The sequence below is a fragment of the Vigna radiata genome, unplaced genomic scaffold (genome assembly GCF_000741045.1).
Source record: "Vigna radiata var. radiata cultivar VC1973A unplaced genomic scaffold, Vradiata_ver6 scaffold_153, whole genome shotgun sequence".
Classification (NCBI taxonomy): Eukaryota; Viridiplantae; Streptophyta; class Magnoliopsida; order Fabales; family Fabaceae; genus Vigna; species Vigna radiata.
The window spans coordinates 755,190-827,278 of NW_014542917.1; the positions used below are offsets into that span (position 1 = coordinate 755,190).

The 72,089-nt window shown below is 31.0% G+C and overlaps 4 protein-coding genes and 1 pseudogene across 4 annotated transcripts; 1 reads left to right on the forward strand and 4 right to left on the reverse strand.

The window, feature by feature from the left end:
- Nucleotides 1-2,140: 2,140 nt before the first annotated feature.
- Nucleotides 2,141-4,469, reverse strand: LOC106752627 (cinnamoyl-CoA reductase 1). The gene is made up of 6 exons (XM_014634339.2): nucleotides 4,308-4,469; nucleotides 4,054-4,226; nucleotides 3,792-3,977; nucleotides 3,548-3,710; nucleotides 2,716-2,902; nucleotides 2,141-2,419 (listed from the first exon to the last, which is right to left on the reverse strand). The coding sequence occupies exons 1-6, from the start codon at nucleotides 4,414-4,416 to the stop codon at nucleotides 2,275-2,277; spliced, it is 963 nt and encodes a 320-aa protein (XP_014489825.1). The 5' UTR covers nucleotides 4,417-4,469; the 3' UTR covers nucleotides 2,141-2,274.
- A 13,707-nt stretch (nucleotides 4,470-18,176) lies between these two features.
- LOC111240982 lies at nucleotides 18,177-19,979 on the reverse strand (annotated as a pseudogene).
- A 12,677-nt stretch (nucleotides 19,980-32,656) lies between these two features.
- LOC106752621 (ferritin-3, chloroplastic-like) lies at nucleotides 32,657-38,490 on the reverse strand. The gene is made up of 9 exons (XM_014634332.1): nucleotides 38,474-38,490; nucleotides 37,826-38,125; nucleotides 37,647-37,727; nucleotides 37,499-37,562; nucleotides 37,317-37,404; nucleotides 33,311-33,372; nucleotides 33,083-33,148; nucleotides 32,796-32,859; nucleotides 32,657-32,706 (listed from the first exon to the last, which is right to left on the reverse strand). The coding sequence occupies exons 1-9, from the start codon at nucleotides 38,488-38,490 to the stop codon at nucleotides 32,657-32,659; spliced, it is 792 nt and encodes a 263-aa protein (XP_014489818.1).
- A 2,739-nt stretch (nucleotides 38,491-41,229) lies between these two features.
- Nucleotides 41,230-44,131, forward strand: LOC106752593 (APO protein 3, mitochondrial-like). The gene is made up of 2 exons (XM_014634306.2): nucleotides 41,230-41,765; nucleotides 42,324-44,131. Exons 1-2 carry the CDS (start codon nucleotides 41,377-41,379, stop codon nucleotides 43,216-43,218), a joined length of 1,284 nt encoding a protein of 427 aa, XP_014489792.1. The 5' UTR covers nucleotides 41,230-41,376; the 3' UTR covers nucleotides 43,219-44,131.
- Nucleotides 44,132-61,132: 17,001 nt separating this feature from the next.
- Nucleotides 61,133-62,439, reverse strand: LOC106752632 (protein LIGHT-DEPENDENT SHORT HYPOCOTYLS 5-like). Its single transcript, XM_014634343.2, has one exon. It carries the CDS (start codon nucleotides 62,304-62,306, stop codon nucleotides 61,653-61,655), a length of 654 nt encoding a protein of 217 aa, XP_014489829.1. The 5' UTR covers nucleotides 62,307-62,439; the 3' UTR covers nucleotides 61,133-61,652.
- Between the last annotated feature and the right edge of the window lie 9,650 nt (nucleotides 62,440-72,089).

The following is a 72,089-nucleotide window of genomic DNA, read 5'->3' on the forward strand; positions in this document are numbered from 1 at the left end:
GACTTTTACCTTATTTTGTCTCTAAGTTTAGTGATTTTTATGTTTTCTCATGTTTTAGTTAGTATATGTTTGTTTTATCTCTAATCTCTCGTTTGAGTTTAGACAAATACTCACTTCAATGACTCTAGAATTGCACCCAAGACTGCAAACATGAAGAAAAGACTCACTTGTAGGGTTATATTGTCATGGACCGCAATTAGACAATCAAATAATCACTATTGGGCATCACGCTGACTCGTTGGGTGAAAATGGTGGCCCAAACTTATAGTATTGGAGTCCTTGGACAAAAATTTAGCTTGCCCAACAAGTTACAAGTCAGAGAACATCAACTTTTAAGACTTGCTGGGCGAAAGTTTTCAAGATTCATCATTCTTACACAAATATAGAATCACCTAAGTGCTTGGGAGTGGCTATTTAGAGTGTTGGGAAACTCTCTCTCTCCTTCTTGGGTCTCCTCCTTCATTCATGGTCGTTTTTCCCCTTTTGGGATTGAAGAGGAAGACAGGTTGTAAGATTGGAGGTGGAAATGCAAAGGGAAGGAACAATTAGAGTATGGAGTAATTGCCAAGAACCTTGGGAGAGAGCTTGGATATTCTCTTTGGTTTTCATTTCTTCCCTATCTTTTTAATTTGTAGAACCCTAAGTTTTCCACCATGGAAGATTATTCTTATTTGTTGATATTAGTTGTAAAACATGAAACTCTTGTATAATTTTATGTTAATAATGATGTGTTTTTCTAATTCTTGTTAGTATTCAATTTTCATGGTTAATGCTTGATGTGAATTGTTCCAATGTTTGATTTGTGATTCTTAAGGTATTTAGAAATATCTTTAGAATCTAGACGAAATTGAATACTAATGGAGGTTTGTATTTAGGAATAGAACTTAATTCATTAGTAATCTTAGACTCTTGAACTTAATGCATGGTTATTTTTTGAGGATTAAAGAGATTATACATAATCTTAAAGTCACTAGAGATAAAATTTGAATATTTTGGTAAGTTGATTTTGACTTGAATATAGAATTGAGATGTTATTGTATGCATAAGAATGAAGTAGATGAAATCTAATCTTGACAATTGTAAATAATATAGGTTAGATATCTTTGCACACCAACTCTTTAATGAAAATACTTTCTTGTATTTTTGTGAATTTTATAGTTTAATTGAATTATTGAGTACAAGAGAATTATAAAACATTACACAGGTCCCTCGAGAGGTAACGATATTTATCATTTGTTAACATGTGCACTTACAATCAGTTTTACAAATAACAATTCTTTGACCCAACCCAATTTTAACGGATAAAAATGAGATTGATTAATCTGTTTATCAAATTACAATGATTTAGTTAGTAATCTAAATCTACTTACTCTAAGTAACAAAATTAAAAATTGTATAAAGGTTACGTTTAATAATATTTTTTAATTATATTCTATTTTTTATTAACCGAAACTTTCTGCAATTTTGTTGCCAATATTTGATTAATAACACTTTTAATACAAATAATATTTTTAGGACACTTTTAAATAATATTTTCAAAGACTTTTTTTTTATAATTTTTGAATGATTAGAATGTTTACCATATTTTTTTATTTCTTACATATTTAATGAATTTATTAGGTTTTCTACGGCTGCAATTGTTACCCAATCATAGATTATGTTATATTTTTATTACAGAATTTTATTTTAATATTAGAGTGAATTAGTTGAGTTATGTATACTTATGATTCTCTTTTTTCACGTATATACACAACTTTTTTTCTAATTTTACCATTAAATAACTTATTTTAAATTAAAATAATTATGTTTTTATCTTTTAAATAATAGTTCATTTAAATTTAATAATTTTTTAAATTAAAATAAATATTTAACTTTTTTTATCGTTTAAAATGATCATTTATTTTAATTTAATTGATTTTTATTAAATTAAATTAACTATCTACAATAAAAAGAACACATTATAATAGATATGTTTCCACTAGTGTGTCTATGTACTTAAAGACATAATTTTCTTCTAAATCCTCTTACCGGCAGAAAGTTTAACGTAATTGTTTTTTTGTTTTCCATGTTTTCTATCCATTTCTTTGTACACAATACAATACGTTTACGCATTTCCATCTTCATTTTCTAAATCACGTCATGCCACTAATATGCAAATTATTAATGGAAAAGAGTCAGATTGAACATACTTATTGAACCAGACAATTTGCAGAGGCCTTGAGGTAACATATTATGCAGAAACATGGACCATAAGGACTCATATTACAAAAGCACTTATGAAATGAACCCTTTTATCTTCAAGTCCTCTACAGCATCCTTTATAATCTTCTCCATAGGAATGAATTGCAAACCCAAATCCATAAGTTTCTTTGATCCATCCTTCACTCTCAATACTCCTGGTTGGGTATCTCGTGCCATCCTTTAAAGGAAAATGACAAAGTACATCATGTTCAAGTAAGTTATGTATTAAATTATCACTATAAGAACTATATTCACCTTCTATTTTGATTATGAAGACAATATACAAACACGTTTATAAGAACGAATAGCAAAGTGCACACTAACTACAACATGAACCAAATTGTGTTCAAACAAGAGTAAGTTTCTTCAATAACTCATTCAAGAATCAAGCAATATATCTAATTCCTGAATTACCGAGCAAAAGATGATTGCATTATATTCACCATACATCTATCAAGTGTGTGGCTTACTTACTTAGGCACATTGTACTCCGGATAAAGTTCAGCAACTTTGGCCACAAAATCACCATAGTGAGAGATAGCTTCAACACACACATGCCTACCAACTGCAGATTTATTCTCATACACCAAAATATGTGCCAATGCTACATCCTTAAAGTGGACCGATCCCATAAAAAAGTGTTCATATGTATCATCACAACCTGCAACACAACACAAAATATCACAAATTCTCAGCAAACTCGTAAAAATTATAAATGGGGTAGTTTGATATTGGCATTCGGGTCAACAATGACTAACACTTTGTAGACTGCAAAATCTAATGAAAGGAGCACTACTGCATAATCAAACAAGTCTAATACTTTTAATGAAGGTATCAACTTCTAAATGTCCTACACAGCTATGCTATCAACTACGAAGTAGCAGGTCTTGTAAAATGAGTCTAATAACTTGGTAACACCAACAGTAGCTCTATTCACATGATACCAGTTAAAAAGTTATACGTTATCTATCACAGTATCCCAAACAAGGTGTTAAATAGTGCTAGCACATAATCAAGATTTTTGGGTATCCACGGCTCTGCAACTGTGGCCGCATTTATTTGCCATTTTAAAACCTTGTCCCCTTTTAAAAAATTCCTTTATCCTTCTAAGTATTCTCAAACCCCTTTTCACACAGTTCAATACCATGCAATCTACTTTTCTCTTGTGGCTCAAAGATACTTTGGTAACATTGCCACTGAATTTTAGCACTTCTCCGGTTCACATTCTCAATATCCAAGGACACTCCTACAGCAAAATTAGAAAGAAATATCTGCAAAACCCAACTGATTAACCAGCAGTCTCTACCTTGAAGTAGGCGCACAAACATGATCATGCTTGCATTAAGCCTCGGTGCAATAACAGGACCCACCACATTGCCAGGATTCACTACAACAACATCTAACCCAGTCTCCTTTGCAAAATCCCAAGCTGCCTTCTCGGCCAAAGTCTTTGACAATGGATACCACAACTGTTACACACACAAACACTTCACACACAGACACATAACATAAAGAAACAGAAAATGACAAAAATGAAAACCCTTTCTAACCCCCTTTTGCTTGCAAAATTCGACATCAGTCCAGCAGTTCTCCCTCTTCGGAACGTCACCGGGCCAATTAGGGCTCGGAACAATCGCGGAGGTGGAGGACGTGACCACCACGCGACGTACCCCTGCTTCCTTCGCTGCCGTTAGCACGTTCAAGGTGCCCTTTATCGCCGGGTCCAGAAGCTCCTTCTGCATTAAGACACAAAAGGGGTCATGCAAAAACCGAAAAGATTGAAAATTTTCGAGGAGTTCGAAGGAACAAGACCTGAGGGTCCTGGACTTGTTCAACAGTGCAAGGAGATGCGACGTGGAACACGCCGGCGCAGCCGCACACTGCGGCGAGGACGGAATCGTAGTGGAGGAGCTCCATCTGGAAGAGGCGGAGGCGCGCCGGCGCTCCATCCAAGGCTTCTAGATGCTTCGTCTCGGCCTCATCGTCTGTTAGAAAAGTTGTCTCAACACTGTGTAAGTATTGTGATGAAATGAATGGATAAATGAGAGAGTAAGGAATGTATTAACTGAGATTTTGGACGGTGGCGTGGACAGTGTAGCCGCGGTTCAGAAGAAGGTGGACGAGCCATGAACCGATGGCGCCGCTGCCGCCGGTGACACACACCACCTTCTCCATTCTGCAACTGTATTTTATGATAATTATCCACCTCCCTCCAGTTTTATACTGTAATAATTATCATTTTAAGCCATGTATATCATAGTGAATCTTTACACTTACAAAAAAAATCTCATTAAATTTTATTATTATTATAATATTATATATATTGTCTGAAATTTATTTTCTCTGTCATATCATATGAGCATTATCCACAAATGTTAATCTAATAGGTTAAAATTAGACTATATTTCTAGCTGCCAATATGAAAATTTTATGTTAGAGATCTACAAGTATATCTACAATATCTTCATCTTTTAAATAGTTTTAAGGATAATTACAAAATTAAATAGATTTTTTTCAGTGAAAGAGTACAATTTACTTTTAAATCGATTTCTAAAACATCAACCCCCTGTTTAGTTGAAGTATCATTGAGGAGAGAAACTTTAACTTCTTTTTTTTTTTTTGAAAAAAAAAAACATACTTTAAGACATAATTTCTATTATTATTTTTCGATACAAAATAAATTGTTGTTTTAAAACATGACTTTTTGCTGTTAGAAATCGAGTTTTTAAAACACAATTATATTTTTAAATACTTCATATTTTTGGTTATTTATTAAATTTATCAATATTTATAAAAAAAAAATCCTCTTTATACAGTTTTTATCAGACAATTTTGGTGGTTTTATTTTTGTATCATTTAATTTATGTGTTAAACAGTGTTAGTTAAGATATTTTTTACCCAAAAAAGAAACTAAAACATATGAAATAAAATATGTAGAAAAAGTTCATGTTTAGTATCTATAAATCAATACCTAAAAGATATATTTCAGTTGTAAAAAATCAATTATTATATTCCATTATATATCTGATGTGTCTTAAAAGAGTATTAAGGATCTTTAAGAAAGACTAACAGGAGAGGAGAATAAGAAAGACTAATATAATTTTTAGAACTATTAAGGATCTTTAAAAGAGTATAAAAACAAACCCAGAATATTTTTAGAAGAAGAAAAGAGGATGAAACTAACAGGAGAGGGAAATAAGAAAGACTAATATAATTTTTTTTGTGTTTTGGAAAGGAAAAATAGAGCTAGAAAAGAATAAAAAAAAATAAAAGAAAATAAAAGCAAACAAAATAACGTTGGAGCTCTTAAAAATTTTGACCGTTGCTTATTAAAATCTTTTTAAACGTTGCAATTAAAATATTTTTTATTGTTGTCAACATCAACGTTCTAAACATTTGCAATATCACTATATACTATAACAATCCCCTACATATTGCAAAAGAAAGTTGAAAGAAAAAGTCTTTAACTCAAATAGTTCAAACATTAAAAGACAAGAATTTTTTTTTTATTATGAATCTCATAGGATGTAATGCATCATAGCTGATATAGCAAACTATATGAACCGGTCTTAGATTGAGATACTTAACACACAGTGTAGTTGGTATAGCAAACTATATGAACCAAAAACACTTGACGTGTGTTAGAGGTTTATCAATCACAATACACCCCCACAATCCTTGTTGTTATCGTTGTGTTACGCTTACTAGGTCATGCGCGTGCCCAATATTCATGAGTGCTTTAGAGATCATGCTAAGATCTCATGCAAGCGGCCCCACTCGACACTCATATAAGTGATTTCATCAAGTGTATGCTGCAAATCATACACCACCCACAAGGGATATGAAAATCATTGAAAACTTTGTTAAAACTAAAATTCTTTCACCACATAGAATTTTAATGACAAAGTTTAGCCTCTCAATAATGCAGTCTCTAGCACTTTAACACACACCATAGGAAGGGACATAATTGATTAAAATCAATTTAATGCTATTAGAACTAACAAGTGACTTGTTTTTACCCATATGAACCTTATTCATGTGATCTCCAATCACAAAGGTTGGGTTACCATCACTTGTTTGTTTGCAAGTGCCTTAAGTCTCATTCCCCTCGATGTTTCTAGTATCATTTGTATTCTTAGGGGTTTAGTCAGAGGATCTGCTAGATTCCGTTCTAACTTAACATAATCAATGGAAATAGTTCCACTCTTTAGCAGATGCTTCACCAAATTGTGTCTCAATTGTATATGTCTATTCTTTCCATTGTAATTCTTGTTTTTAGCTATAGCTATTGCCGATTGGCAATCACAATGTATTGATATAGATGGGGTTGGTTTCATTCCTAGTAGAATGTTCGCTAAGAAGTTTTTCAACCACTCAGGATCTTTACCAGTCATCTCAAGAGTAACAAACTCAAATTCCATTGTTGATCTTGCAATAATTGTTTGCCTGACTGATCTTCATGTAATCGCACCACCCCCGAGTGTGAATACATAACCACTAGTAGATTTTGTCTCATCTAAATCAGAGATCCAGTTAGCATCACTGTACCCTTCTAGTACAACGGGAAATCCACTATATTCAATGGTATAATCCATTGAACCTCTTAAGTACCTCATAAGCCTAGCAAGTGTATCCTAATGCTTTTGATTTGGACATTGAGTGTACCTACTCAGTCTACCTACTGCATAAGCAATATTAGGTCTAGAAAAGCTCATGAAGTGCAGTAAGCTCCCAATTATCTTGGCATATTGAGGCTGAGATAATGATTCTCCTCTATTTTTCATTAATTTAGAATTAACATCATAAGGGGTACTCACTAGTTTTAAGTCATAAAACCCAAACTTCTTAAGAAGTTTCTCAATGTATTGTTCTTGAGATAGTAATATACTATCTGCCTTCCTTATGATTATAATACCTAAAATCACATTGGCTTCACCCATGTCTTTCATTTCAAATTTTGATCCTAGAAACAATTTAGTTCTAGCGACAATCTCGTTGCATGTACCAAATATTAACATGTCATCCACATACAAACATATAATGACACAATTATCATTTTCAGATTTAGAGTACACATATTTATCAGCATCATCACAAAGCAACACATCACAAGTTTTTCATGCCATTATTTTGGTGCTTGTTTTAGCCCATACAAGGATTTTAAGAGTTTGCATACTTTCTCTTCTTGACCAGGTACAACATACCCTTCAGGTTGAGCCATGTAAATTTCCTCCTCTAAATCACCATTCAAAAAGGTTGTTTTAACATTCATCTGATGTATCACTAGTTTATGGATAGCTGCTAGAGCTAATAACACTCGAATAGAGGAAATCCTAGTCACAAGAGCAAAAGTATCAAAGTAATCTATGTTCGGTTTTTGAGTAAAGCCTTTTGCTACTAATCTTGCCTTATATTTTTCTATGGATCCATCAGGGTGATATTTCTTCTTAAAGATCCACTTACAACCAACGAGTTTTTCTTCTTTAGGAAAATCTACTAAAGTCCAAGTATTGTTTTTCTGAATTGATTCAATTTTAATCCTAATGGCCTTATCCCACTGTTTTGCATCAGGAGCACTGGTAGCTTCTACAAAGCTTGTTGGATCATTATCAACAAGATAAGTATAAAAGTCATCTCCAAAGAAAGTTTCCTTTCTTTGTCTTTTACTTCTTCTCAAATCCTCATTCATGGTATCACTGTTATTATTATCATCAACAGGTTGAGACATTTCACAAACCTTTAAGGGAAACACATGTTAAAAAAACTCATCATTTTTCATCTCTATTATAGAATTTCTCTCAAGTATGTTACTTTTAACTACTAGAAACCTGTAGGCAGCACTATGTTCAACATAACCTAAGAACATGTAATCAGAGGTTTTAGAGCTTATTTTCCTTAAAGGGTTCTATTTTTTTCTCTCAACTACCCCATTAGACTCGGGTGAATATGGTGGGGTCACTTCATGGATAATCCTTTCTTTAACACAAAGTCATTAAACAAAACATACTCACTACTTTTATTCGATCTAATCCTTTTAATTTTCTTATTCAACGAATTTTCTACTTCTGTTTTATAGGTTAAAAACACATTAAAGGCTTCACCTTTATGTTTGATTAAATACACTTTAGTGTATCTAGAATAATCATCTATAAAAGTTACAAAATAATTTTTACCTCCTCTAGACATGGTTTGTTTCATATCAGCTAGATCAGTATGAATTAACCCTAACAGTTCAGTTTGGCGTTCTACAAAAAACATGTTTTCTTTGTTAATTTAGATTCTACACATATATCACACTTACTACTTTGTTTATCATGCATATTAATTAATCCCAGTCATTGTAATTTCAAAACATACGACGAATTCACATGTCCTAATCTAGCATGTCATATATCATACGAGTCAACAATATAAGCAGAAGAACTTGATTCATTAAAATTTTTAGAAACATTTAGAATGAAGAGTCCTTGATGACAATATCCCTTCCCCATGAAAACATTATTTTTTGTCATAATGATCTTGTCAGACTCAAATGACACTTTAACCCCCACCTTTCCCAATAGTGCTACAGAGATTAAATTAATTTTGATTGATGGCACATGTAGCACATCACTCAAGGCCAAAGTTTTTCCAGATGTGAGTTTGAGAAGAACTTTTCCTCTTCCCAGAACAGGAGTGGTGCTGGAATCACCAAGGTAGACGTGTTCTTCTCCATCCCCTACACTAGTGTAAGAGGTAAAGGTACTTCTGTTTGCACAGATATGCCTGGTAGCACCAGAGTCTACCACCCATTTGCTCACATTGGTCATCAAATTTACTTGAGAAACGACCGCAACAATAATCTCGTCTCCTTCGGCTATATTTGCCCTAGGAGGATTATCGTTTCTCACTCTATGCCAGGTGGGTTTAGATTCATAGGGATGAGATATAAGAAAATTATTTTTCCTTTTGTAATCAGGTTTGTGTACGTACCTTTTGGGAGCAGCAACAACTCCATACATGTCTAAAAGGGTGGACACGCGTTCTTGCCAGCACCATAAATTTTGTCCAGAGAAAGCCTCGATTTTTGACATGTCCGGAAGTGATTTTGCGAAGACCGTCTGGGATCCGGAACAAAATTTCCTGAGGCGTGTAGTTTCATTGTCCATAAGGACTTATCCACGATATATTGTGCAAGTCCCCCAAGATAGAACAGGAACTTCTCAGAATATCTCTGAAGACCTCAGAACTAACAAGGATCTCTAAAAGAGTATAAAAACAAACCTAGAATATTTTTAGTAGAAGAAAAGAGGATGAAACTAAGAGGAGAGAAGAATAAGAAAGACTATTTTTTTTTTCTTTTGGAATGAAGAAAAAACTCTATTTATAGAGTTAGAAAAGAATAAAAGAAATAAAAGACAATAAAAGAAAAAAATAACGTTCGAGCTCTTAAAAATTTTAATTGTTGCTTTTTAAAATCTTTTTGAACGTTGCAATTAAAATATTTTTTACCGTTGTCAACGTTCTAAACTTTTGCAATATCACTATATATTATAAAAAAAATGCATCTTAATTTAAAAAAAATGTTTTAATTAGGTTCTTTTAAAAAGAATTACACGTTAGTAACATGTCTTGTATCAATATGTAATTTTTTATTTTTATTTATTGACAAAATATAAATTAATAATATACAAATGTAATAGGTTAAACAATTATTTTTAATAAAAATATTAGGATATACGCTTAATAAATTTTATTTCAAATTGAAAAGGAATAATGTTATTTCTTTTATGAGAGTGTGTCAATATGTGATTTTTTTTAAATTTTCCATAATATTATATAATTTAGCTTCTAAATTATTGTAGTTCCTGTTGATTATATTATTTAATGAACATTTTAACTTACTTTTTTAAGTTTAATACCGCTTTTGGTCTCTAGTTTGGGAGGGTTTGTTTAATATGGTCCTACCTTTTTTTTTCATAACAATTGTCCCATCTTTTGAAAAAACTGTTCAATTGAGTCCTTTTTGTTCATAGTGGTCCCATATTCAAGTTTAAATGTTTATTATAGTCCTTATTGTATACGATGATGACATGATTTTTAACATAACATTATGTCAGGACTGTTAAAATAACATTTGGATAGGTGAATGCATGAAAGAACTTATTGACGTCGTAACCAGCACCGTTAGAAAATTGATGTCGTAACCAAAAAGGAGTCAATTGAACAGTTTTTTCAAAAAGTGGGATCAATTGTTACTAACAAAAAACGGTAGGACCATATTGAACAAAACCTCCCAAACTAGGGACCAAAAGCGGTATTAAGCCTTTTTTCTAATGTTTCACGTTATTTTATCTAAAATACTTTAGGTTATCAATTCCTAACAACACAAAGTTATTGTAATAGCACTAGATGACATATATATAAAGAAAATTGAACACATAGTAGTGGAATTTTGTTGAGAAATAAAGTTGTCTTAATACAAGTATCAATACAAATAACACGAGACGAACAATGAAATTGACAACTGCAGAAAAAAACTGTATGAGTCATAGTTGAACCATGTCGTGTTCCATTCCTGAAAAGGAAGAAAAGGAAAGGAATTAAGAGAATTTTCCACACTGAAATCAGAGAAGAAGAATCTGGAGAAAAAGTGATTGCAGAGAGAGATGGTCCATACCACCGACTAACTATCCTTGAATGAAATCCCTCCATTTAGTATTTCCTCTCCTCTCACGTGTCCCTCTACGCACTCCCCTGCCTTCATCTCTGTTTGACACGTGGCCACTAGGTGTAACCGTTTCTCCCTCCTTAATACTGTTATGCTTTGTGTGCATTACAATACTCCAATCTTGAATAACAACCTTGTCCTCAAGGTTGAAGTGAGGGTATTCTTTCTTTAGTTCTGCCATGGTTTCCCACGAATTGTCTGCTTCATAAAACGAATCCCATTGTATCAACACCTCGGTTAGTTCTCATCCATTTCTGTTAACCACTCTTTTGTCCGGAATCTGATAAGGTTGCATTATTGGTCCCACTTCAGTAGCAGTAAGAAGTAATGGAAAATATGGTTGTTTAGGATCTCCTTGAAATTTCTTAAGCACCGAAATGTGGAATACTGGATGTATTTTGCTGAATCTGGGAGTAGGAGTTTGTAAGCTACCTTACTAATCTTCTCAATAACTTTAAAAGGTTCAAAGTACCTTAAGCTCAACTTTTGATTCCTTCTCAAGGTCACCCGAATGTTGCCTGTAGGGTTGTAATTTCACTATAACAAGATCCCCTACTTCCAAGAAAACATATCTTCTTTTCTTATCCGCCTGCCTTTTCATATAATTCTGAGAATCATGAAGCTTAGCTTTTAATTTCTTCAATAAGACATCACGGTTCTTTAAGCTCTCTTGTAGGTCTACAGCGTCAGTATCACTATGATCATATTTAATTATAGTTGGTGGTAACTTTCCATAAACAACTTGGTAGGGAGACATACCAATATTATGGTGAAAAGATGAATCATACCAAAATTGAGCCCATGGGAGCATCTTAAGCCATTTTTTAGGATGCTAAAAGACAAAACATCTAAGATACATCTCCAAAGTTTTGTTTAAATTTTTAGTTTGGCAATCGGATTGGGGATGGTATGAGGAGCTCATTGCTAAGGTGGTGCCTTGATACTTGAATAATAACTTCCAAAAGTTGTTGATGAAGACTCTATCCCGGTCAAACACAATGGATTTTGGGAATCCATATAATTTGACAATATTTTGAATGAAAGTTTAAGCTACAGTTTTGCTATTGAATCCTTGCTTTAATGGAATGAAGTGCGCAAACTTTAAGAGTCTATCAATGACCAACATGATATTGGAATAACCCTGCGAAATTGGTAAGCTAACAATGAAATCCATAGCAATGCCTTCCCAAATCAGGTTTGGAATTGGTAGGGTTTGCAACAGACAACTGGTAAAGACTGATTGACCTTAGCTTGTTGGCAAATAAAGCATTCCTTCACAAACATCCTTATATCTTCCTGCATTTTAGGCCAGAAAAATTGAGCACTCAATCTTGCCATAGTTCTTGTAGTTCCCGCGTGACCACCGATTTTTTATCAATGGAATTCTCCTATGATCAGATTTATTAGTTCTGCATTATTTGGCAGCATAATGCTCCCTTTCCACGTAAAAATGTCTTGATGTATTTCATAGTCACCCTTCTTCCCTTAGTTGTTCATACATTCCAGAAAAATTATCATCAATTCTTCATCTTTTTTGGTTGCTTCTGCTACTGTTTGTAGCCATGTATTTCGTGGTTTTGACCAAGCCATTGCAAAGCTCCTAGATAAAGCATCAACAAGGATATTCTCCTTCCTTGGTGAGTATTGTATTGTGAAATCAAACCCTATAAATTTGGGTAGTCATTGTTGTTGCTCAAGGGTTTGGAGTGTCTACTCTAATAATTCTTTCAAACTCTTCTCATCCGTTTTAATAATGAACCTGTGGCCAAGTAAATAATGTCTGAATTTTGACAAAGATTCAATTATAGCATAGAATTCTCTAGTATATGTCGATTGTTTCTGCATCCTTACCGATAATTTCTTTGAAAAATAAGCAATAAGGTGCTTATTTTGACTTAATACCGCTCCAATTCCCAAACCTGACGCATTTGTTTCCAATACAAAAGGTTCCTTAAAATTTGGAATTGCTAGAACAGGAGCAGTGGTAAGGGCTAGCTTCAATTCTTGAAAAGCCTTGTATGTTGCTTCACTCTACTTAAATGAATCTTTCGTTAATAAACCAGTCAATGGTGCAGCTATTTGGGCATAATTTTTGACAAATCTTCCGTAATACCCCGTTAATCCTAAAAAGCCTCTCAACTGCTTAAGGATTGTAGGTTTTCGACCAATGTTTTACTGTCTCCAACTTTTTAGTCTCCATAGTTATTCCATTTCCTGCCAAAGTGTGACCGAGATACCTGATCTGCTGTACTCCAAAACTTCATTTAGAGAACTTAGCAAATAATTGGTTATGTTTGAGAATCCTTAACACAACTTCCAAATGGTATAGGTGGTCTTTCCAGCTTGAGTTGTAGACCAATATATCATCAAAGAAAACCAGTACAAATATTCTCAATACACCCTTAAAGATTTGATTCATTAGACTTTGAAATGTTGTTGGCGCATTGGACAACCCGAATGGCATAACCAGTCATTCGTAGAGTCCTTGATGAGTCCTGAATGCAATTTTATGTCTGTCCTCTGGTTTCAATAAAATTTGGTGGTATCTGGACCGTAAATCCAGCTTGGAGAAGTAACGGGCTCCATACAATTCATCAATAAGTTCATCCACTATTGGAATTGGGAAATTGTCCTTAATTGTTTTAGCATTCAAGGCTCTATAGTCCATGCAAACCCTCCATGTGTCATCTTTCTTCTTGACTAAAATAATTGGAGATGAAAAAGGATTGTTGCTTGGTTGTACAATGCCCTCTTTTAACATGTCTTCCACCAATTTTTCAATTTCTTCCTTTTGACTATATGGATATCTATAGGGCTTCACCGTGACTGGATTTGATCCTTCTAACAAAGGAATAGAGTGATCATGACTCCTTGGTGGAGGTAGTCCACACGGTTGGCTAAAGACAATGTTGTACTTGCATAGTAAAATCATTAATTCTGGCTCCATGTCCTCTGGAAGTTCTAGTAAAGGAAAATTCTGAATGTCTTGGTGGACCATCTACATACTATATATCTCAGCTAGTGCATTAGTGTCATCATTCTCCTTATGTGATGCAGTTGTGTTGTTTCTGGTAACATGTCTCGATCACCTTGTAATGTGGTGAAGCGACCATCCTGCAAAAACTTGATTTGCAGCAAGTCATAATCTGCTAAGTGGGGGCCAATTGTCTTCAACCAACTTGCGCCAAGGATGAGGTCAGCACCAGAGATTGATAAGAGAAACACATGTAATGTGAAAACATTGCCATGTGCTATTAAATTCAAATTTTGTATTAAGCCCTTTAATTCCATGTAATTCCCATTACCAACCATTACTTTGAACGAATGAGTCTTCACCACTGGAAGTTTCAAAAACTTTGCAATCCTTGGTTGTAAGAAATATTAGAACTGCCTTCATCAATCAATACTTTGACTGGTGTGATGCCAATATGTGCTACGAATCTAATTGTCCCTACTCTGAAACCACCTTTCAAGGCATTCAAAGATAAGTGATGATCTTCGTTTACAGTTGCTTCCTTGTCTTAAGGTAACTCGGTCTCCGATTCCATATTATCTTATTCGTCCTCCCTCAATTGTAGGACAAAACATAGCTTGTTTGGGCACTTGTGATTAGAAGAGAATTTCTCATCAGAGAAATAACATAAACCCTTCTCTCTTCTTAATTGCATTTTGTTGGACTTATTCTTTTGACATTTGGGTTTCTTAATGGTGGTCCTGGTGGGTTAGGTAACAACTGAGGTAAGGAAGATTTGGTAGCTGGTAGGATGTTCCTTGTGGTGTTTTGAACCCTCTAAGTTGTTACTTTCGAAGAATTTATGTAACGAATGGCGTAATTAGGAGTAGGCTTGGTTCCTGGCATATATTTCTCTTCATACAGTTTAGCTAATGCTACTGCTCATAATAGGTTTGTTGGAGTCAAGGAAATCACATCTCTTCTAATATCAACATTTAAACCACTCATAAAGCAATTTAAAATAGCTTCCTCGGTTAAACCCTCACATCTATTTGCAAGCGACATAAATTTCATATAGTAATCTGATACCGATCCTTGCTGTTGCAGCCTAAACATTTCTGCCATTGGACAATCGAAGGGAGAGGGCCCAAATTGAGATTCCAGAGCACGTGTCAATGTTGTCCAAGTGGTGACTACTTCAATCTTCTGCAACATTTGGAACCATGGCACCACATATTTCTCAAAATGCATAGAAGCTATTTCAATACAATCAGCATCAGGTGTGTTGTGGTAGTTGAAGAACTTATCTGCTTTGAAAATCCATTCTAACACTGGTGTGGAGCCATCAAAGTGTGGAAAATCGAGAGAAATGTCCTTGACCGAGTCCATGGAATTTAGCGAATGAACTCTGACTATGGAATTTGAGTTCGAAGGACTTCCAAATGTCTAAGTGGGATTTTGTAGTAATTGCTATAAGACGAGTTTGATTTCATCGATCGCCGAGTCCTGATTTATATTTCTTTCATCTATCGTACTCTGCAGCTTTTCCACAATTGTTGTTAGACGACGAAGATCATCGGTCGTCGTGCGGATCTCGGTTTGGAGCTCTTTCAATCTTGTGTTCTCAGCCATGGGAGACAATGAAAGTACCAATGTAATAACACTAGATGATGTATATATATAAAGAAAATCGAACACAAAGCAGTGGAATTTTATTGAGAAATAAAGTTGTCTCAATACAAGTATATATACAAGTAACACAAAGTGAACAATGAAATTGACAAGTGCAAAAAAAAACTGTATGAGTCACAGCTGAACCATGACATGTTCCATTGCTAAAAAGAAAGAAAGGGAAATGAATTAAGAGAATTTTCCACACTAGAATCAAAGAAAAAAAATCTGGAGAAAAAGTGATTATAAAGAGAGAGGGTCCATACCACCGACTAACTATCCCTGAATGAAATGCCTCCATTTAGTATTTCCTCTCTTCTCACGTGTCTCTCTACACACTTCCATGGCCACTAGGTTTAACCGTTACAGCTACCTACATTTAGGATCATACGTGAATATTTGCTGAGACACGTTTTTATTTTTTAATTTTTTATAGATAACATTTCTAGACTATAAATGGTACATTTTCGAAGTAGGAGAAAGAAAAGTAGGATATATATATTTTTTAGATTAACTAAATTTAAACTTTAAAATTTAGAAAAATCATATTTTACTCTTATTTTAAAGTTGTTAACTTTTTAGAATTATCTATCGTACATGGACCAAAATCTTGCCTCTTTTTCATTTTTCCCGGTAACTAAAATTACCAGAAAGTATTTTACAGGAAAAAAAAGTCCCAGTTGTAAAGTAGAAATTGGCCTCACTTTTTAGTGTTTTTTACACTAGTTTAATAATTCTTACAAGAAAGTTGGTCAAGGTAACTTACGTCAATGATTACTTTTAATTGAAATATTATGGGTTAAATATGTTTTTAATCCCTATATTTTGGCGTGATTTTGATTTTAGTCCGTCTTTCAAATTAAGGTACAATTTAGTCCTTCAACTTTAGAAAACTCTGGTTTTAGTCTTTTTTACCAATTTTTTTTAACTTATATTTGTTGTTTCAAGCACGTTTCATTATAGCATTTGAACTGTTTATACTGTTTGACACATTTTTGCTTCAATGTTAACTGAGAAATGCGTTTGAAACAGCAAATAAAGTTAAAAAAATTTGATAAAAAGGACTAAAACTAGAGTTTTCTAGAGTTGAAGGACAAAATTGTACCTTGATTTGAAAGAGGGCCATGATTCGTTAGTAACGTACAAAATCCGTCGGTAATTAGCATTTACCGACGGCTTACCGACGACCATCACACCGTCGGTAAAAAGGTTGTCGGTAACTTTTACCGAAGGATTTTGGCCGTCGGTAATTACCGAAGGCTACTGGCCGTCGGTAAAGCCTTCGGTAAATCCGTCGGTAAATGTCGCGACTTGGTTCATCTTCTTCCTCTTCCTTCCTCGCTCTGTGTCATTTTTTTTTCATTTCCACAAACTCCACCACCAAAAAACCATCACGCGAATAACCGTAGGGAAACATACAGAGTTGAGCTCGCCAGAAAAGTTTAGGACCGGTGATGTTGTGTCATTTTATCATGGAGAGTTGAGCTCACCGGAAAAGCTTAGGACCGATGATGTTGTGTCATTTTATTATGCACAGTTAAGCTCGCCGGAAAACTTGAGCTCGCCGGAAAAGTGGAGCTCGCTGGAAAAGTTAAGCTCGTCGGAAAAGTGGAGAGCATCCCGTGATGGTGGAGAGTATCCTGCGACGGTGGAGAGCAACCCGCAATGGCAGAGAGCTGAAGCCACAAGACGGTAAGGAGAAATGAGAAATGAGTAGTGGTGGTGTGAAACTGAGATGGTAAAGAAAAATGAGGAGAAATGAGCGTGTTTGCCAATTATATTGACACTGGAGGCGAAATTTGGGCGGGAAAATTCCTGCTCTTTTTACCGATGGCCCAAAGCCTTCGATAAATTCGTCAGTAATGTCGGTAAGTGAAATAATGGACGGGAAAATTTCCGCTCTTTTTACCGACGGGCATGAGCCTTCGGTAAATCCGTCGGTAAGTGAAATAATGGGCGGGAAAATTCCCGCTCTTTTTACCAACGGCCAAAAGCCTTCGGTAAATTCGTCGGTAAGTGACAGTGCCATTACCGACGGAAAAGGGTCTTTGGTAAATCCTTCGGTAACTGACATTGTCACTTACCGACGGACTTACCGAAGGCTCTTGGCCGTCGGTAAAAGAAAATCAAAATCCCTCGGTAAAACCGTCGGTAATGGAATATTTACCGACGAATTCATTTCTGTCGGTAAAAATCCATCGGTAATATTGATAATTTTTGTAGTGGGAATTAAAAACATATTTAACCCAAATATTATTTTTCAAAATTTAGAGTTACAATTAAAATTTTCATATATATATATATATATATATATATATATATATATATTAAATTTATACCAATCTAAAATTGTTTGATATTTCAACTTCTTAAGTTAAAATTGATTTTGTTTATATATTTTGTAAAATATATACGAAAATAAGAAGAATTTAATATTTTTTATAAAATTTGAGACATAATTCATATGATATATAAGTTAAGAGTCAGGTATATTATGCAACGAATATATTGATTGTATTATTCCATGCCTATTGAAGACTATGTTCTAATCTAAGTGCATAAACTCTATTGTCATAGAAGAGAGGAGAGAAAGGAGAATTGTCATGGTGATATACCACCATTGTTGAAGGTAAATTCTTGCTGCATTTTCATGGTAAGAATCTCTGCCTGCGCTACTGCAAGCTGCGTTTGTAACTCAGAAACTTGAATTTCTAGGTTAGATATTATTCCAACACAACCATACACAGGGTTTCTGATCTTGCATTTGCCTCATAAACTAAACTCTTCACTACATCTTCTCTTTTCTCAACAGGAACATCATGCATACATAAATGTATAAAAGAATAGGATAACAAGACCTATTTGCATTGAGCTTCTTATTTATGGTTGGACTCCATAAATTTTTCATAAAAATTTATAGTCACCGCAAAATAATAAATTAATAATAATTTTATTATCAATTGTTACATTTACAAGAAAATCCTTAAAAAATATAAATCTATGATAGAGACAAAAAAAATAATTAATCACTATAGCAACTCATTTAGATGTTAATTTATAAATTAAAAATTATTAATATCTAAAATAATTATTATCACTAGTGCAAAAAGCTGATTCAATCACATAAAATTCAAACTTACTATCTTAGGTCTATCAAGACCTGACATACTAAGTTCACTAATGTATCAACACCTATCATAATAAGTTCAACTTACAATGTCATCATAGAATGTTGCATTCTCTATATTGTCTCCAACTATGATGTTAAAATAATCATCATGGTAACTCTTGTAAACCTAACATAAAATATCATTTATACACTAGTGTATTATGAATAAAAACTTACAACTAGTGATTAATTAGACTCAACTTATAATATTAGCCATAAAGATTTTTGCTACAAATAAATTAGTGACCAGTTTAAATATTAATTCATTTTGTAATAAAAATTTTAATAAATAATATTAATAATCAATTTAGAATCTAATTATAATTTTTTATTCATAACAATGATTATTTTAGATATCAATAATTTTTATTTTATAAATTAGTATCTAAATTAATTACTAATTGACCAATACTTTTTTATCACTAAATGAATAACTAATATTTTTAAAATTTTCTTCAACTGTATGTTGCTTTTAAATCAAAGTTAAACATTCAACAACGACAATTACTTTTAAATTATTGTATCCATTCTACAACAACAATTTTCCATAAAATTATATTCGTAAAGCAGATATAACGATAATTTGAAAAGCAACCCTTGTTAATTATATCTCCTTTTATAATATAGTTTTTGAATGAGTTTTTTTTTTTTTTTCACACAATTACTTCTTCTGTCTGCATATTCTTCTTCTCCTTCTTTACACATTTGTTCATTTCAGCTTGTCACTTGTTCTCAATATCATATGCCCTCTATATTATTAGTGAAAATTGTTCTCATAAATAAGGGTATATACGACGATAGTTTTACACAAGCCTGTTGTCATATATAATTACGATTTTAATTATCATTGAAAATTTATATTTTAAATAATAGATCTATATATTAACTATAGTTCTAAAAGAATTTACGAGAATGCATTAAAAAATGTCTTTCTCAGTAATAAGGAAAATCTCTTAGTAACGAGGAAAAAAATAAAAAATAAAAACGAAGAGTTTATTTATACATTGATATATAAAATCTGCTCTATTAGATTTTTCAAAAATTAATGTTTATATGTTATATACATAAATAAATACCTTTAACATTTTTGTAAGATTCTTGCATCCAAAAACCTTGTGCACCATGGCAAACTTGTGAAGGTCATTGGGAGGAAAATAAGGAGCAAAGAGGCAATTCTGGGAGCAACGGCGTCTCAGCAACTTGCAGGAAGCACAGGGTGAACAATTACCACTCATATCAAATCTAAAATTTTTACAAACAATCTATTTTCGCTCTCATTAATCTAAATATATATAGAAGGAAAACACGCAACACATTAAACAATTTTATAAATTGTGATTTAGAATCTATCTGACTGGAATAACAGTTCAATGTAGAAACTCATAGAAAAGTTATACTCATTTGACTTAATTCATGTTTTAAATAGGTTAAAAAATTAGTCTACGAATCAATGATAGATATGTTTCAACAGTCGATTTTGTTAAAAAAAATAAAAGAACTCTCTAAGAAAAACCATTTTAGAAATATTCTAACTCGATTTATAATTAAATTAAAAAATAAATACAAAATACAAAATATTTCCAAAATTTTGAATTTGAAAATTTTTATTCTTGTGAAAATAATATAGCATAAAATCTTATATTATTATTTAATTGCTTCTTCTATAGATAGAATAGTTGTGATGTTATTATTTATTTATTTATGTAATGATATTAACTGTGAATTATTATTTTCAATAGTTAGCTTATCTTATATTTATCTTTTTTTTTTACGTGTTATGATCCTATTATGTTGCACGTGATGTTATTTTGCAATCGTTGTGTTTACCGATTTGTTTGACCTAGTATAATTATGTTGTATAGCATGTGAAACATATTTTGACATATGAGATTACGTAATATTTATGAAATTTAGAAATAGACTAAAAGATAAACTATTATTGTATTATATATATATATATATATATATATATATATATATATAAGTAAATTACTTTCAACTATGAATAGAATGATTTAAACAATAAATTATCATACATTTTAAATTATTTTATTTAAAAAATAATTAATCTTTAAACCTATGAACTCTTCCAATAAAAATCTGTTTAAATCAGAAATTAAAATCAGTCCATTTTAACTTAAATAATTATTTTTCATTAAAGTTCATTTGATTTTAGTGAGTATTTGAGTCAAATATATTTTCAAGGTCTAGCTGTACGCACGCGTAACGTTATGGTATAGAGTAGAGTTGTCAAAATGGGTAATCCGGTTCAATCTGGTTCGGCCCACTACGGGTTGGTCGAGCCAATCCAACCCGACTCATTTATTAACAAACCAGAAAAACTTGAACCTGACCCGACCCACCACGGGTTGGTGGGTAAACGGGTTGGCTCACTAGCCCATTTAATTATATTTTTTGTTTAAAATAAAAAAAATACAAACTTTCTGTAATTTAAATTTAAACAAATTTCAGTCCCAAAAAATTATGTTAAAGACAATTCAAAATAATAATAAAAAGTACAATATAATCCAAATGTCATCCAAAAACAAACACAAAAACCATACAAATAAGTTTCTTATATTCATCATTTTTTGTATTAGAATCTTGAATAAATATTCTGCTCTCTTGAATCATCTTCTTCATCAATTGTTGTAATCCTTGACCCTTGTTCTTGTTGTCTCCAAATTCACTAATAAATATTTTCCAAAATCAATAAAAAAATATTAGTCAAAAAAAAAAAAGAGAACCAGTACTCAATAACATCAACAAAAAATTAATAGTTTAATTGTATCATAGTTTTCCAAATTCAAAGATATCAAAAAGAGCTTGTTCAAATAATGTATACTCAAATTGTTTAAATAAAATGAACAAAATTTGATACAAGCATGTCAGAACATGAAAAAAATCATTCCATGTCTTTAAATCCCCCAGAACAAAAAACAAATTCGCAAACCCCTATTTTTGTCATTATAGGGCTTTTGAAAAAAAAAGAAAGAAAAAGAAGTGAGAAAACAAAAATATGGAGAAAAGAGAAGAATAAAGGAAGGGTGTTTTACCTGCTGCTTAAAGAATTTCAGTGAAGTAAGGGTGAGAACACCGAGTGATTTGTGAGAGCAGATGTTACTTTTTTGGTATACACAGTGAGTGAAAAAAAGTATTTTATTTTGTAAGGTTTTATAAATAAAATAATAAATTAAAAAAATAAAATTAGGTAGGTGGGTTGGTTGGTGGGCCAACTCGGCTTACCATAGGTTCAACCCGCATGAACCGGATCTAAATGAGCCGGATTGAAATCTGACCCAATATAAGTGAGTTATATTTTCAAACCCAACCTGCCTTAAACCCGTGACGGGCCAGATTGGTCTGCGAATTGTGACCCATTTTGACGGCTCTAGTATAGAGATTAACATTAAGAGTGAGTATTGGTTGCGAGAATCAATGAACAATGTGTGAAACAAGTTATTTCACAAGTAATGATGACTCTCGTGTCATATTTTTCTTATTTAATGTTCTTAGCACGCTTTGTCGTTGAAATTCATTACAAATACTAGTTGAAATTTGATAATAAATAATAATAATAATAATAATAATAATAATAATAATAACTCCACTCTAACTTTTTAAACTTCTATTAATTCATACTATCTCTTAATTTTATATTTTATTTAATTATTAGTAACATCTTAAACCTTTTCTTGTTTTTTATTGTATAAATAATATTTCGCTTTTTTCTAATACATTATTTATTATTGAATTTTCTTACCAACAACAAAACTACAAGTAAAAAGAATTTATGCGAACTGAGCGAAATTTATAATTTAAAATAGAATGTCTGCAATTTTAATAATTTTGAAATCGAATATTTACATTTTTAAAACCGAATAATAAATTAAAAATTATCTCTAATAGGAAAAAAAAAAGCATTTAAACCTATTTATTTATTTATATCTTTTCTTAGTTATATGTTCCAATCAACTTCTTTCATTAATAAACCATCATAGTCCTGTGAGCTATGCATGTATATACGTGTACTCTTCAGAGATGGTACACATAATAGTAAAAGACATACGTGACATGTTTTATTCATTTTTCATTTACTTGTTATACTTTGAATATTAGGTGTATTTCTAGTTATATATATATATATATATATATATATATATATATATATATATATATATATATATATATATATTGAAAAGTATTTCAGAAATATATAAGTATACATCAACCGTATAAATGTGTTTGTTTATGCTAAAATAATTAATGGTGAAAAATTAATTAATTTTTATATAAATACAAATTAATATGTGTTTGTTATGAAGAAAAATGCCTTTTAATTAAAAGAAAGATGTGTTTTCTTGCATTGGATTTGCTTTTTCACGAAAAACAAATTTAGGTTGTTTTAAATAAAATTGCTTCTTGAAAAAGTACATATGTTTTTATTAAAAGAATACTTTTCTTCTATAAAAGTTTACAAAACTATTTTTTCATTAATACAGTTTAAACAAAGAGATGGAAAAAAAAATCCGAAAAATTGGACTATATTACTTATTCAATCTTATTATACGAGTCTAATTACATTTTCAGTTTTTTACTCGTTTTTAAATGCCACTTTCCTGTTTCTATATTCATATGGCAACTATTTTTGAAGTCGTGATGCACATTTTCCTTGTCCATGCTTTTTCCAAATTTCCAACTTAGCATAGAACCATCTTTAATTAGATTTTATGCTAATTCTTTTTAGGTTCTTATGTTTTTATATAAAATATAATATTTAATTTAATTTTTGTTCTAATGATTAATTTTATATCAAAATCCTTGTTTTTATAATATAATATTATTATAGGAATGTGAAAAATACTTTTTCTTTTAATTTTGATAATTTTTCTCCAAGAATTTTTTCGTTAAGGTGTAAATATTAAATTTTGTATTAGTGGAAAAACTATAAAGATGATATCTTTATACATGAAATAAATATCTTATATGAATTATATTTTCTTTTGTCTTCAAATTAATATATTTAAATTAAACAATTTTTATATAAAATATTATAGTCTATTTTCACACAGTGTAGGCTTTTTTTAACACATAACTATATCACTTTCTACATGAACAACAACAAAATATAAAATAAATATATCTTCTCTTATAATCACCATTGATACACGTTCTTTAAAAAAACATCATAATATTTTTTATCAATAATAATGATTAATATTTTATTATTTAAAGAATTTGAATTCATAATTTCTTTTATTCTTTTTTTTAAACTATTTAAACTGACTTTGTAACTTCCAAATTTAACCCTCAATATTTTTCACATTTTTCTTCCAACTTTCACTTCTAACTTTTATTACTAAACATCATAAATAAATAGTAAGTGGATTTAACAATACAATTGGGGTCTAAACTCTCCACTAATGATCCTTGTTTATTAACCAACATTTGGTATTTATACTTGAATAGTTATAACTTATAGTTCACGGCCATGGATAATTAGAGCTTTCTACGTTATAATATTGGTTTCTTACTAAATTACAAGTTAGACTGTTAATATTAATTAAAATTTATGATTTTAATCGGTAATATTAGTTATTGTGGACTTCATATGGAGTGTGTTATATATTAAGCTTTCATTTTATGTCCAAAATAAAATACAATTTTTTATAGCACAACATTAACAATATTTAACCTGGCAAACTCTTATTTTTAATCATTTTCCTCTTGGTCAAATTATCTGAATAAATTAATTTAGGTCTTTCCGTGGATTTGGTGCAACAAAATTAAATATCATTTCATGATGTGCCTTTAAAGACAATATTTAATTACTGTTTCGATTGAATTGATCTGAGGGTCGGTCATCCTTTATTGTTTTGCTCAATTTTTATCTTTAATTCTCTCTAAGAACATAATCCGCTCCGATGGATTGTTGACTTGCAGAAGACACTCCGACGTTCAAGTCAGATATGTTTCATAAAAAAGTCTATATTTTATTATGATAAAAATTTTATTAGGATAGAAAAGGATATCTGTACCTAAATATCAATTGGATATTCATAGGACTTGTGGCAGTCAAGTCCATTCACTAATCATTAGAGCAACAATATATTTTTATTTTTTGACAATATAACCGGTCAATCATTCATAAATACCGTATATTCGTTCTTAATATGACCATTAAATATATTAATTGGTCATTAATGATATTTATTTTTCTTGGTTAGTGTTTGCCTGACATCCTATTGGTTACCTGTTTTGACTCCAAATTCTTCTCAGCTGATCGGTCAGAGGGTATAGTACAATTACCCTTCTAAATTATCTTTTTATTATTTGAGACTACATGGATAAAAATCATCGTAATCTAATTCACCTAAGTTTTTCTTAATAATTAAAAAAGACATAATAAATTGCTATTGAGTTTGGTATTAACTTTTGTTCACTTTCATACAAATTGTTTAATGTGATTTTATTGTTGAAAATGAAACAATGCATTTATTGAGCCTTTCGAATATTGTGCTTCGGGGAGAAATAGCTGTGGAACTTCATAATTTTAGTGATCTTATATCTTCCTAGGTAAGAACTTTTGATAGCAGGACTCCAAGTAAGTTAGACTCAATTTTATTAATTTCGTAAAATGTAATGAATTATTAAATTATTTAAAAGTGTGAGTGTTATAATTGAGATGAGATATAAATATTTTATTATCTTAAAAAAGTTCAATATTTAAATTTTATTTAATAAAAATTAATATCTCTTTTAGAGCTGTCAAAATGGGTTACAACCCGTAGGCCAATCCGGTCTACCACAAATTTGAGCCGAGTTGGATTTGAAAAACATGTATTTTTTTTTATGTGTAGGTCAATTTTCAATTCGGTTCATTTAAACTCGGCTCATCCAACCCACCTAATTTTATTTTATTAATTTATTATATTATGAAACCCTAAAAAAATATCATCTGTTTCATTATACATGAATTGTATTGTACTTTTTATTATTATTTTGAATTATCTTGAGTTTAACATCATTTTGGGAGTGAAATTTATTTAATTTGAATTACAAAAATTTGTAATTTTTTTATTTAAAAAAATTGTAATTAAGTGAACTAGTGAGTCAACTCGTTTAACCCACCAACCCATGGTAGGTCGAGCCGAGTTTGAATTTTTCTAGCTAGCTAATAAATAAGCCAGATTGTAACTCGTGGTGAGCCGGGCTGGATCGAGTCGGGTGACCCGTTTTGACAACATTAATCTCTTTAAATGTTTAAATTTTTAAAAAATATGTTCATTGTTTCTTTTGGATCCCACATGTATAAGGGTGTTAAAATGAGTTAATGAGGTTTATATGAATTCACTTATCATTAATTGAGTTAAAAATCAGTGAGTTTAACTTTATTCACTTTATAGTATACTACAAATTTTATATTAACCTGACTCAACCTAGGCTGGTGAATTAGTTAGGTTGACTCATTACTTCGTTTAAAAAATAAAAAAATATGTTTTAAATATTCAAACTTACAATATGAATTTAAAAGTAAACCTCATAAATCAACAATTAAAAATAATAATTAAGAAATAAAAAATTTAAAATTTGAAAACAAATATCAAAAAAACACGTGTCATTTAATTTGTTAAATTGCACAACATCATTTAATTTCCGCGCTTGTCGTTGGTTTTTTGTTGAGATGGGTGGAACAACCAAGAACCTTAGGAGATGCCTTGATTCTAATCCATAATTTTAATTTCTTTCATATTCTTCAATTTTGTAAAGTCTAGGTTCTCCATCATGGAGAGCTAAACTATTTTTTTAGATTAAATGTAATAAATTGATTTTTTTTTTTGTGTATTTTGCAAGGTTAATACATATGCCTTTATATTTTAATGTTAGTATTTGATTTCTATGCTAAATGTTTGCTTTGGTTTGGTCATTCATAACTTGATATTTGGTTCATTAGATATTGAAAAATGTCTTTCACTAGTGTAAAAATAGCGTATAACGTCACGTGCTTAACGTCCAACCATTGAATGACCAACGTTAAAAATGACTGGTGACATTTTTGTAAATAAATGCAATTATTAAACGTCATTTAGAATTGTAATTCGACATAAAAAAGATATAAAATGTCGAATGTTCCAGCGTTCAACGTAAAAAGGTTAGTAGGAAATTGAAAATTCATTCACTTTATCTTAGCACGCGAAACCCTTTTCTCTGCTTAAACTTTTCTCGAACGAAGTTTGACGACCATCACATGTAATCTTTCTTTCATTTGATACAAATGTATGTTAATTAATTACTTTAGGTATGATTTCCGCTTGTTTTGACCGATTATTTTCGTGTTCTTGTCCTTCATAGGCGCATTATGCTTTCTCTCTCGTTGGTGGAAACACTTTATTCCGACAAACCCACCTTTTGAAGGTTACTTTTTTATTTTGAATAACTTATTTGTTTACCTTTGTTGGAAACAGGATGACTTAGTTTCAACACCAAGAGGGGGGTGAATTGGTGAGGTTCAAAATTCAGAGTCTTTTTAAAATCTTTTTCGCAAAGTGTAAAGCTTTACAAAGTTTCTTGAATCGCAAGGAATTAAAAGTTTAAGTGCAACGGAAAAATAAAATTGACTGTGCAAAATGAAAAGTCGACTTAAAGTAAAAAGTGTAGGAAAACAGAAAGCAAACACAGAGTTTTTATACAAGTTCGGCCTTAATGCCTACATCCAGTCTCCTTCCACAACCAGGAAGCCAATGCACTATATTAGTCAAGGTTTTTACACAAGATTTCTATAGAGACCTCCATGTCAAAATATAGACAATGTCTCTAACCCTCTAACTAAAAGTATAGGCAACAACACAAAGATCTACAACAAGATATCCCCTTTTCTGCAATCTTCGACCCACTTTGGACAATCCTCAAAGTGTACAGAACTCCACGTTCTCTTCTGGTAATCCCAACAGGGATATGAAAAAATGCGCCCAAGCGCCAACTTTAGCGTGAAAATGCGAGGCAAAGGGCGCCTAGGCGCCACATTTTGGCTGGAAATGCAAGTTGAAGGGCGCTCAGCCCCCTTTAGGGGTGCCAGGTCTGCAGAGAAAATGCGAATGGAAGGGCGCCCAGGCTTCAAGTCTGCAGTGAAACTTCACGAAATCTTGCTTTTGTAGCTCTTCCTTGGCTTCCACTCTTGATAGTTTGGATGCTCTTCCAAAGCACACACTTTCCTAAAAAACTTGAGGAATTAGTGATGAAAACTTGTATGTATAACCTAAGCTAAACTTATTCACAAAGTTAGCTAAAAGAGAGGATTAAGCATGCTTCAAGCTTCAAGAGAGTTGATTTGGAAAGAAAATTGCACCATAGATAATGGTAAGAATTATCGTTATCAACTGTCATCAGACAGTTATAACAGTTAAAACAATTAGCAGCAGTCAAACCAACTAAATTGATTACACATTTAATTCAGTTGACTTGCATTTAATGTTTTAGCATAGAATTGAAATATAGTTGTTATAGCACATAAGCATTAACAAAATTTCAAAACATATAACTAACTAAGTCGAATTCACTGCGCATGTAGTCGAATTTAACACTTCAAAACAGTTTTGAAAAACTTTTCATAATTACTCACAGCACTGTTTTAGAAAATTTGTGCAAAGTCACGAGTTTTAATCGGCTTACTTCATAATGAAGTCAACTTAAAACTTGCAGTTTTGCCACACAATATAAGTTCAACAAAGTGCATGTGGTTTTCTTTTCAGAAGCATATGTAATGCAATCACAAATGATGTATTAAGTATAAAATCAGTAAACATACATACATATATAAGAATCAACACAAACATGTTCTCCAAGATATCATTCATAATAAAGAATGGAACATGTAACACATAACAATACATGTGTTATATTAATAATGTGTTGTCATCATCAAAAACTAGAACATTGCGAGATTAAAGTTCAGTTAAACCAGTGCTTCCCTTGTTTGTTGTTTTTTTGTTGAACTTGATTGTGATTGTTGTTTGGTTGAATTTGTTTCTTGTTGTTGCTTGATTGAACTTGTTTGTTGTTTGTTGTTGATACTATACTACACGTTCATAGTTCATGCTATATAAAATACCAAAAATTGAAATTTGTTGTTTTTATGCTTTTCAGGTCTTGTAGAGTCATAGAAAAGGATCAAAATTAATTAAAAAACAAAAAAAAATTAATTAACGTCGAATATTGACAAAATTCGACGTCAATTTGATTAACGTTGAATTTTTTAAATTGACGTCAATTTAACGTCTCCCGATATGACGCCGACCTCGAATTCGACGTGAAAGGCCAAAAAAACAATGACGTTATACAATATTTTTGTACTAGTGTTTTGAACCTAGAACTGATATCTAAAGATAAAACATGATTCATTAGTAATCTTGAACTTAATACATGGTTTCTTATTGAAGATTCAAGGAATTAAAAATTGATACGTTGGCAATATCTCAAAGTTAGTAAGAATAGAATTTGAGTATTCTTATGAATTGATTTTAACATTGTCAACATCCAATTTAGTTCGAGTGAATAAATTTAATTTCAAAAAATAAATTTTTTTAATTAATGGTAAATAAAGAAAAGGTGAAACGAGTTTTCTTTAGAGATTTTCAAACATTGATTTTAGGTTTAAAAGTTAATTAAAACACAAAAAAGAATAAAAAAAGAAAAGAGAAAGGAGAGCCAAATTTGTTTTAATTATAACACCTCTTTTCATGAGCCCAATAATCCAATGCTCTTATATTCTCACTCTCATTCTTTGTTTTTCTACCACCTTTGTTTCTCATCTTCTCATTTTCTTATCTCTAAATTTTTCGACTTAGAAAAAGTATTGATTAGAAGCAATATTCATGATAATAATTAGAATCAATATCCATAATATTATGCTTGATTTGATTCCAGTAATGTAATGCTATCACGACCAATTCCTTCTTGGGCTTGGGGGTAGACAAAACTTGACTTGTGAGCTAGTGTGGAAATTGGGCTTAGAGGCTAGTGTAGAAACTAGGTTTGGGGACCAAGTAGAAACTAAGTTTAGGGACCAGTGTGGAATCTGGGCTTCGAGAGCTAATATGGAAACTAGGCTTATGAAGTCATTGTGAAAACTGAGCTTAGGGATATATAGGCTATTCATATGAATAGAGAGAACCATCAATTCGTGAAACACCAAAAAGAAAAATTTGTAGTTTTTTTTCTTCCTTTTGAAACATAATGATTTAATAACCATTCATATGAGTGTAGAGGGTTTTGATCCGAAGGGTAGAAATCATTTTCTTTTCTTTTTTTTTTAAAAGATAGATGACACATCTATGCATGACTTGGTATGATGTATGAAATTTCTTATGAGTGTTTTTCCTTTTACATTTTTTGAAAATAAGTTTCAATTGATACCATTTTATTGTTATTTCAAATTCATGGAATCATTCCATTTTGAATTTTTTTTCACTTTTCAAAATCAATTCTTTAGTTTAATCAGTTTACTGATGAATTCTTCTTTTTAGCATTTCTTTTAAAACACTATTTGAATGACATGCATGAAATTGACAAAGGCTTGGAAATGCTTGTCTGAGGTAATGAAGATTAACTAAGCAGTTTCCCCAAGTTGAACTAGTCTTAAGGCACAAAACGTGTTGGGCTTGACCTAGTCATTAATGGTATGAAGAAAATGATAGGGACTTCAAAACGTTGTCCCTAGTGTGAGAGTCTAGGATGGTCTTAGGTTCAAAAGTGTGTTTGGATTTTCCAATTGAAGAGGTTGAAAACTGATGAGGTCTTCACAAATTACCCCTAATGTGATCCTAGTCGTCAAGGTGAATAACGGTCCCAATTCGGGATGAATGACCAAAATATATGAATTACAAATGAAGTGACTAACCAGTTTGGGTTTGGGATTGATAAAGATGAGCTATGGTAAGGTTGGTCAAGGTTTAAGCTCATAAGGGGAATATGGTAGGAATCAAAGATGGAGTTCCTTGAAGAATGAATTGAAAGAGAATAACCCTGATTTAACCTGTGCTAATTTTGAAGCTTTGAAAACATGTCAACCAAAAATAGATTTCCCAATGTCTTAAAGCAAATATCTAAACACACTATTTCAATCTTGTTATTTTCTTCTTTCTTCTTGTTATCTCTTTTTTCATTTTTTTAGATTAAACCTATTAGGACATTAAAATTTTTCTATAAAATAAAACCTTCAAAAGATAACAACCCATCTTTGATGTGTGTAGACTTTATTAGGCTTATTATCATCAAGGCTAAGGGATATGAAAAAAAAAGTGGATAGTAAAGGTCTAAAAACTGTCAGATTATTTGGAATAAGGATCTTTGAATAATGTTGCATTGAAAATTATTTGACTTCTGTTTGTCCACCCTTTTTGTATTTTTTTTTCTATTTTGACTTTTTATTCTTTTTTTTCCCAACTTTTGCTTCTTCTATTTTTCTCAAATATTTTTTCCTTCTCACTTTTTTTTAATCTTTTTCCATTGGTAAGTTACTAATCAGATGAAGCATATATAAACATTATGTCGACCCCAATATCAGAGTGATCCTTGTTTAAGATAATTTGAAAGAAAATTTTTGTTTTATTTTTTAGGTTCAAAATGGATAGTAAAATATGATGATTTATTGTATTTTTTTAGAAAAAAAATGACCACAATCATTTCAAATCATGATCATTTTATTTTCAAAAAGATTTAATCTACATGAAAAAAAGTTTGATTGATGTTATAAGTTGTCCTCTTTTTTTTCTTGTTTTTTTTTTCTCTTTTTTTTGTCTTATTAGAATGTCTTTTAGGGTTTTCAGTCTAGTATACTTTTCTCCTTCTTTTTTTTGTTAAAAGAGTTGTTTACACTACCCTTTTTATGATGATCCTTCATGGAAAATGAAAGCAAGATTTATGGTGGAAGCGTGATGGAAAATGAAATCGTGTGACCCATGCACAATTTCTTTGCTTATTCATATGTTGAAGTTGAAGTCATCTTTTTTTAACCACGACTTCTAATATATGAAATCATTTTGAATAAACATGACTTACCTATAACTCGTATTCTATTTAAAATCTATTTATTGTAATGATTTCAAACAAAACGGTGAAAAGTCCTAAATCTCTCTTCTAGCTCATTTTTTATGATAAAAATACTTCGGACAATAAGAATAAAAGAATTTTGAGGTTACAGTTATTTTACAATTGAAATACGATCTTAGTTTTTAGTGTCATTATCTTAAGATGTGTTGATATTAGCAAGCTTTTATAACAATGCTCAATTATATCATTAATAATATATAATATGTAAAATACAAGAGTGTTGTTTCATGTCATTTTTACATGAATCAAATGAAAACATGTCATGTGTAATAGTTTTAAATTTTAAATGATGTGACATTGTTTTAGTTGATACTCAAATTACATTTAATCAACACCTCTCTCTTTATCACCACAATTGTTCCAACACTCCACACATGTATGCACGCCCAGATTCAAGGTCACTCATGTGGAAACTAACCTCAACCCAACTACTTTGATTAGACTAATAACATTACCAACAAACATTAAAAAGAAGGAAAAAGTTCTTTTAACAACACTTTTTTAACAACTTTTTGATAATGCATACATGACAACTTGTGATTGGTCCATTTAAACATTTTTTTAAACATAAATTTAAATAGACTAATAAAGTGATGACACGTGTACCGTTATAAAAAAAGTTGTCAAAAAGTGTTGTCAAAATATCATGATCCAAAAAGTGTTGTCAAAAGAAACATGTACAATAAAAAAGAAGCATGGGAAAGGAGAGAGAAACGAGATTGACGTAAAAATGTTTGAGTTCATGGGCATAATGTTTTATGCTTAGATGATTGCAAGAAATAGCAACATTGCATATAGCTATCGATCATGCAGCTACACCTCCATTTAGGAGCATCTGATCAAAGTGCCACACACCTGCAAGACCAACAACGGTACTTCAATTTCACCAAACATATGGAATATGAATAAACCCTTTGGCTTATAAGGTACAAGCAACAAATTACCATGTCCTTTGCCCATCCTTCTTAACTGAGCCACATATTCTGAGATCTTCTTAATATCTTCCACCTTTAAGAAAAATAACAGAAACCAATGAGAACATTTTTTCTTCATGCTACTCAAAACAGATGACAATATTTAGATCCTCTATCATTGATATTGGTAATTAGAATTGGAATTTCATCTTGCTAGTGTATGCAATACAGAATTTTACTAGGTATTATTACATATTACAGTTCAAACGACACATAATTGGAGTTAAATTTTGCTACATCTAATTTTTGTTCTTTACCTGATCGACCAAAAAGTGGCTTTCGAGCAAGTCAACAAACTGAGCATCGTTGTTTTCACTTGCTAACTGCATAGTGATAAAAACTAGTTATTCGCATAATAACATTGTCATACAGAATATATACAGCAAAATGTATAGAAAATTCCATTTGGAGATAGTGGGACTAAAAAGGGTTTGAGTTGAATTGACAGAAAAATATGAGAAAATAGAGTTATATAGAAGTTGTACCCTGTGTAAACTTAAAAGCTTCTCATTGTTCATCCTTTCCAGAGACAATGCAAGTTCCATTGCTGTGAAAATAGGACGAAACAGAAATCGTAAGTATAATTAGAAAAACTAAGAAACTGATAAGAACCAACAATGTAATCAACTCAACAACAAGAAGAAATAAGAAGTATCTTTGTAAATTTGATCTGATCAACGTGAATCAAGACCAATTCTGTTATTCTATTCAGAAAATATTAGAATAAGATAAAAAAATCCCAACAATCTAGTCCATTCCATAGCCCCCCCTCTCTCTCACTTCCCCCCTCCACTATAAACATTTTCCCTTGTAACTAACTTCCTCCAATGCATATTCCCATCTGCCAGCTGTGCAGTTTTATGTTATTCCTCTCCTCTCGAGTTTTTATTCACTGCATCTCATTTGTATCTCCTTTTATATACGTATTTCACTTTGGGCCTAATCTGCTGGGCCGTATCATCCCTTTCCCATCAAGACACACCTTGTCCTCAAGGTGGAATCCTGGAAAGTGCTCTTGTAACTCAGTCAAATATTCCCATGAATTTTCACATTCTCGTAAATGGTGCCACTTAATTAGAACCTCTCTGATTCCTTGCTGATTTTGACGATGTGTGACACCCAGGCAGAATCTAAGGCTTCTGTAGGTTGCACATTAAGTTCTAAATCCTCTGTCAAACACTTGGGCAGAGGTTGAGTTTGGACATCATCACTTACTAACTTCTTGAGTAAGGACACGTGAAAAATAGGATGGATCAAGCTCTCTGCGGGAAGTGCTAATTTATAGGTGACCTTGCTAATTTTTTTGACAATTTCGTATGGCCCATAATATCGCGGACTAAGTTTCCAATTCATTCTTCTTGCCAAACTCCTCAACTTATATAGTTGAATCTTCAGAAATACCCGGTCTCCCACATTATATTCCACATCTCGCCTATGTTTATCAGCCTGCTGCTTCATACGGTTTTGTGCCTTAGCTAATTGTCCTTTTATCTCTTCTAACATTGCATCTCTATCTGTTGCCATCTTACTTACTTCTTCCACTGCTGTCAATCTTATATCCCCTTTAATTATCGGTGGTGGGTCCCTTCCATAAAGAGCTTTGAAAGGGTTGTATGGGTAGATTCATGATAATTAGTATTGTACCAAAATTCAGCCCAACTTAGCCATTTAGGCCAATGTCTTGGTTTGGTACCAGTTAAACACCTCAGATAAGTCTCAACACACCTATTGATCACTTCAGTTTGGCCATACGTTTCGGGGTGGTAAGCCGAGCTGAACTGAAGCTTGGTTCTCGTCAGTTTGAATAATTCCATCCAGAAGGAGCTAATGAATACTCTGTCTCGATTAGTCACGATGGTGGAAGGGAACCCATGTAATCGCACCACTTCTTTAAGGAATATTTCAGCGACATCTTTGGCCGTGTAAGGATGAGACATGGCTATAAAGTGAGCATACTTCGTTAATCTATCTACCATCACCAAAATGGTATCTTTCCCTCCTGCTTTTGGGAGTCCCCCTATAAAGTCCATGGACATGTCAGACCACACCTGTGTCAGTATCGGTAGAGGCTGCAATAATCCCGAGGGAGTTAAAGCTTGGAATTTATTCCGTTGGCAGATTTCACACCGCTGCACAAATTCTTGAATTTGTTTCTTCATTCCCTCCCAATACAAGAACCCTGCAATCCTTTTGTATGTACGAAAATATCCCAAATGGCCCCTTACTGCTGTGTCATGAAACTCCTTAAGAATCAATGGAATCTTAGAAGACCCTTTGGGTATTACTATTCTTCCTCTGTAATACAATCTACCATGCAAGAATTTGTATCCTTTATGAGCATTTGGGTCTCTTAATAATTCTTGTATAATTTCCCTCAACTTTTCATACATTTGGACTTCGTGATCGACTTCGTCCCATTCATAAAATTGGACAGTGGTTAATGCCCATAACTGCTGCCTGGAAAGTGCATCAGTTGCTGCATTCTCCCTTCCCGGTTTATACTTTATTTCAAAGTCAAACCCCAACAACTTTGAAACCCACTTTTGTTGTTCCTCTCCCATTAGTCGTTGTTCAGCCAAGTATTTAAGACTCCTTTGATCCGTGTGTACTTCAAAGTGCCTTCCCAACAAATAAGGCCTCCACTTTTGAATAGCTAAAACCACTACCATAAGTTCTTTTTCATATACTGATTTACTTTGGTCCCTTTCGGAGAGAACCTTACTCATGTACGCCACTGGCCTTCCCTCCTGCATCAATACTGCACCAATTCCCTTATCTGAAGCATCGGTTTCCACTACAAAAGGCTTCTCAAAATTAGGGACAACTAGGACAAGTGTTGTGGACATGGCTGCCTTAAGCTGCTCAAAAGCCTTCTGAGCATCACTTCCCATTGAAACTGATCTTTCTTCAACTGCTGTGTGAGAGGGCCCGCAATTTTTCCATAGTTTTTCATAAATTTTTTGTAATATCCTGTGAGACCGGGGAAGCCCTTTAACCCTTTCACGTCCTTGGGAGCAGGCCAAGTGAGCATATCTTTGATTTTACAAGGATCCGCAGCCACACCCTGTTCAGAAATGATATGACCTAGGTATTCCAAGCTTCGCTACCCAAAATGACATTTCTTCCTATTGGCAAATAAGTTGTGATCCCTTAACACCTGTAATACAACTCTCAAATGCTCCTCATGCTCCTTTTCACTCTTGCTGTAAATGAGAATATTGTCAAAGAAAACTAGAACAAACTTTCTCAAGTAAGGTTTGAGTACCTTATTCATAAGTGCTTGAAAAGTTGCAGGTGCGTTGGTGAGACCAAACGGCATAACTAGAAACTCATAGTGACCCTCATAGGTCCTAAATGTTGTTTTTGAAATATCATCATCTTTCATTCTAATTTGGTGATACTCGGACTTCAAATCCAATTTCGTAAAAATCACAGCCCCTGTTTGTTTAATGCTTAACAAAGGTTCAAATGGGTTTTGAGCCAATCCTGGTTGGAATCGTCGGAGCGTCGCTATCTTAAAATCCTCCCAACTCCGAACCGCCGTCTACTCCTCCCACCATTGGTACCAATTCAGGGCTTCGCCTTCCAAAGCTACCATCACCGCATCTAATTTCTCATCCTCCGAAACTGAATTCAATTTAAAGTAACGCTCCACTCGAACGAGCCAACCGTATGTGTCATCTCCATTGAACACCGGAATCTCCATCTTCCTTCCCCTAAAATCATACAGCCGAGGTGGGCTTCCATATCTTCGTGGTGGTCGTGATCTGGACACCGAATAATTACTCCTTTCCTCGTCCTCATCCGTAATCCTGGTCCCACTACGTGGTCGATGGGACCGTCGATAATATCGAGGTCTATCTCTTTGCAGTAGGATCTGCTTGATCTCACTAAGCTCCAATTGCTGAGCTTGTAAGCTTCGTTCTGCTTAGATTGTAAGCTTCGTTCTACATTCTCCATTCTGCTTTCCATTGTAGATTGTGTGACAACCATTCAAGCTCCCAGAATCAAGAGCTCTGATGCCAGTTGATAAGAACCAGCAATGTAATCAACTCAATAGTAAGAAGAAATAAGAAGTATCTTCGTAAATTTGATCTGATCAACGTGAATCAAGACCAATTTTGTTATTCTATTCAGAAAATATCAGAAAGATAAAGAAATCCCAACAATCTAGTCCATTCCATAGCCCCCCCCCCCCCCNCACTTCCCCCTCCACTATAAACATTTTCCCTTGTAACTAACTTCCTCCAACGCATATTCCCATCTGCTAGTTGTGTAGTTTTTTGTTATTCCTCTCCTCTCGAGTTTTTATTTACTGCATCTCGTTTGTATCTCCTTCTATATACGTATTTCACTTTGGGCCTAATCTGCTGGGCCGTATCAGAAACCATTCAAGAGTAGAGATAATATAAGAAAAAACTCTCATCAAGGATGGTAAAAAGAAAACAATGTTTATTAATGACGTATATATGAAAAACTGAAAAAACTTACCATATAATGCATCACCTTTTTCTGCATGATCAAACTCTGAAAATGGCATTATCATTGACAGCAGTTGAACCTTACCTCCTCTTTTATTCTGGTAATATCGTCAGGAATAAAAATAATTTACAAAAGGAATGCTAGAAAAATTACTGCCATGAAGTACATGAATCAATGATATAGAAAAATGCCTGATATTCCATCATCATCTCAGCATGTTGTCTTTCCTCCATACTTGCGTCCTTAAAAAATTTGAAAAAAATTGTGTAATTTACCAGCAATTATGTAATAGTAAAATTCAAACACAGAAGAACTTCAAATTTTGGAGTCTATTACTTGGCCAATCCTTTCAGAGCAACATTATCTCTGTCGAAATAGGCGTACATGGCATGATACACGTAGGAGACATTGTATTCCACGCTGAATCAAAGCAAAACAACACTGCCATCAGATATATTTTCATGAACATAATACTTTTTAGAAAATCGCTACAGTCCGAAAGGAACTATGAAGCTAACTTGATCTGTGCATTGAGTGCAGCCTCAGACTGATCAGTGTAGTTCTGGCGAGCCAGTGACGCATGGAGCTCTGTGGGGATGACAAGAAGCTCTTTTTTCACTTCCTCAAAAGGTTCAAACGTTGTATTGAAAATGGGTTTGTTCATCATAGCCTTAGCTACAACCCCACAACCCCCATTTCTCTTGGAGAATCTGATAATATTCTCAGGGTTGAAAAAGGGTTCTGAGGAAGACAGAGAAGGGCCAAGCTTCAGTCTTTCAGAGAGCGAGACACACACGGATGAAGAACTTCCAACCACTCTGAAATCAGGAAAAGATAGAAAGAAACACAAGAATCAGTTGGGTAGGTGAATTGTGATGATGCTAACAGTAATAATAATTACAGAATTAGAGCATAATTAACTTTTCAAACTAGCTTCAATTTGAGAAATGGTTCATCCGGATTTTCCATGAATTGTTTTATACTAACAAGAATTCTGTAACAATAAGATTCTGTAGTTGTCAATCCACCTTTTCCTCTCTTTCCAATAACCAACCCTCTTCTTCTCTGAACAATATTTGATGGATATGTATCACAAGTTATGTATTCATTCTTTTAATGGATTTTGATTTTGACTTTATTTTGCTATTTAATGATTATTTATTTACATAGAATAAACCGACATGGTCACACTTTTGTTGTGCATAGAGTAATTATTGTATTATTTTCTACATACAACATTAAATTTTACAAAATTTTACAAACATAAAAGGAAACAAAAGAAGTTATTATTTTATTCATTTGGTCCCCTCTCTCTAATTGTATATTTTTCTTTAGAAGCGCATAAAATGTAAGGTATCCGACTATGGTTAAACGAATCGATAAAAGCGGAAACAATATTGCATATATAATAGGAAAATGCTTTTATAAAAACTTTTTTTTTACAACTTTTTTATGATAGTGTGTGATTGGTACTTTCAAATATACAAATTAATAAAATAGTGATACATAATCCATGGTATATTTATATATTTTTCAACCTTTTTGTCTATCTTTCACTAAATAGTTTTTTTGCATGTCCAAAATCTCCATCTCTCAATGGGTGAAATGATGAATAATTGGAGTCTTGTGCTTTTCTTGTGAAGGGAATGAAAAAACTTAAGGCTTTGTTCTTTTGGGATGATTTGGAGGAGATGATATGGGAGAGATGATTTGAATGAATTTGAGTGCATTTGAGAGTAATTTTTTTTTTGTTTTTTTGAGTGGATTTGTGGGTAATTGAAAGTGAATTTGGAAGTAAAGTTTGTGAAAATTAGTGTAGGATTTGATTGATGTGATAGATTTAAGAAATTAGTTTAATTGATAGAAATTAAAGATTACTAAAATATCCCTAATTATTAAAGTAATATAAAATGTTATTTATTAATGTTATATTTAATTGTAAAAATATTTATAAATAGACCAAAATTATGAATAATTATTAAAATTAATTTTATACAATATAAAACCTTAATTATAATAATAAAGTAATTATTTTTTACCTAAAAATATCATTGTTTTACTTCTAAATATTAATAAAATTGTTACATTGAAATATAAAATCTTAAAACTAATATAGCATAATTCTTAAAAAAAAATAAAAAATCACGTTATAAATGTTGCATTGTTGATCACAGGTTGTCATTCATTAACCATGAGCCAAGCTTGGTGCAACCTTCCATAATACCACAAAAGCACACGTGCACCCACACTTTAGCTCACACATTGACACCTTGACAAACATAAACACTGAGCCCGAGAGCAACTACACAAACAAGACAAGATGGACCACCATCTATTAGAAGAAGGGGATTCTGGAAAACTTGAGGCACCCGTAACAAAACAAAACCACGATGCAACAGTTGTGGAGAAGAATCAGGGATGCAAGAGAAAGAGGCCCAATAGGTTTGAAATGTTCAAGGGTTTTTATGAGAGCATTGTGCACAAGATGATGGCGCAGCAAGAAGAGATGCACAACAAGCTCCTTGAGGATATGATGAAGAGAGACGAAGAGAAGTTCACGGAACCGAATACTCGCGGTATGGATCTAGCTCGTTTGTCAATGCTTGCAAGTTGTGGAACCGAATACTCCACCTATGTAACCGGATACAAGTCGTGTGTGCATGGGTCGAAGGTCTGGAACCGAATACTCCAAGTATGTAACCGAATACGCTATCTTCTATTTCGTGATTTTGTACTGTTCATCGTCTTCTTCACCTTCACTAGCCTTGCATTCAACTTAACACAGTCTTCTTCATGCCATCAACTCCTTCTTCCTCCTCATCTACAAGCAACCTCAGCTCTTGGAATCTCTGCAACCACACCATCCCAATTTACTTTGCTCGTGAATCTACAATAGCAGCACAAGTAAATATTTTAACTTATTGGATTCGGTTCTGTAGTTATAGGAATCGATTTTGTAAATTAGGCAGATATACACATAAGGAATTCCGTAATAATTGGAGGGCACATGCGACATTTCGCAAACAATCCCTACAAATCTCTTCCCTTTTGCGGGTGATGAAAAAGCATGCCATCCTGCAAATCCGTCTTCATCCGTCGTCGCATCCTCTCATCCGAACACGAAGTTTACTAACATACTAACATTCATCGCTCGCATTCGCCTCTGAACAGTAAATTCTGTTCAAACGAACACAGCGTAAGGGTTTAACCCTAACTTTAGTGAAGGGTATTTTGGGGATTAAGGATTTTAGGGTGGTGCAGGAAGAAAAAAGAGAGGTGGGGAAGAAATAGCCGACACATTGTTTTTCTGTTTGTTCTACAACTCTGTTTGGAAGACTTCTTTTTGCACCCTCACACTTTTCTTCTCTACCCTTATAAATATGAAATTTTCTACTTTGCTCAGTTTATGAAAAATATTATTTATACAATCTTTAGAATTTTTTTTAACTTCTGGATTATACAATGTGAACACATAAAATAAAGCTTTTTTCGTCGTATAGAAAAACTCTTGAACGGTACAAACAGCAAGTAATTTTGTGTTTAGGAAAAACTTTTGAATTGAGTAATTTAAATGTGTTTTTTATTCCATAATCTAGAAATCTTATATAAAACAGCTTTGAAGATTGTATGATCAAAAGTCATTGTTAAAGATAAAAAAAAAATCATTGAAATATATTATTGTATGTTGACATTTTCTAAGTGGATGAAATGTAAGGAGTAGAAAATGTAGGACCAAAAGAAAATCCGAAAGACACTGAAACAAGTAGAAAAGAAAGGATTGTGAGAGAAGATGATAGAAACTAGGGCATTTTTATCTTTTACACATTTATATGGACGTGCAGGAAGAAGTTATGGGGTGCATGAAGAAATACCCCTTTGTTTGGGTCACGTAAACTATATCACTTAAGTCCAAAGTTGGGTATGGGCTCATTACTCCATGGGTTTAAGCCTCTTTATGGACTCCCGGTCGCTTCACTAAAACTCAGCGTTCCCGAAACGACACCGTGGCTGAGCCACGTCAATTTTCGCCCGTTCAGCACACCATTTTCCGGCCCGCGGCGACGACGAAATGGGTGCCACCGTCATTTTTTCGAAGCTTTCACTCCTGAAACGACTATCTCACCGCTTAAATAGAACCCTCTCCTTCGCGTCGGAGACTTGGCCAGCGGCGACGGAGTTCATCGACGATGGATTCCCGTATTCCGATGTTCCGAAACGTCGGCGGAGAAATTCTGAGAGGAAGGCGTACGTGACGCCGATGAAGGTTCTGATCGAGAGGGCAAAGGCGGAGAGAGAAACGCGAAAAGCGCAGCCATGTAGGGTTTTGGAGGAACCACCAGCGAACGGGTTGTTGGTGCCGGAACTGGTAGATGTAGCCCATCGAGTTTATCAAGCTCGGGGCTCGCTCCTCTTCGGACTGAGTCAACTAGTTCGAGTCATTCCCGTTTTGTGCTGCCGGTACATGAGTTCGTAGTTTCGTTTCTTGTTTAGCCGTTTGACTTTTTAGTTTTAGTGTCTTGCTACTAAGACTGAATTTCTGACTAATGAATTGCTAATAAAAGATGAGAACTATCATATTGTTGTTTGTAAGAATAGAAGCTAATTGTTAGTGAAATGTTGTATGAAAAATGCTCATGATTATTGATGTAGGTGCAAATAGAAGTAAATCATTTCATTGTAAGTGTTAACTGGGTTTGCGCAATTGCATTTCGATTTTCGCACAGAAAGAGTGAAATGTTGTAAGAAAGCTTGATGTTTGAATTACATTATAGGCTTCTGTGGATGATTTTTAAGTTTTAAATATCTATATCAGGGCCTATTTATGTGTTAATTATGAGTATTCATAATTGGATGTTTTTGATTATATGTAATCTCCTTTTGGTTCTTATTTCTTTGTTAGTTTATTCGAATCAATATATAATCGTTTAGAGTTGTAAGACTTGGGGACTGAACAAATTACAGGGTTCGATTTAAATGATGCTTTGTTCATGTTTAATGGTTGTTTCATCATATCAGGCTTTGTAGTGAGGTCCACATTGGTTATGTTGGTCATGAAATTCGAACATGTACTGGACCAGATAGTGTTTCCCGGCATTCGACACATGTCTGGACAAGGGGAGGTGTTCGAGATGTGGTTAGCTTCCCTAAGTGCTTTCATCTCTATGATCGTGTTGGTAGGCCAAGAGTTGGGCATGATGAAAGGTTCAGCATTCCTCGTATACCTGCCATTGTTGAACTATGTATACAGGCAGGGCTAGACCTTGAAAAATATCCTACTAAAAGAAGAACAAAGCCTGTATATTGTATTGAAGGAAGAATTGTAGATTTTGAATCAGTTGTTAAAGAGGATGAAACTGAAGGAAAATGTTCTTTTGGAAATGACAAACCTTCTGTGAATTCATCTACTTCGCTGAACCAACCTATAGAGAAGGTCCACAATTTATTGGAGAACAATATAAGCCATCTGGATCAGCTAAATGATGAAGAAAGGAACAAGTTAAGGGATTTAAGTAATCATATACTGAACTCATGGATTGAGATGTCATCAGGTGCAAAGAAGATCATGGAGAAGTATCCTGTGAATACTTGTGGCTATTGTCCTGAGATCCAGGTTGGTCCTAAAGGACATAAGTTGAGAATGTGCAAGGCTTCAAAGCATCAGTCTCGAAATGGTTTGCATGCATGGCAAGAGGCTACATTAGATGATCTTATAGGTCCAAATTATGTCTGGCATGTGGAGGATCTGAATGGACCTGCTCTGAATAACAATCTTAAGAGATATTATGGGAAGGCTCCAGCTGTGGTGGAACTCTGTGTGCATGGTGGAGCTCCTGTTCCTGATCAATATAGGAGCATGATGAGATTAGACGTAGTTTCCCCTGATCGAGATGAAGTCGATCTTGTGGCTTAAAATGCCATCCCTTTTGAAGATAGTCATTGTATGCTCAATTAACCTTTGGACTTTTGACTTTTGTGTCTCAAGCTAGTTTTCTTTTCTCCGACAATATAGGTTTCACAGCCTATGCTCTAAACCTTATATTACCTTCAGCAAAGAAACACGGTATCACAATTTGAAGAAGTCCAAACAGTATTTTGTTATCATGTTCCCAAATTGAGTTGCATTTAGCACAATTTGTGCAGAATTTTTTATTTGGAGGTGGTGTTGACATTGGAGTTGCTACTGTGAAATGGCGTACAGCACCTAGTCCAAACTTCAATGCGCATTCAGCACAAATCGTGCAGAATTTTTTATTTTGAGGTGGTGTTGGCACTATAGTTGCTTTTTTGAATGGCGTATAGCACCTAGTCCAAACTTAAATGCTTTTAGACAAAGATTCTCTACCGGCATGAAAGTAAACCTGATCTCCAAGGCAGTGCATCACAGTAAACTCGATCTCCAAGTTGTTGCAGTTTAACATATAATTGGTATAATCTTTGGAAGTTTAGTTTACATCAAGCAGTGGTATGAAGGTAAAAGCTGAAATCTTCGAAAGGATGTTCAATAAGACTTCTAGCAACTACAGGTAAAATTGTAGGATCCAATCAAATTCTTGACAGATCATCAAAAGCCTCCTCTCAGCAGTGGAGCTTCTCTAGATCTTCATCTGCTTTATTTTGTATATTTAAATATATTTTAATTAATTATTTCTTCTTTTAGATTGTATTTAGTGAGTATTATTGCTCTGTGCTCTCATTTCCTTTTTATTAGCAGAAATGAAGAGAACACACATTGATCTCATGTACTGGGTGGGAGCTATAACATTACCTCTGGTTGTCAAATTGGAAACAGAATGAAAAAAAAAAAAAAAAAAAAAAAAGAGGAATCGTTATTTGTGTTGTTTTCTCTGTTCTTTTTTTCCTTTTCCAAATAGACCAATAGATTTTTATGACTAACTTCTGAGTGGCTCTCCATAAGATATGTTTTAGCCTTTTCTGTTCATTCCTAAAGGTACGATTCTCGAGATTATCAGACAATTATATGCAGTGACTGTTTTCAAATTTAAAACAGAATGTTAATACAAAAAACAATCCTTAGAAACTTCTACTTTTAATCGAACTTAGGAAGCAACATTATTTAGTGAAGAAAGAAAGGTGGAATTGAAAACATAAAGCAATTGACATCACTAATAAGATAAAAGAAAAAGTAGTAATAAGATTTACTGTTTCATTTGAATCTAAAAGTGCAATTTATGAAAGAACTAACCACTACTCTCTTTTTTCTTGTGAGCAAAACAAGAACTGTTATAATATCAGTATCAAACTTAAACGAGTTAAAGACTAAAGGCCCAAAGAAGATAATGGAGTGAATGTAGACGAAGGAGATGACTTTGAAATTCATAGTGGCAATTCACGTGATTTCTGTAGTCTCTTTCAAACTTGAAATGAAATTTCTTAAACGAGGGTTGGAATAATTAGTGATTGAGAGTCACAGAAGTACCTGGTAGATTAATAGGGGCAGTTGGCAGAAACATTTTAGGAGTAGTAGCTTTGAAATTAATTAATTAGGAAAATTCACCTGAGGGAGACACACTAACAAGAAAACTGTGATACTACTTTATTGTATATGTCAAAATGTATGAGTTGGTGTGTAGACTGTGTTCCCTTCACGAACGTACTACCCAAAATTACACTATGCATAATCAATGATGGACCCTCCAATAGTACACTTCAAAATTTTGAACTCTTTCACTGTCACAGTCGCAATAAAAGAAAACAAATTCACACCCACATGAACATCATCAATTAATTAATCAAAATTTTCAACATTGAATTCCAGACATACCCATTATCCGTCATAGGATTCCTCTGCCCAAAATTTTTCATACCTTCCTTTCACTTTTTCATGTATTCAATGACATCAGAATTTACAACTTCCAATTTTTTTATCACTGAGTTGACCCTAGTGGATTTCTTTCTTTTATCCAGGAGGACCACTTACTTATATCTCAATTATTGCTTAATCATGTGATTACTTGTAAGTTGTAATCACGAATGATGTCATTATTAGTTCTATGTTTCTAGTACCTATTATGCATGGAAGTGTAAATTTTGTGATTTTATTTTTGGTTGTCGTTATTGTTTGTTTTGTTCCTTGAATCACTTCTGGAATTTACATGTTTTTTCTCTTCTCTTTTCCCCCACAACCTATTTAAAATTTGCATATGTTTTTAGCTTTTGTGATTTGTTTGGTTCATGAAATCTAACAAAAATTGGTCACCATAAATAAAATATAAGAACAGGTACAATGCATTGACTGCAGTTCTGTGACATAAAACAAACCACTCTTGGTATTCAGTACATAAGAGCAATTTATGTCAAACATAAAGACATGCCCTTGCCTATGCTCTCAAACAACATATTTGTCAACAATTTCTGCTGAACTTCTTATTCAGATTATAACGAATAAAATAAACTCTACTTTATTACTTTTCATTGAACATAGCTTTAGAATGAGAGGCCAAAAATAAAATATTTTAATTTTAATTGTTTTCCATTCAATAAAATAGATTATCACAAATAATATTATCCTGCTATTAATAAATTTTAACTTTTTGAAGTGTCATAGCCCTGAGGTCCCCTTACTCTCTGAGAGATTAATGATTTATAGATAAATTAAAAGGTAAACCACTGTTATTATCTATAAAATTGAAAATATTAGGTAACTTTTTTGTATGGTCATTTTAAAAAGTAAATTTTAAACCTAATTCAATTTTATAAAATTAATTTGTAAAATAAGATTTATATTCACAATTGATCTTATCTCTGATTAATATGAGATTTCCATCACATCCTCTCACGTTTAGATATATACATATGTAACGTAAGACTAGACATTAATAATAAAAAGTGTTTTTTGTTCGTTTCAAATATTTTAAATTCATTTTTTATTTTAAAAAAAAAAAAACTATGCTATTCGTTCGAGATAAATAAATTTTGATTTTTTCAAACAATTGTAAATGGTTTTTAAAGTACTAACTAAAGGTGACATATTTTAAAATAGAAGAAATTATCATATGTTATTGATTCGAGTACATAGATGTAGACAAAATATGTAGGTTAAAGATATTTAAATGAAATTAAGAAAAAAAAATCAAGAGAATTAAAAGGATAATTTACCTTGTAATCCATGAGATACAAATTTTTAACTTTTGACCTAAAAGTTATAAATTATGTTTTCTTTACTTTTAAAAGTTTAAAACTTATATAATAAAGAAGTGAGTCACACTTTTGATTGCGAAATTTTAAATATTGAGCAAGGAAATGAAAGTAAGATGATGGTAGACAAAAGATATAATGAATTATTCTTTGAGTGCCCTTTTATATTGACGAATAATTAATATCTAGTCTTGTCTTGGTGTCATGTCACATAATGAGCTTTACTTTAAATTTTTCAAATTATTCTTATCCTAAGAAGTAGTCCTAACTCTAACAGTCCTTTTTCAAAGTTTTTTTTTTTTAAATATAATTTACATTAAGTTTTAAAAAATATATATAAATATAGTTTAATTTTGTCAAAATATTTTATTTACCGTTATATAACTCTTATAATATATTTAATTAATTTATAATTTGCATAATATTCAATATTGACCAATATACTAACCCGTGTGAATTCTTGAAGAGATTAATTTACAGGAATTTTCTGTGTTTAAATTACTAAAAATATGTATGAAGTTATAAACTTTAATGTAAAAGAAAAGAAAAACACTCAAGTTATAAAATGATACTCCTTTAAATAGAAAGGATTTTGTTATTGAATATTTAGCCTAGGAAATAATGAATGTTAATATAAAATAATTAAAATTGTAAAATATGAAATTGGTTACAAAAAAGTTACAATAATAATAAGTTGGTAGTTGTAATGAGTTGTTAGGATAACTAATAAAATTATCAACTTATTTTAGTTAATAATTGATTTAACATTATGAGATACATCAACGACTTCGTGTAAAATTTAAAAGTTAAAAATACTTAGCACATTTAGGTGATAAAAAGAAAATTTAGTATATTACTAAATGAAATATGTCTCGATGTGATTGAATAACAACATTTTTGTTTGAGCTTATAGAAAGATGAATTTGATAATCTTTTGAAATGACTTGTTATTTTTAACTTTTCATCTCCATGGCCTTCTTTGTTTTTCCTCTTTAATTATATAAACGAATGCATAATTAATTTAACTCTTTAAACTATTATAATCTAATATAGATATTATGCTTTATCTAATCTAGATGTCATTTTGTGCAAAAATATATGATGCGTAATGGACTGTAACTTAAAGATGATATTTCATTTAATAATAAAACCTTAAAAGATACTTCATTTAATAACTCAAAACATATGTATTTGCATCTTATTAAGCTTTTCTAACATTTTTTAGTGGCTATAAGATTTTCAACCTATTATTCTCACTAAGAATTAAACATTTCAAATATAAAATTAGTAGATTTGAACATTTGTGAATAATTTAACTGTTAGAGGTTATAATATAATTGACCATGAAAAATAGATAAGATAAACTCTAAATTAAATATTTTGAAATCTGTTAATTATAGATATTTGTATGAATGTTGATGTTTTTTTAACTAGTATTGATTTTAATTCATTTATTATTTACTATTGTCAAACTTAATATTATATATTCTTCTTGGTTTTGTTAATAAAAAGGGTTTTAACAGAAATAATATTTAGTACATGATTTTACAAAGCTATTAAGATTTTTATATTTTGAAGATCCGTTGAGAATAGTAGTAATACGTAGTTCAACTATCCTTATATTACAGTACTGTAGTATCATTAAAATATTTTACAGGAATATAAGTTTCATTAATTTTTAAAAATAGTTTTGTAAATTAATTAGTTATCGAGTGATAAAAAAACTAATTAATTAAGAATCTTAAAATATAATTGAAGATGATTAACTACCAACAATTAAAGTTGGCGAATATTACTTACCGAAAACATGATTATTAAAAAAATATTAAGCTTTCCACAACATAATTTTTGGTATAACCAACACAATATGATAATAAAAAAAATATATTCATATTAAGCTCATAATAATTACCAGTGGCTGCCGGATGAAGTCGTGATTTTATAAAGACGAACTCACCAATACAAATTTCATTAAGAATGTTTTTCCTTTACATTAAATGAGAAAAAAACAAGCCGATTTTGTGACATAAACTGAGACAACAGAAGATTAATGTATGATTTATGAAAAATGATATTTTAACACCAATTTTTGACACTGTACACGTGTTAAAATATGATTAAACGATTTTAAATTAAAAAAATTGAGACAAAGATATATTTGGAAAAAAAAAACTAAACTTTTTTTTTTTAATTTGAAATCGTTCCATCACATTTTAATACGTGTATAGTGTTAAAATAATATCAAAAAATTGGTGTTAAAATATCATGTAGTAATGAGATTGAAGATGGATGAGTAAGTTAAGGAAAGGAAGAAGAGAGGATGGAGTTTGTACGTATGAGTACCTTATAATGAGAGAGAAGGAGTGTCAGGAAATGAATCTAGGTGGTAGATACCGTTGTCGGTGACTGAACCAACAAATTGTCAAAGTAGTTTTGGTCCCATTTCACTCACAAGCATCATGTGCATCTTCATAACCATTTTTTACCTATTTACTTGTCTGTCTTTGAAATATGTATATGTTGTCTCCTCTCACTTTCGACCAAACACAAATACTTTCCCACTTCATCACTCTTCCATTTACCTGTTCTACTTTTTCTTTCCTTATATCTTATTTCACCATTTTCCTATCTCCTCATGCACACCATGCTCTGTGCCAACCACCTATAGGTCATACTCCTTTGCACCATCTTCGGTTTAACCAAGTTAAAAGTAATTAAGAAATGGATTTTAAACTCTACAAAATCAGTTTAGAAAGTGTTTAAATTAATTTTATCTAGTCTATGTGTAATTTCTATTATATCTTCTTCACATCGAAGTCTGTACAATTTATGAATGAAATTATACATTAATAAATTATACGAAAATGGATAAAATAATATGTTTAATAAATACAAATCTCGTTAAAATAATCTCTAATCCATAAATATAATACTATAATAAGAATGAGATTATAAGTCTAACTTAATTTCACAAAATGTTTTTGTAAAATAAAATTATATATATCTTTTAAATTAATCTTATCTCTAATTGATGTGAATTTCTAACTCTATTATTACGTATAGAAGGATAGCTTCTTCTTCTTTTTAGAAAAATAGTTTATTACTGTATTTCAAACAACTAAATCTCATATCCATTAAATTTAAATACGGTCACCTAGTATGATGAGTAAATAAATCTAAATATTGGTGAGTTTTTCAAATTTGACTTCTATTACTCAATGAACTTCGTTTGTTAGGTTAAATAAATAAAATTACCATCTTTTTATTAGATTTAATTATTTAAGTTATCCTCGTTCAAATTTTGAAAGTTTATTGAGTAGCTCATATGTATGACATTCAGTTGTATTTATGTAAAAATTATCTTTTCAATATATAATTTTTTCCACAAAAAAAAAAATATGCATACTTTAATCAATACATATACATTGATATTAATATATTTTTATATGATATATTGATGAAACTAAAAAATAATTTAAAAACTTAATTAAATTACAAATAAGTTAGACAAAAATGTTAAAATTTAATATTTTTAATAAATTAAAACTCAATTAAATAAATGCATGAAGTTTAAGTTAAGGATTTTTTAATAACTAACATTCCAACTCGGAAAACTTAGCTTAAGTGAACTCATGAGTCTGTGTGCAAGGTTTCGTACAACATTTTATTTTATTGTTTTTTAGAATCATAGCACTTAATTGTCCAAAGCACTCTTTGTTGTAATTTATATAAATATAGACTTTTAAAGAAATATAATGCAAATTAAATAAATATATAGTTGAAGCACATACGCTACGCAACGCAACACAATGAAATAAGTTATTTTATTTGAGTTCTAGAATAAGAGGGAAGGGCAGAAGACACGTCATCAATGAAAGCAAATCTTACATTAATATATCTTTAGACTGAGATGATTGCAAACATTTAATATTAAATAGATGATATATATTGCAAGAATCTAACCAATTATTAAGGTTCTTCCTTTTATAGGATAATTTAGCTAAACGCATAGCACAAGAAAAAGTTTAGTAATGTTTTTAGGGGAGCTAATAACTGTAACCAACCTACTAAAGTTATTGGTTAAAATTATTTAATTAATTAATAATATATAAAGTTAAATTATATGTCCAGATTTGAAAATCTATAATCAAATTTCAAAATTAACGGTAAATCATTGTGCATGAATTAATAATTAATATACCTAATTTAGATATAATTCTTTTGAAAATATTTTTAAAAGATGCGTCTCAATACTTATATTAATCAATTGTTTTCGTGTGAAAGATAAAATAAGTATAGCCCCTTAGCAGAAACATGAAGAAACGAAGGTATTAAGAGTCCGAAGCATCGGTCCTGATAAACTTCAATTAATAACTTCTTTTATATCAACTACACCGACGCCCTCAACCCATTCTAAAAAAATAGGATTTTGCGTAATAAGTTTTTGATATTCAGCAATACTTGTTAAAAAATAATCGCAGAAATCAGAATATTTATCTATCCAACCATAAGGTAAATCAGTTGCTACCCCTTCAATACGAAAAAAATTATGCATCATTCTCATACCTGTGGCAGCTTCAAATAGATCATATATGAATTCTCTTTCTCTGAAAATATATTAGACAATAATAACCAACAACAGAAAAAGAATGAGAAGGAGGAGAGGAGAAAAAAGGATAGAAAGAATAAAAAAGAAGTAAAAATGGACAAAGAAGAGGTGAGGGAGGAGGAAGATGACAAAATCACACATTTTATTGACAACTAAAATTCATTGATAATTATCAAGAAATATTTATCGACAAATTTGAAGTTATTGATAATTACATATTTTATTAGTAAAATTTATCGACGAATTTTTTACTATTAGTAATATATTGATAATATTAAATTACATACAATTTTTCGTTATTACCTTTGGATTGGGTCTACAGGTAATAATATAATTTTAGGATAATGATATTTTAAGAACTCTTTTTTAACAATTTTTTGACAAAAGGACATGTGTCACCATTTTATTGGTCTGTTTGAATTTATTCTAAAAAAAATATTTGAAATAGATCAATCACAAACTGCCACGTATGCGTTGTCAAAAAGTTGTCAAGAAAAGAGTTGTTAAAAAGACTTTTTTCATAATTTTATCATAATAGTAAGGAACACATATTAGAAAAAAAAGAAAAAAAAAACTTAAGACTTGCAAAAATTATCCAACTTCATATACTTCCAAAGATAAAACTCTTAAATAAAAACAAAAAAAAATCAAGTTATTAAATAAAATTCTTCCTAAGATAACTCTTATACATTGTTATGATCCAAATTTTATTTAATTTAAATACTAAGAAAAATGAAAATTCTTAAAGAATTATCTAAAATGCATTGATAAGTACTATTTCATTTAATAAGTTATTGATTCTATCACTTTTATTATCAAAAAAGTTATTTAGTTACAAACTAAAGTAAATTTTTGTAATTAAAATTTTGCAAATATCTTACATGAAAATCTTAATCATAAATAATGTAATGAGTTGTTCAAAATATAATGTCATACTTTATTCATACACATATCTATGTGTCTATGTGTTAATATATAATATTTGTAGGTTACTGTACAGTAAGTAGACATAGGCACAATGAAAAAGACCTTTAACACTTTTCTTCTCAAATCCTTACAAGGATCAACCTGTCAATAAAACGACTGACCAGGTACAAAGTTAGCATGGTTAAGGATGCTTGCAAATATTAATGTTAATTAGCCTAATAATTGTAGTTAAAGGATGATTGGTCCATAATTAAGCTAGTGGTAAGTAAAATCCTATTACAATTTGTATAAATAGAGGAGTCATGTAAGGTAATTGGTGACGTTGATTACTGCATTTAATACCTTAGCGTTCAAACCCTTGAGCATCGAAGTACCTTTTGGAGGTGTCATCCAAACGGTCTTGTACAAACGAAAAACCCAAGAATACCAAATAGATTATAGATAAGGTGTATTGGCAAGAGAGAGAGAAGTGGAGAACCGAACCACCTTGGAGTTGTGTACTCTCGAATGGTCCAGTAGCTCGACCATCAGCCGGGCAGACTCAAATCAATCATCGGCCTAGATCGACTCAGCTCAACAATGGCCAGACGGACTTGACTAAACCTTCATCTCGGAGCAACTCAGCTCAAACTTTGGTTTGGGTCGACTCTGTTAGACCATTGCCCTGAGCAACTCATCTTGACCATTGGCATGAGCCCACTCTCGACTGGACCTTTAGCTCGGGCTAGCTCGACTCGACCATCAGTACCGGCTGGCTCGACTCGACCTTCATCACGGGGTGACTCAAGTCCACCTTTATTCTTGCTCGACTATACTTGACCTTTGGTCTCGGTCGATTCAGTTCGACCTTTGGCCCAATTGACTCAAATTGACCTTCGACCTCCAATTGGAATTGACTTTCAGCCTTGTGATTTGTTCGAAATTTCACGCAATCAACTGGCTTGACCTATTGTTAGTTGAAAACCAACAACACAACAAGTGCACTAATCACACATAGAAAATGAAAAATATTGTCTCTCCAAAGAGACTTGTGTAACACTAGAAACTCTTGAACTCAATTAGACCATAAAGTTCACAAAAACACAATGAAAATTCTCCTTGCATTTTTATCAAATAGTTAGTGTGCAACTAGAAACTTAACATATATTATTTACGAATATCAAGACTAGATTTCATCCACTTCATTCTCGTGCATTCACTAATACTCCATATTAAGTCAAAATAAACTCACCAACATACTCAAATCCTATTCCTAGAACATTTGAGCTTATGATCACTTATCAAGTTTCAATTCCTTGAATCCTCAACAAGTGATATCATAATTAATTTCAAGAGTCTAAGGTTACTAATAAACCAAGTTATATTCTAAAGATATTTCTTAATACCTCAAGAATCACAAATCAAATATGGGAACAATCCACATCAAGCATTAAGAATGGAAATCAAAAAATAACCTTATACATACCATTTAATTGACCGACTTGACATTTGGTCTAGACTGACCCTACTCGACCTTCGTTCCAGGCCTATTCATCTCAAATTTAAGCCTAGACAAAATCAATTTTAGTTTCACCCTAGATCAACTCAATTAACTATTCAACACGAGCCAATTCAATTTAGTCTTTCGCCTAAGTTTACTCGATTGAGCCTTCAATTTTGGTTACTTCAACCAAGTCTTAAATTTAAGCGGACTTGACTCGACTTACGTAAATAAAGTGAAAAAAAGTTAATTTTCAAATTTTTATATTTTTTTAATACTTAAAAGTTTTTTATTTTATTTCATTTAAAATATCTTCCAAAATTCTTTAAATTTGAATTTCTTTATAATTATTTTATCAAAAAAAATCATTTTAATATAAAAATTTTAAATTCTTTAAATGAGTTACTCTTTCAAATTACTTTCTCCAAACATAAAAGGAAATTGGAACTTATTATGTCCTTAATGTGTGAAATAAGAATTGAAATAGGGAAGAAAATGACAGAGAGCTCGTGCGCGGAGAAAGAGGGATTTGAATTCCAACTTGCAAAGTCTGGTAGGATATTTATGATGACACTATTAAGAATTATATGAATAATTGGGAAAGAAAATTCAAATGTGCCCACTAGACTTCAAAGGAAATACTTGACTTTAATTTGTTTTTGTATGAAGAAATTAGGTGGAAAGTAGTAATGTAACAGATTAGGATTTTTGTTTTTATATAAATTCATTTATAAAAAAAAAATTGGTATAAAGTGTTTATTTAACTTCATTTTATAATCGTTTAAGTTTTCTCCACCATTTGACAGTAAAAATGTGTCAATTAATCGATATAAAATTCTTCAAATTATTATAAATTATGTATAACAATTTTTATTGTTTAAAAAAGCAACATTTTAAATACTATTTTCGTTTTTATTTTATTATATTATTTTTAACGACTTATTGAGTAATTTACCATTACTCAGACATTCCAAATAAAGTACTAAAATTATAAAGTAGGTACAACTTTTTAATTTATACTAAATTATAAAAATCAAAGTGCTAGACACTTTCTTCTTACTCTCAATTAAAACAAATAAGTTAAATAATTATATGTTTATTTAAAGAGAATAAAAACTTATTTAAATCATAAATCTCTCAACAAAGATTAAACATATTAATCTTATTATTTATTAAAAAATGTTAAATAAAATTAATTATGATAATTTAATAAAAAAAATTCAATAAATATTTTTTAAATATTAGGTTTCCTTCTTAACATTGTTTTAGATAGGATAATTAATGTTTAGACAATATTTTTTTTATAACATTTGAACATTGATTACGTGTTAATATGTGATTGATCAAAAATTATTCCACAATAATGTTTATGATTATTATTATTATTGATTGTGGAGTAATTTTTGACCAATCATATATTGACACGTAATCAATGTTGAAAAAAATGTTGTCTAAATATCATTATCCTTTTAAATATTCCAAACACTTAAGTCATATATGAGAGAATGAATTCGAACCGTTCAGTATTTATTTAGTAATAAAACAAATTCAATTGCTAATTACTAACTTCTTCTGGGTTGTTACACAACAATCATGTACCTTTTCTAAACAAAAATGTGTTTTAGCGACGAGTATAAATTAAATTGATTAATTATACACAATGGTATGTGAATAAGGGACCACTAGGAATTCATTATTAAATAACTCAATATCATGTTCTAAAAATAATAGTTACACGCTACACAAATTTAATTTGTCAATTTTTTCATTTAAAGATATAAAATACTGATTGATCATTCTTCACTAAAAAAACGTGTGTTTCGCTGCTAATGATTACCGATAATCAAAATTTAATTAGTCCTGACACGATTTGGATGCCCTTCTTCCTGTAAATTATGATTTTATCATCATCACAGGTATGGAAAATTTAAATATCTTTACCAAAATTTGAGTTAGTTGTACGATGTATTTTGTTAATTCTTGATACAATTTCTTAAGTTAGATTTTGTGTAATATAATTCAGAATTGAAAGATTATATATTGGTTTCTTTGTATATCAAATTAACATATAAGAATGGCTTTATTGAATCAAATAATTTTTAGAATGTTTTATTTATAATTACTTTTGTTTCTGATATATTTTATAATCTTATATCACTTAAGAATTAAGATAAAAAACAATTTAAATACGTCTTTCTTCTTTCATCATCATTTGATAGAATTTTAAGGATCAATTTATGATTTTTTCTTCTAGATTTTAAAACGGAAAATTTTTCTAATAGGATGATTGATATTATATCAACAAACTTGAGAACTCACAATGTTGCGGAATGAAAACAATTTCCCTAATATGAAGACTAATCTTCCTTATTCTTAAATAAAAACGAAAATAAAACTAACATTTTTCAACGTGGGTTCGACAGAATAGATTATTGTCGTCAGTGAGGGAGAAAGAAGAAAAGCCTATGCTTTTGGGAGTACCTATGCACGAAACTAATCCATCAAAATTAAATAAAATCATACCTAATTATTCAATGTGTATTTGTATAAAATGAAAGAAAAATTATATGTGTTGGTCATTGAAACCTTCGCCCAAGAAGGGTTTAAGTATAGAAGAGGATTTCGCATAAAGATAAAGGGAATAAATTTTCAACATCTCATCCAAATTTTTACTGGATTCACTAACATATAATGTTTGAAAAGTAATATTCCGATGTGTTATACCTTTTAACGTTTGAAAATAGGATATTCGACGTCATACATGAATACATTTTTACTTTCATCTAAAGATTTTCGTGAAAATTATCAAAAATGACGTCGAAATTCTCCATTTTCGACGTTTAATGATCATATGACGTCGAAAATTTACTTTTCAGATGTCAAAATTGAACATTTGTTTTGTCATGTTTTTATGTTGTCATTCTTGCATTATGACATTGAATGCGAGACATCAAAACTTTTTTTGTACTAATGTATCTACAATTCAAATACTCTGATAACATCATGAATATAGAATAATGTCAAATCCAAGGATGAATGGTGCAATTTAAATCATCACTTTTGTTGATTCTTTTACCAATTTTTGTTTTATCTTTAACAATTTATTTTCTTACAATTTATATTTTGCACTTTTACATTTTGAGTTTGTGAAGAAATTTCACTCCAATCCATCTTCATCTTTTTCACTATATATACTTAATTTCCTTTTACATAATTTTATTTATATCTAAAAACAATAAGAAATACACAAATTTCTGATTAATATTCACATAAAAAGATAATTTAGTGAATTGAGCAAAGTTGATCACATTATAAATGAATTTTGCCTAAATTTTACTAATTCTAGAGTCCTAAATTAAAACACTCTAATTTAAAGTGAGAAAACATTTTTGTTTGCTAAAAATATATTGAACAAGTATTAAAAATTTTCGTGAAACAATATAAAATATTTGTATATCCGATCTAACAATCAAGCACAAAACTTATATAACTCCATTTGACTATCTCAAACTCCACTTAAGCAAATTCATTAAAACTTCTCTATTTCATTTACATAGGTATGCTTAACCTCCATGCACATATCATCAATTTAACTCACATCTGAATAAAACTTTATGCATGCATACATTACTATAAAGAATAAATTGAAATATAAGAGAGAGAAAAACTTCCTAAAAACAAACATTTAACTAGATCAAACTTTATTCTCTCTTAAGTTGTGACTCTTGATAAAAAAAAACGAAAAGAAAATTTCAAAATTAAAAAAAAAAAACGATAGAGAAAATATAAATATAAAAAAATCAGAAAATAAATTATAAAAATAATTAAAGTTCCAATATCTCAAATCTTACATATCATTTTAGTAGTTATATATATCTTTTTAAAACAATTCCTATTAAACATAGAAAAACTCGCATTACAGATTAATTTACATTGGAAAGAGTATATGATTATAAGGCCAAAGACTTTTAATTAATTATTATTATAACATAAATGCATTCGAGTTTGCAATTTTTTTAATTTGTTTGGCAGGGATGTTGATTTCTGTAAACACGATTAAGCATGTGGTGTAGTCCTTGAATGTTAAACAAAGATGACAATACGAACTCCAAAATATTCTCATGCAAATTCATGTTTGCTATGATGAATTGTGAAACATTTTTAGAAATAAGTTTTAAGAAAAATAATCTATGACATATTTCTCTAAAAACTAGGTAAAACTAGTTTTAATTAATCATGGTTGAAATATAGTATTAGATGGATTTTAAATTAAAAAAATTATATATAGAATTAAAAGAGTTTGTATTGGGTGAGGAAAATTAATTAGAAGTACATAAAATAAAATAAAATAAAACATCCCCAATGAAAAGTGGCACTTTTTCCAAGCATTCAATTATTGGATGTGTTCCTTTCGATGGCCATTGCAAACGTTCCACTCATTTGTCGCCCATTGTTTTAGTCTAGAAAGTCTGAAAAATCTATGCTACATCACGGGTCCAGTCTAAAAGTTATTCATTCCATGTTTTCATTTTTCAATAAAACTTTACAATAAAACTATAAAAATATTAATTTGTTATTTTCTTTTTATATTTCGTCTATTCATCCAAAGTTTATGATCGATTTGTTTGTGTTTCTGAAATTTATGTCAGCACAATATGAACGTACATGTATGTGAATAAGAATAATGCTCCCTACTAACTTGAAGGAATATTCAAATAGAATAATAAGATTTCAACAAATCACATTCCTATCTCTTAGAATAGGATCAATTTTTACCTTTTAACAAAATGTTCTTCATTAGAAATCACATGTTTACTAAAGAGAAAAGAAAATATATAAGTGAAAGAAGTAAGAAATATAGTAAAAATAGAGGTGATTTAATCTAATAAAAATAGGTGAAAAATAAAATAAAAATAGAGATGATTTGATTGATGAATATTAGAATCTCGATGTTTTTAATTTTAGCATTAAAATTTTATTCTTTATACTTTTATTATTATTATTATTTTATTTCTTTTATTTACATTATTTATATTTATATTACTACGATTAGTATAATGAGAAGAGAAGTGTATAATGAATTATGAATTCTCCCATAATGGATTATACAGTTTGTTTTTGGTAAAACTATTATATAAACTAAGAAAATGAAGAATCAAGTTAATTACCAAGTTTTATGTGGGACTAATTAATTTAATCGTAACAAATAAAATGTCTCTGAAAAATTTACATATATATTATTGATATTTTTATTTGCTTCTCTTTTCTTGTGATATTTATATTGTTAGAAAGAGATGAAGTAATTTATGAGAGTAATGATTTCTCTTTTTTCTCTTCTCATATTTATATTCTTTTGAAGTTATCTCTCAGAGTGACTAGTCAATTCTAAATTATTAGAATAGAAATCATGGACGTGCAGTTCTTTTTGTTTCAGGTTTAATTTAATTTTCTGAACCTTTGGTCTTAATTTATTATTATTATTTGATTTTGAAATGAATATTTTTTGTGGCTAAATTAGAGAATAATCTTTCATGTTGGAATTTAGTTGAAAAAGAAGAGGAAGGAGGAGACATTTAGCCACGTGTTTGTATGTGGTCCGTTTATTTGTGTCGCAAGAAGCAAGATCATGTGGGTGACCTCATTGGTCTTCATAAATTTTAGGTATATATTCCCTCTTCATAATCGTAAGTCAATAATGCCACATTTGAAATGCCCATTATTAGAGTATAAACAACGGTTCTTATTATCCCTTCCAAATAATCATTTCACATTATATACCCAAATAATTAAAACATTATGAATATTAATACTGAAAATAAAAAATAAAAAAACATTAGGATAGAAAGAAAGAAGGAGGGATGTTAAATTAATTAATGTTGTTGGTAGTGAGAAGAAGAAGAGTAATGCATAGGAGGAGGTGACATGAGAGAATAATAAAAGCTAGGTATAGTTCTGAGTCGTCATAAAACCAAACATGAATCAACTATGGAAGAGACAAACAACATTAATTGAGACGTGGATGCTGTTGTATGTAGCGACAAAAGAGGATGAAACTGAGAAACTTAGTGGGATACTCTTTATCTTATCAACCTCGTGATTTTACTCCTTTCGCACTTCACTCTCCCTCACCCATATTCTTCTGTACCGCAACACAGATCAAAATGCGTCTCTCTCTTCGCATACACATACGCTGCTATGTGGTATGCCAAATCAAGAAAGAGAGGAAATCGGATCTAAATTTTATTACTATTTTTAAAAAAAATAAAATTATCTTTTTGACTTTTTAGAAATCGAAATGGTTAAAGTGGCCAGCGGACATAATAAAGAAAAAACAAAAGAAAGTGATAAATAAAGTGCCCTATACGAAATTACGTGGTTCTACAAAAGGCCAGAAAGCGAAAGTTCCCCTTGAATGAAAAAGTGTTCATGGAGAGGAGAGGGAAAAATTATTGCGAGAAAAGAAACAGACAAAAAAGTAATGCAAAGAAATGTTTTCAGTACATTATCATGAGTAGATGAATCATGAATTTAGTGGATGTGGGTCCAAACTTCCAAATTAAAATTCAGAAATCTTGTTTTGTTTGGAAGTGCCTAGTGGCTCTATGCTATATAATAACAAATAACACCATTAAACAATGGGTGGGTTATCATAATACAAATCAATATTGCTAATTAATTTATACAATGTAAGGATCGGTTGGCTACTAGTCCCTTTCACGCTTAGGTGGGGGTTACCAAAATAAAATATCACCAACGATCTCTTTTCTTTTCTTTTCACTTCATTTTCTCCTATACTTTTATGCAAGACAAATTACTCTACAATAAATCTTTCTATGGTCAACTAATTACACATTTTTCTCAAGTACCATTTTATTTCATATATTCTACATAGGATATAAACATTTCATTTCATATATTTTTTGCAAGTGTTGTTGTCTCATATATATTAAAGAAATGTAAGTAATTAGGGAGAGAGAAGCAGAGAAAAGGGAATAACCTAGCTAGGTACCTCGGCAAAGAAAGGAAGAAAAAAAAAAAAGGCAAAGTGGTGAAACTTAAGAACAAAATCTAAGAGCAGAAAATCTGAGATGAAGCTGCAAAGGAGGAGCACCTGAACAGAAGTGCAAGAAAAGCTGTAAATGATAAGTGCACGTGTGCATCATGGTTGATAGATTGAGCCCAACAGATATGATACAACCCCGGGGACCAGATGAACAGTGTTGCTGGGAACTACTCTCTATATATAAAAGAAGGATTAGACCTTATTTGACTCCATCTGTGTTCTTGTTGCCCTTCTTACGAACACCAGATCCAAAACAAGACAAGGATCAAAGATAAAAAAGAATCATCAAACTTTTCTTTCTTTTTTTTTTTTTTTTTAATTCATTTCTCTACCAAACTAAAATCATCCTAATATATAATGGAATGGTAAATTCGATTTCTTGATTTCCTTCCATAAACTGCACCCTTCTGCAGAATCATATATACATGTATGTATATGTATATGTATATGTATATGTATGATTCTTCTTTTTCATTTCAATCTATCTTTCATCACCAAACTGTTTTCCAACTGCACCTTGGAGCTTCGCCGGGTGAAGACAAAAGCGAAATGTCACAACGAAATTGAAATCAAACGAGGGATACGATTCATAGAAATATACGCCACCCAGTGAGAATATATAAACAAATAGATACAATGCAAAGAAAAACCCCATAAAGAGGGATATATACGATTCTCTCCCTCACACTCTCCAACAGTAAACTTCATCATAAGAAAACGAGGAATGGATTCAACACGAAAGTGAAAGGCCTCGGACTCTTGTGTCAAGCAAAACAACGTATTCATTTCAATCTATGCCTCCACCGGTCCGCTACCTCATTTCATGAAACACAAGAATGATGATCAAACATTTCACGTCGTACGACAGAAACCTAGTATCGAAACACCACACTAAATACAACCACATAATCAGACATATAGTTAACACTATATATTAATCTATATATGTATTAATCGATAGAGGTTAAACTTTTATATTAAGTATAGAGAAATCAGCATAAATAAATATATTTATGTATATAAGGCGGAAGCAGAATTAATAAATCTCCTTAGATAGATAGATAATAGCAGTATAAATTGGAAAAAAAAAATGATGAGAATTATACTATACTATACGGAAGTAGTAGCAGTAGTAACATTAGGAGTAGTGGCAGTAGGAACATCAGAAGGTAGACTAACGCCTGCTCCGTTAGTAGGGTTATTAGAAGTAGAAGTGGTTACAGTAGAAACGGTGGCGGTGGTGACAGTGGAAGAGATAGTGGTTGTGGTTCTCTTGCGCTTCTTCTTCTCGTAGGGAATTCCACGGGCTTTGGCCTGGGCTTCCCTTACCTCTCTGAGGTAAATTCGGACAGCCCGAGTGGCGAAGGGATTGGACTCGGGACGGCCTCCGTTTTCTTCAAAGGCCGCCCTGAGTCGTCCAATTAGGGCGTCGAGGCTGCCCCAGGCCTGCTTGAGAGGGCAGGCACAAGGAGCCGGAGGGTTGGGGTGTCCGAAATAAGGACACCCCGAAATATGCACCTTAGTCTTCCCGAACTGGTCGAGGTACTTGAGAAACTCGATCACGTGCGCGCCACTGCACCGCGCCAACGTCAATGGCGGCTTGTGGTTCCGCAGGTACTGCAAGAACGTATTCCAGTCTCGCCGCTTCTGCGACTCGTAGCGGCTGGGCGCCGGCTGTGCCGCCGACCCCTCGGCCTGCACCAGCGCTGCTGATCCCTCCGGCGGAGCGTCGGGCGTTGGAGCTGCAGCTGCTGCAGCGTCCATGATGATTTCACAGGAAGCAAGCAGAAGCAGAAGCTGGGGTGATGGATCGGAGAGAGGAGAATCTTTTTAAGTTTGTGTTGGGAAAGAGAAGAGAAGAGAAGAGAAGAAAAGGGTGAAGAGGGTTAAATAAATAAATAAATAAATAAATAAATAAATAAATAAAATTGTTTATGTGTTAGTGTTATTTGAGAGGAGAGGAGAGAGAGAGAAGATTGGATGATGGGACGTAAAAAAGGGTTGTTGAATGAATGAGAGGGAGAAGGTGTTTAGTTGAGTGATGGTGGTGGGGGCGAGTGGCAAGCGTTTTGCACAGTGTTCACAATTTCACATGGTGGCCCCTCTTGATATGACCACTTTACTATTCACCACGTTGGCCCCCTCTTCTCTTCTTCTTCTTCTTCTTTCAATTTCATTTCAATAAATTAAATCTACTACTTCTTCTTCTTCTTCTTCTTCTTTATGTCCGTGACTTCTCCCTGCTTTCAAAATTTTTATCTCCTCCCTAGCCTCCTACTGTAGTACCAACGTCTCAGTACTACAATACTATATATATTTTTTTTTTAATTTCTAAATTTGTTTTCTTCTGCTTTTTAAATTTATGTCGAATATTCACTTCAATAATGCCCTTTGCTTCGCTTCATTTCTTTTTTCTTTTTTTGCATTTAAATAATTAAGACCAAAAACAAGACAGAGAGAGAGAGAGAGAGAGAGAGATTCTTTTCTGATTGTGGAAGCCAATGGAAAAAATGGTGGTTATATATCTTTCTCCCATTGTTTTACCAACTTAACATTCCCTATAAATGGACTAAACTTCCATCATTTATTTACAATATATAATAACACTATACATTTAGGAAGACTAACTACAATTTCTCTTCAATGAAATCAATTTAGATTCGATACATTACAAAATAGTATAAAATCTCCTTTTCAATATTTAATCTAATTATATTATAAAATTCTAAATTATTAATTAAATACAAAAGCTTGGGGCCCGTTAACAAGTTTCCTTTGTAATAATATATTTGTGTTATATTTGTTTATTTTAATTTTAAATTTGTGACGTTCGTGAATCAGTAGAATATAGGTTATTAGTCCATTTATTTCGATTTATAGTGTATGACACGTCAATTCCAGTATTTTGTGTATGTCATTCATTGGAATTAAGAAGGAGAATGGAGGGTAAAGTATTTTTCCATTCCTAACTATAACAATATAGAAAAATTGTATATAAATTTAACCAAATGTGATCGAGTTTTCAGCTAAACTCACTTAATAGAGCATGAATTGTGTTGCGTATATGTGAGAGAACAATTTTTTTAAATTTATGAAAAAAATAAATTCATAATATAGTTTTTTTATTTTATTTTATTTTATTCTTTTAAGGTATTATACACAAGCTAATAAATGTTTCAAAAATTAAAATACATGCATATTTACTGCTAAAAAATAAATAGTATAATATTATACAACTAAATAAACGATATATAACTTATATTTTGATATCGTTTACTTTCATTACAACATATGTAGCGACTCTTTATTAAAAAAGATTTTATAAATTTAAATATTATTCTTTTGTTTTAATATTGTAGTTTGAAATAAGATATTGTCATTGAAGCAATAGAATTTTTTTTTTCATGTCATAAAATTTTTGAATAAAAATATATTAGAAATCTATAATGTATTTCACTATTTTATTTCAAGCAACCCTTTTAATAATATCTTGAAAGTAATATGTGAAAAAAATAATTTCTATAAATTACGTTGTAATCAGAGAAAAATAATTCTAATTAAATAAAATATTCATATAATCTTTTTAATTAGAGAAAATATCTATAAAATTTTTTAGTTTTTCAGTATATTGTTTTTTTGGAAGATTAGATTATTATAAATAGGTGTAAGGAGATGTTATAGACATGAGTTATAATAATAAAAATCATTGTCTTTTTCGTAACCTTCAATCTTGGGAGCTTTGTTTTTGTTACAATAGTAGCCACCGTCGTTGTTGTCTGACCACTACGTTAGTTGGAGTCGTTAATGAGGTAGAAAGGTGTGCCCAACTTCTATGAACAAAACACTAGAAATTGCTTCGGGAAAGGCGCCACCATCGTTGTCTGACACATGTAGCCTACTTGCCTACCCACTTGCTACCGTCATCATAAAAAGGGTCGTCGGACCCTCCTAAGTTTGTTCCACGAGTTATTGATGTCCCATTTGGTTTATATTTGAGTTTTGCTCCTTTTTCCCAGTGTAGCCCACTCATCGTCGTCAACTCAGATAGGGTCACTGAACACACTTGATTGAATTCCAAGGGATGTCTCAAGTAAAAATCATTCCTTTGGGTCCTAATGATCTCCTAAATCTGGTGGGTGCCTATCGGTTGGATGGTCAAAATTTCTTACAATAGAGCCAATACATTCAAAGGATTCTCAAGGGATGTTCAAGATTAGATCACATACATGGAGGAGGGCCAGGACTGGATGACACTAATTTTTCAATTTGGGACAATGAAGATTCACTAATTATGGTTTGGATGTGGTGTTCTATGATTCCTGAGATGAGTCAAATTTATATGTTTCATTCGTCTGCCAAAGAAATATGGGATGATTTACAAAGTATTTTTTCATTAAAAAAGAATTTTGCTACATGTTATAACATTGAAAGCAGGATATTTAATACAAAACAAGGCTTTCTTTCCATATCAGATTATCACAGAATCCTGAATAGACTTTTGATTGAATTAGATCAATATCAAACAATAAAGATGTGTAAAACAGATGCTGTCGCACATGCTGAAGCTGTAGAAAGAGGAAGAATCTTTAAATTTCTCCATGGTTTGAATCATGAGTACAACCCAATCCGGGTACAAATCTTAGGAAGAGAAAAATTGTCAACCCTATCAGAAGTATTTTTTATGGTAAGAGAGGAAGAAATTCGAAAAGTTGTCATACTTGATGAGAGGATCTCCAACACAAGCTCTGCTATAACAAGTAGAAAAGAAGTCCACAAGGGAACAAATATTAGAGAAAAGTTCATTAAAAATGGTAATCATAGAGACTATTATCATGGTAGAAGATATGGACATACTGAAAAATAAACTAGAATATTTTACATATATTATTTTCTAACGAGGAAGATTCTACAAGTATTTTTCTAATTAATTTTTTTTTCTCTAATTACAACATTCCCCTCAAGTTGATAAATTAATGAATATCAATTATTCCTAATTTACCTACAAAATCTCGAAATATATGTAGAAGGAATCCTTTTATAAAAAGCAGGATATCTCATTTTAGTACATAATCTTCTAGTTTATTTTTCAATATATTATTTTCTTGTTTTCCTTTTTTTAGAAGATTAAATTTTTACATAGATATAAAGAAAATATAATACATAAATGATAACAATAAAAACCATTCTCTCTTCAAATAATTATTACGTAAATTATAATACCTTATATTAATATTTTATATCATCTTAGTGATATTCAAACAAAACCCGATACATTAATACTAATATTTTATTTCAGTAACTAAAACATCGAAATAAAAACAAAAAATTCAAGTTTATAATATAATTATTTTTTAAATTTTTAGCTAATTAACTAATGTTTCTAATTAAATAAATTAAAAAATACTATTATATTATAATCAATAATTAAAATTTAATTTATAAGTATTAATAATTTAATTTACGATACTATTTGATATTTACATTAGTCCAGTAATATAATATAAAAAATTTTTAATTGCTTACTTAGTCTCCAAATTCAATAATTAATGTCTATTTGGTATTCACATTTAAAAACACCTCGATATAATTTCACCAATCAATTATCATCCTATCAGAAATATTTTTTATGGTAAGAAAGGAAGAAACTGGAAAAGTTGTCATACTTGACGAAGGAATCTCCAAGGCTCTCTCATAAACTATAAAGGTAGTTCATAAGAGAACAAATGCTAGAGAAAAGTTATTTGAAAAAGGTAATAATAGAAACTATTGGTTATATTGTAGAAGATCTAGATATACTGAAAATAAACTAGAAGATTTTACGTATATTTTTTCTAATGAGAAAGATTCTATAATTAGAAAGAACTTTTTTTTTTTAATTACAACATTTTTTTCTCAAATTGATAAATATCTATCATTTCTAATTTACTATCTATAAGAAAGAACCTTTTTGTTAAAAACAAGATTTCTAAGGTAGAATCTTCTATTTTATTTTTCTAATATTATTTTCTTGTTTACCTTAAAAGATTAACTTTTTACAAAGATATAAAAAGAATACGATAGACATAAATGATAATAGTAAAAATCATTCTCTCTTCAAATAATTAATCGTCAATTATAATACCTTATATTAGTATTTTATATCATCTTAGTGATATTCAAACAAAACCCGTTACATCAATACTAATATTTTGTTTCAGTAACTAAAACATCGAAATAAAAACAAAAAATTCAACTTTATAATATAATTATTTTTTAATTTTTAGTTAATTAATTAATGTCTCTAATAAAATAAATTAAAAAATACTATTATATTATAATTAATAATTAAAATTTAATTTATAAGTGTTAATAATTCAATTTACGATACTATTTTATATTTACATTATTCCAGTAACACAACATAAAAAAAAATAATACTTTAAATTTTCTTTTATTTTAATTTAATTTTTAAAAATAATGGGTGCGGCTATTCATCATGTCTCCTTCGGCCTATAAATTTAGTGGACTAAGTAATATTGGCCAAAGCAAACTGATAATCGAAAAGTCAAGTCTCACTTTTCATTCCTAGAAAACATACAAAGTATTTATTTGATTTTACTATACTATATTATTTTTCACTAGTATCAAACATACGTACGTACTTTTTTTATTTTACACATATTTACATGTATTAATAATATATTTTGTAAAGGCACTTTTGTCGTGAAAGAGTGTGAATTTACTAATTTGGTAATCGTGTTTAATATTTGAGATGGTTTTGAATTTAAATGGAATATAATAGTTATGTTTTAAATTACGAGTGACAGTAGAAATTTGGGTGGTACATATAGTAAATAATTGAGCTTAGGTTCTTAAGTTGTGGACTTAAATAAAAGGTTATTTTAGTAAGTTGGAGATAATGTTAGAAGAAATAATAATGTTCTTAATTCACCTAAAATAAATTTGTTTCCTCTAATATTTCATTTTATTCTTATTCTTCTTTCTGTCTAATGTTATGTTTGGTTCTAGTGATGTAATGTTCACAAGTCACAAAAAGGATTCGTCTGCCACGAAGAACACCCAAACAAAAAGATTGTGAAGGTAATACACATAAGTCAATTAAAATATCATATATGATCATCTGAAGTCGAGAGAATCAATTCTCGAAGGTGAAATGAATGTAATATGATACGAGAATCGATTCTGTGTCCGGGTGATCAATTCTGATTATATGACAAAACAGTAAGAATTGATTATAATTCTTTCGTATATATATATATATATATATATATATATATATATATATATATATTAAAATAATAATAATAAAATAAATAATTTTAAAATAAATAATAATAATTATCTAATTTTTAAATTTATTCTCAAGGGTGAAATGGTAATTATCTAATTTTATTCATTAAAATATTTTTTTAATCCATAATACTCATTATATTATTCACAAACTTTCATTTCAAATCGTATCATCTTTTCCTTAATCTAAATAACATCACGTTCACCTTGTTTCCTCTTAAATTCACTTTTCCAAATTCATTTTCAAATCCAAACACAGAAATACTCTCATTCCAATTATTTCGTAGATATCATCTTTTCCTCCATTATTGAATTGTTGGCTACAAGATAGTTGTGAAAAAGCATAGAACACAAATTCTTGAGTATGACCTTAGGTAAGTTTATCAATTTTTTTTTCTTTCTAGCCTTGCGTGCATTTTAGGATTATGGAGAAAAATGACATTTGTTGAGTTTGAGATTATTATAGGGTGTTTTTGTGGTTAGTGTTTCTACTACACCTAATAATCTCATATCATTTAAGAGTCGAGGTCTAAGGCAGTTTAAATACTTCTTCTTTTTTCCACCATCTGAGACACCTTTTAAGAACAAAACCGTGACGGATCACATACTTCAAAGTGGATAATACCTCGAATGAGGGATGATTGACCCTAACATGATTGCTCTAAACTTGGGATCAAAACACTGGCGACCACCATGTGGTCAATAACGAGGTTCTAAGATGAACCGTCAGTTCCTTAATATGCCATCAATTGGGATGAACATTCATTCCCTATAGACCTCGACTAAGGGCTTATGTTCCTCCCATGTCAATAATCCTACATCGATTTAGAGTCGAGACTTAAGGAAATTTAAATATTCCTTCCTCATTCTACCCTCCAAGGTGCTTTTTAAAGACAAAACCATGATAAACTATATGCTCCAAAATGGACAATACTTAAAATTAAGGGTAATTGATCCTAATGATATCACTCGAAGAATTTGGGATTGCATTTGATCAAAAGTGTCTTAAGTTCACTTAATCATATAGTTTTGGATTGAATAACTTGTTGTATTGAGCAAATTATAAGATTTTAAGGGGTTTCCGATTATGCATATATTGCAAGTTCAATATATTTCATCCAAGTAATATATTGATCCAAGATCAAAGTTTCTAGTTTTAGAGCTCTTACCCTAAGAAATCAATCATCACTCAAGTGATGAGTGTCACAATCAGATGACTTGTTATATCTAAAGTACTAACTTAGGATTTTGTAGGAAAAAGACTTATTCCTTTTATTTCAATTTTAGAATGTTTTCTCTAGAAGAAAATTACCTAAACACTTGGATTTCACCTAGCAAAATTTTACAAAAGAAGAAATTCAATGTTCTCTGCATAATTTGTTTAGCCATTTTAAATTCAATCAATTATTTTCCATCCACTTATTTATTTGCATTTTGTTTAGGTAAATGTAACTCAAATTCAGAATCTAAGTTTTTTTCATTGCAACTATTATGTTGAGTTTTTTTCATCCATTTTATGTAACACATTCATAAAACGAATGTCTAGTTGTTTAGAAAATTGTTTTACAAAAAGCTTTAGATTTTCTCTTTGGAGTGTTTTCACTCAATATCTAAGAATTCACTCAAATCTTAAAATCCACTCAACAAAAGTTAAGATGATAAACTTTAAATTTTAGTGATCGACCCAATGAAATAATAATTCACTCAAGAGACTAAGCTCCATGTGACAAGTATAAACCTTGTAAACAAATTATCTTTCACACAATAATAAAATCAAACAAACAGTTGAGTGGGCTTCTTGTTGCTAAAGACATAAAAAGACATTAAACTTTGTCATTATTCCTTGCTTATATGTCATTTTTTCCTTCTTTCTCCAGATATTCTCTTCTTCTTATCACATTACTATTTTTGACGTTTCATTATCCTATGCCATTTTTCTTACTCTCTTAAAGTGTGAAATGAAACTATATAGGAGAAGAGGGATGTGAGACCTTAACACTTTAAATTATTATCTAAAATATATGTATTTTTTGAATTATTTAATGTGAGTAGTTTAAATCATTACGGTATCTATATTGAAATATAATTTAAAGTAAATTCTATTTATTTAGTGTTGAGATTGTTGATAAGGGAAGCACTAGTTTAGCTAACCTTAATCTCACAGTGCTCTAGTTACTCTGGTTTTTTATGATGACAACACATTATTAATAACACATGTATTGTTTTGTTATATGTTTTATTCCTCATTATGGATGATATCTTATTGAACATGTTTGTGTTGATCTTGATATATGAATGCACTTAGTGAGCTTATATCTGATACATCATTTATGATTGCATTACATATGTTTTAAAGAGAAAACCACATGCACTTTTATGAACTTATATTGTGTGGCATAACTGTAAGTTTTAAGTTGACTTCATTATGAAGTAAGTCAATTAAAAGTGACTATGTGCAGACTTTCAAAAGCAATGATGTGAGTGATTTTACATTGAAAAGATTTTCAAATTGAGCTAATGTGTCTAAGTCGACTACGTGCGCAGTGGATTCGACTTAGTTAGTTATTTGATTTGAAATTTTGTTATGCTTGTGTACAATAACAACTATATTTCAAAAGTTAGTTAAAGCATTGATGATAGTCAACTATATTAATTGCAAAATCTATTTGGTTGTTGTTGACTGCTACTATTTGACTTAACTATTATAATTGTCTGATGACAGTCGACTTTATTAGTAGCCTAGTCGACTATAGGAATGTCTAATTTATAGAAAACTATAAATAGACGTGACTCAGTTGATCACAGAGACTTTGGTTATTCTTACACTTTCATTTTGATTTACAAATTGTGATCTATGAGAATTTGCTACAAGAACTCATTAAGAAGATCGTGGTGATCTATCTTTGAGGAGGTTCTTTGAAGGAGAGTTGTATTGAGCTTACTGTTTGATCAGATTATGCACAACTATTGTATTCTTGTTGATCAAGACTGCCTTCAATCTACTGGAGATTGGTTTTTCCTGTTGTGATTACAGGAGGTTGACTCGTGGAGACTATACACTTTGAGGATTGTTCAAAGTAGGTTAAAGATTACAGAAGAGGGGTGTCAACACCCAATTTCGTTCGGGTAACTAAATAATAGGACTTGATTTTTATTGTTGTCTTATTTCATTTTTTTTATTATTTTGTTATTCTTAATTTTATTGTACTATTTTGTTTAGTCTTGTAAAAAAAGAAAAAAAAACGAGAAAAAACAAAAAAAAAGAAAAAAGAAGAAAAGAAAAATAATTGCAAATAAAAAGAAAAAAAAGAAAAAAGAATAAAAGAGGAAAAAAAGGAACGATAAAACAAAAAAAAAAAGAAAAAAGAAAAGCAAAAAAATAAAAGAAAAAGAAAAGAAAAACAAAAAAGAAAAGAAAGGAAAGAAGAAGAAAAAAAATGAAAAAGAAAAACAAAAGGAAATAAGGAAGAAAAAAAGAAAAAAAGGGGGTGCACGTGAATAAAATGGGAGAGGTGCTAGACGTGATGAATTGGATTTGATTTTCTTGGAAAAATGCTCATAAACAATTAATATTAATGCATGACAGATCACTTTAGAATATTTTTGAAATTTTGTTTTATTTGGTAATAATTCGAATCAACATTATGACAATCATTGCAAGGAATAATTAAAAATAATATATTGATTGTTGTATTCAATTTCTTCCCAAAGAGAAAAATATGTTTTTAATTTGATTCAATCAAGACCATTTATTTTCCTACTAATTGTTTCCCTACTAATTGACAATTAATTCGCCACTTGTGTGTATATAAATATGCACCTTGTAAAAAAAAGAAAAGGGGAGGAGAATTGAATTTCAAGAAGAGAGAACAGAAAAAAAAAAAGAGAGAAAAAAATTTCAATTTCAAAAAAAGAGCATAAGGGAAAAAAAAAAGAGAGGAAGAGAAAAATCCAATTTCGAAAAGAGAACCTAAGGGAACTGAAAGAAAAAGGCTTTGTGTTGCACTCATCCCTGGGTTTTATATCACTCCTTTTCTTACTAATTGTTTTGTTTTATTTATTGCTATTGTACTTTGTTTCTTTTAGTCTTTATTATCATGTTGTTTTATTTTTTGCTCCATTCTCAATTTTTGAAAGAAACAATAAATGTTCAATAAAAAGTATTTTAAAAAAAAGGTTAAAATTAAAAAAAAAATGGTGCTAGAGCTTGTGACGCTTTCTCTCTTTTAATGACTAAATTCCGGTTTCAATTTGTTT

Bases quoted from the DNA above. Each gene is read 5' to 3' on its own strand.
- LOC106752627 (XM_014634339.2), bottom strand. From the start codon at position 4,416: ATGGAGAAGGTGGTGTGTGTCACCGGCGGCAGCGGCGCCATCGGTTCA. The intron at 4,227-4,307 runs GTTAATACATTC...CTTTTCTAACAG, and splicing joins CGCCACCGTCCAAAATCTCA to ACGATGAGGCCGAGACGAAG. The intron at 2,903-3,547 runs GTAGAGACTGCT...GTTGTGTTGCAG, and splicing joins GTTTGTGCGCCTACTTCAAG to GTTGTGATGATACATATGAA.
- LOC106752621 (XM_014634332.1), bottom strand. The intron at 37,563-37,646 runs CAAGTAATAGAC...CACAATTTTTTT, and splicing joins GTTGCTCTGAAAGGATTGGC to CAAATTTTTTAAGGACGCAA. The intron at 33,149-33,310 runs GTACAACTTCTA...ATCACTATGCAG, and splicing joins AGCTTTTAAGTTTACACAGG to TTAGCAAGTGAAAACAACGA.
- LOC106752593 (XM_014634306.2), top strand. From the start codon at position 41,377: ATGGGTGCCACCGTCATTTTTTCGAAGCTTTCACTCCTGAAACGACTA. The intron at 41,766-42,323 runs GTACATGAGTTC...TCATCATATCAG, and splicing joins ATTCCCGTTTTGTGCTGCCG to GCTTTGTAGTGAGGTCCACA.
- LOC106752632 (XM_014634343.2), bottom strand. From the start codon at position 62,306: ATGGACGCTGCAGCAGCTGCAGCTCCAACGCCCGACGCTCCGCCGGAG.